Here is a 72,089-nt window from a genome sequence, read left to right as displayed (position 1 = left end):
ACCTCACCAATTATATTTTGTTTAAGATAGTTCTGAAATCAGCTTTTTTTCTTATTATTTTCTAGAAGGTGGAGGAAACAGCCAAGGTTCAATGACATTGACACATCATCAACCAAAAGTCATAACTTATATTAGAGTTCACTCTTGGTGTTATACATTGTGAGTTCAGGTAAGTGTATAGTGACACAAATCCGTAATTACAACATCATACTAAGCAGATTCACAACCTACTAATCCTGATCTTTAATTTTTTTCAACAGAAATTAACTCACTTTTTTCTCATTATGAAACAATCAATACATGCTCAGTATAAAACATAATTAATGAGGGACAAAAGCATCACCCACTATCCAGAAATGGCCATAGTAAATATTTCAGTGATTATTTTTCCAGATACTATTTTCCAGTTTGAGTTTTTTATTTTTTCTAATAACACATGCCAGCTCTGCATCTGGAGCACCTGAGCTCTTAGCTCCTGGTCTGGGTTCTATCAAAATGTCTACTGTTCATTAAATTCTGTGCAAGTGCAATTTAGAAGGTGACCACTATACACCCTCAAATGCATACATGTTAGTCAAAGCATATACCAACTTTGATGCTGAGTGGGATGTTCTGAACACTGAAATGGCCACTAGGACTAAAGATGTGGTTGAAGTCAACATCATCAACAATTTGACCATCTACAGCAAGGAACAGAGGCATATTACTTTTGCCTGTCAGAAAAGGACCAAAAAGGGACTTGCATCAGCAGTGAAGTCAGACTTGTCCAGCCACCTGGAGAAGGTGATTTGGGGCCTTCTGAAAACACCTGCTCAGTACAAGGATTCCAAGCTCAATGGCCCCTCTGTGAAGGGGCTGGTGACTGATGAAAACTCTCATTGAAATCTCCTCCTCAAGGACCAACCAGGAGCTGGAGCAAAAAAAAAAAGTCTACAAGGAAATGTACAAGAGCTGCAGCAAATAAACAGTCTACAAGGAAATGTATAAGACTGCTCTGGAGAATGACATTATTTTTGATACATCTGGCAACTTTTGCAAGCTGACTGTTGCCCTTGAAAAGGGTAGAAGAGCAGAGGATGGCTCTGTCATTGACTATGAACTGACTGGCCCAAGATAACTGAGATCTCTATAATGCAGGAATGAGCAGGAAAGGAACTGATGTCCCCAAGTAGATCAGCATCAAGTGTCACCTCCAGAAAGTATTTGAAAGGTACAAGAGCTATAGCCCTTATGATCAAGAAGGAGGTCAAAGGAAAACGCTTTCCTGAATCTGGTCCAGTATATTTAAACAAGAAGCCTTTGTGTTTTGCTGACTGACTGTACAACTCCATGAAGGGCAAGGGAACTCACGATAAGGTCCTAATTAGAATCATGGTATCCTGCAGTGAAGGAAGGGGACACATTAAAAATTGGGTCTGAATTTAAGGGAAAGTGCGGTGGGGCCCTGTACTACAACATTCAGGAGGCTAGCAAGAGTGACTACCAGGAAGTGTTGCTTTGCCTGAGTTGTAGGGGTGATGCCTGACATGGAACAAGTGTCCAGAAGTGGGCTGTCTGTGCTTCCAGCTGACAGTTCTACAAAATCAGTTTGCTATTAACAATCCCCCTGTGAGGATGACGTTAGCACTGCCTTTTCCCCCACCCTGCCTAAGCACTCCTGGTTTTCCAAGCAAGTCTCTCCTTTTAGTCAAAGAAATGAACATTCAAAGGAGTCAGAAGTAAAATCTATGATATAAAACACTTTGTTTGCCTCTTTTGTACTGCATGGTAAACAGAAGCAAAACAAAACCCAAATATATTCCAAGTACCTTTCCATGTTAAAATTCACCTGCAACACCATTATTACAGAAGTACCATAATAAGAAACACCTATTTATGTGCCAGACATATTGTAGACCACTCAATTCTCACAACTCCATGATATAGATATTATTATTGTTCCACTGTCCCCATTTTTTTTTATTGGCCATACTCTGTGGCTTATAGGATCTTAGTTCCCTGACCAGGGATTAAACCTATGCCCCCTGCAGAGGAAGTACAGAGTTCTATCCACTGGACTGTCAGGAAATTCCCTACTGTCACCATTTTAAATTTAGAAAACTGAAGGCCAGAGAAATTAAGCAACTTGCCTAGTAATACAGCTAATAATTGCTCGAACTGGGACTCAAACAGATAAGGAAGGTCATTTATTTAATCTGTTCCCTGTTGCAGGACATTCATACTGTTGCCACATATAAATAATGCTATGATAACAATCTTTACATGTATCCTCAATGAATTCTTAAGGATAAATTCATAAAGTTGGAATTTCTGGATCACAAGGCTGTTGATACCCATTGCTGAACTACCCTCCAGAAAGCTCATACAAATTCACTTTCCAGCAGTGTTATGAAAATCTTGATTTCTTTGTACTTCTCCAACATTAGATATTACTGATAGTTTTTTAAAAATTGTATGCCCGGGATTTCCTTGGTGGTCCAGTGGTTGAGAATCTTCCTTGCAATGCAGGGGGACATGGGTTCATTCCCTGGTTGGAGAACTAAGATCCCACATGTCACTTTGGAGCCTGCATGCCACAATTAGAGAGTCTGTGCATATTTCCATGGACCGTGATGAGAGATCATGTGTCACAACCTGATGCAACCAAATAAATGTTTTTTTTTTAACTGTATGCCAACTCTTAAGGGATATTATAAAGTAATTTATTTTCCAAAGCAAGTAGAAAACACTGTGATTTATCCAATAAAGAGTTTTGGATATTCTCTCCCAATGTGCCCCAATATTAGCATTAATCATTGAGAAATTGTGCAGTAACACGCACCAAATCTTTAAAAAATTAGTTTTACTTTTAAAAAGTTCTCATATTTATTTCCACACACATACATATCTTTAAACAAGCAGAATTTTAACAAGTTTAATTCATGCTACTGATGCTCATATCATCATCATTCAAATGCCCAGAAATTTCACAATATAGAAGGTGCAACACTAGGTTTATAAGATTTACTATCTAATTGAAAAGACATGATTACTTGAACTTAAATATATAATACATTCTATGTACAAGATGGGGCTTTATCTAAATGATAAATGATTGCTATTGAAAACAAAACAAAAGAAGAGAATTGCATGGTGTGGCAAACTCTTCTAATTATGAAAGACTTCCTGGAAGTGATTATTTTTAACTGATATCTAAAGGAGTACACATCAAAGCTATATATTGTCACCCTGCTTATTTAACTTACATACAGGGTACATCGTGTGAAATGCCAGGCTGGATGAAACACAAGCTAGAATCAAGATTGCCGGGAGAAATATCAATAACCTCAGATATGCAGATGACACCATCCTTATGGCAAAAAGCAAAGAGGAACTAAAGAGCCTTCTGATGAAAGTGAAAGAGGAGAGTAAAAAAGCTGGCTTAAAACTCAACATTCAGAAAACGAAGATCATGGCATCTGGTCCCATCACTTCATGACAAATAGATGAGGAAGCAAAGGAAACTGTAACAGACTACTTTCTTGGGCTCCAAAATCACTGCAGATGGTGAGTGCAGCCATAAAATTAAAAGATGCTTGCTCCTTGGAAGAAAAGTTATGACAAACCTGTGAAGTGAAAGTCGGTCAGTTGTGTCCAACTCTTTGCGACCCCATGAGCTATACAGTCCATGGAATTCTCTAGGCAAAATACTAAAGTGGGTAGCCTTTCCCTTCTTCAGGGGATCTTCCCAACCCAGGGACTGAACCCAGGTTTCCCACATTCCAGGTGAATTCTTTACCAACTGAGCTATCAGGGAAGCCCATGACAAACCTAGACAGAATATTAAAAAGCAGAGACATTACTTTGCGAACAAAGGTCCATCTAGTTAAAGCTATGGTTTTTCCAGTAGTCATGTATGGATGTGAGAGTTGGACCATAAAGAAAGCTGAGTGCTGAAGAACTGATGCTTTTGAACTGTGGTGTTGGAGAAGATTCTTGAGAGTTCCTTGGACTGCAAGGAGATCAAACCAGTCAGTCCTAAAGGAAATCAGTCCTGAATATGCATTGGAAGGACTGATGCTGAAGCTGAAGCTCCAACACTTTGGCCCCCTGGTGTGAAGAACTGACTCGTTGGGAAAGACCCTGATGCTGGGAAAGATTGAAGGCAGGAGGAGAAGGGGACGACAGAGGATGAGATGGCTGGATGGCATCACCGACTCGATGGACATAAGTTTGAGCAAGCTCTGGGGGTTGGTGATGGACAGGGAAGCCTGGCATGCTGCAGTCCATGAGGTTGCAAAGAGATGGACATGACTGAGTGACTGAACTGAACAGAAAAGACAGGAAGGAATTGGTTTAGCTTCAGACAAAGGCTCAGAATTTCCTAATGGGAAAAACTTTATCCAGGAAATCCTGAGAAGATTGCCTGATTGAAATTGATGCCATCAATAAGGATACAGTGTGAAATGTCTGTGGAAGGTAGGGTTTGAAACTGAGCTGAGCTAGATAATTATAAGCCACAATAAAACTTTTAAATTGAACAAAATATGGATCAAATATTGGACTCGGTTGGTCTTTTAGTAATAGCTTGGAAAATTAATTGTAGAAAAGGCATTTACAAGAGAGTTCTCCCAAAGGTTAAATACTATAGGTGGTATATGCAAGGGAGTTGCTTCAGGTAATTTTTCTATATGAAACTAAGTTTTAAAATAGTTTCCTGAGATGTCAATAAATGTCACTGGTATCTTTCGTGTACTAATACATTTCCCATTGTGCCATTCTCTCACACTTTAGGGGGAAAAAGTCCTTGGGAGGAAGCAAGAGTACCAGCACCAGGAATGGTGTCACAGGGCAGGGAGGGTAGGAGTGGGAGCAGGGGCCTGGGAGGGTGCAGGGTGAAGCTGATTCCCAAGTGTTATCTCTAGTGAAGGAATTAAGATAGGAGAAAATATCATGCTTAGTTCCATTTAAGAGAAACCACAGAAAACTAATATTGTAAAGAGACTAAATTTTAAAAATGCTTAACATTCCTAGGTTTGCTAATTTTAACCTATTTCTTACTGTAGTTACTAGAGATAAAGCACTTAGAAAATTCTGAACAAGGGTTATATGCTATGTTTATGAATGCCTCTGCCTAGTTCCCCAAACAATTTAAAATGGGTTATGAAGATATTGAACATGAACTGAATGTAGGCTAGAAGGACAGAGCATAAAGCAGGATAAGGAATGTATTACACACTCACTATAAATTAGATTTAGAGTTCGTAGTCGCCAATGTGTAAAGCAAAACCAAATCAGGTAAACAAGCATTGGTAGCCATAAAATTAAAACAGATAAATTGCTCAAGTAAAGTCCAACTGTTCCCGACAGGAAGATGAAAAACTTTTCCTGCTTCTGCTGGAGTAGGGGGAGGTGGAGATGGAGAAGACAGAGCTGCATCAAGTTTAACAGAGTTTCCAGGAAGAGAATTCCTAGTGGAAGAGTTGGAAACAGGCATGCCAACCTCAGAGGTTTCACGGGATACAGCAAAGGGGTAATTCGGGGGAAGACACAGTCTCCATAAGCAGAACAGGACCTCCATCACTGCTCATCAGAAGTGGGGTGGAGTGGGGCTTCCCTGTGGTCCAGTGATTAAGACTCCATGCTCCCAACACAGGGGGCACAGGTCTGATCCCTGATCAGGGAACTAAGATCCTGCATGCTGTGTAGTGTGGCCAAGAAAAGAAAAAGTGGGGTGGAGTGGAGTGATTTCCTGACAGTGGTGAAGAAAAATTTGAGCTTAATTAAGAAAATAACTGTGAGAGAGCAGATTTTTACAAGCTTTGTACATACACATCTCTATTTTTGTGTTAAATAGCACCCATAATTCTTTATAGCTCAGGGCTTCCCTTATAGCTCAGTCAGAAAAGAATCTGCCTGCAATGCAGGAGACCTGGGTTTGATTCCTGGGTTGGGAAGATCGCCTGGAGAAGGAAATGGCAACTCAGTCCAATATTCTTGCCTGGAGAATCCCATGGACAGAAGAGCCTGGCAGGCTACAGTACATGGGGTCACAAGAGTCGGACACGACTTAACGACTAGAGAGAGAGAGAGAGATGATTATAAATGCCCTCAATCACCACATTTTTTTCTAAAACACTGTTCTGCCTACATTTTAATACATTAAAATCAGTGCCAGTTAAATTTTTTAATTGTGGTAAAATATACATAAAATTGGGTGTTAGTTCTAAAAGGTCTTGTAGGTCTTCATAGAACCGTTCAACTTCAGCCTCTTCAGCGTTACTGGTTGGGGCATAGGCTTGGATTACCATGATATTGAATGGTTTGCCTTGGAAACCAACAGAGATCATTCTGTCATTTTTGAGATTGCATCCAAATACTGCATTTCGGACTCTTTTGTTGACCATGATGGCTACTCCATTTCTTGTAAGGGATTCCTGCCCACAGTAGTAGATATAATGGTCATCTGAGTTAAATTCACCCATTCCAGTCCATTTTACTTCACTGATTCCTAGAATGTCGACATTCACTCTTGCCATCCCCTGTTTGACCACTTCCAATTTGCTTTGATTCATGGACCTGACATTCCAGGTTCCTATGCAATATTGCTCTTTACAGCATCAGACCTTGCTTCTATCACCAGTCACATCCAGTCCTTTTCATTATAGGGTACTGGAATGCAAAAATAGGAAGTCAAGAAATGCCTGGAGTAACAGGAAAATTTGGCCTTGGTATATGGAATGAAACAGGGCAAAGGCTAATAGAGTTTTGCCAAGAGAACACACTGGTCATAGCAAACACCCTCTTCCAACAACACAAGAGAAGACTCTACACATGGACATCACCAGATGGTCAACACTGAAATCAGATTGATTATATTCTTTGCAGTCAAAGATGGAGAAGCTCTATACAGTCAGCAAAAACAAGACTGGGAGCTGACTGTGGCTCAGATCATGAACTCCTTATTGCCAAATTCAGACTTAAATTGAAGAAAGTGGGGAAAACCACTAGATTAATCAGGTATGACCTAAATCAAATCCCTTATGATTATACAGTGGAAGTGAGAAATAGATTTAAGGGACTAGATCTGATAGACAGAGTGCCTGATGAACTATGGATGGAGGTTCATGACATCGTACAGGAGACAGGGATCAAGACCATCCCCATGGAAAAGAAATGCAAAAAAAAGCAAAATGGCTGTCTGAGGAGGCCTTACAAATAGCTGTGAAAAGAAGAGGAGCAAAAAGCAAAGGAGAAAAGGAAAGATAGAAGCATCTGAATGCAGAGTTCCAAAGAATAGCAAGGAGAGATAAGAAAGCCCTCCTCAGTGATCAATGCAAAGAAATAGAGGAAAACAACAGAATGGGAAAGACTAGAGATCTCTTCAAGAAAACTGGAGATACCAAGGGAACATTTCATGCAAAGATGGGCTCGATAGAGGACAGAAATGGTATGGACCTAACAGAAGCAGAAGATATTAAGAAGAGGTGGCCAGAATACACAGAACTGTACAAAAAAGATCTTCACGACCAAGATAATCACGATGGTGTGATCACTCACCTAGAGCCAGACATCCTGGAATGTGAAGTCAAGTGGGCCTTAGAAAGCATCACTATGAATAAAGCTAGTGGAGTTGATGGAATTCCAGTTGAGCTATTTCAAATCTTGAAAGATGATGCTGTGAAAGTGCTGTACTCAATATGCCAGCAAATTTGGAAAACTCAGCAGTGGCCACAGGACTGGAAAAGGTCAGTTTTCATTCCAATCCCAAAGAATGGCAATGCCAAAGAATGCTCAAACTACTGTACAATTGCACTCATCTCACACGCTAGTAAAGTAATGCTCAAAATTCTCCAAGCCAGGCTTCAACAGTGCATGAACCATGAACTTCCAGATGTTCAAGCTGGTTTTAGAAAAGGCAGAGGAACCAGAGATCTAATTGCCAACATCCACTGGATCATCAAAAAAGCAAGAGAGTTTCCAGAAAAACATCTATTTCTGCTTTGTTGACTATGCCAAAGCCTTTGACTGTGTGGACCACAATAAACTGTGGAAAATTCTGAAAGAGATGGGAATACCAGACCACCTGACCACCCTCCTGAGAAACCTATATGCAGGTCAGGAAGCAACAGTTAGAACTGGACATGGAACGACAGACTGGCTCCAAATAGGAAAAGGAGTACGTGAAGGCTGTATATTGTCACCCTGCTTATTTAACTTCTATGCAGAGTACATCATGAGAAATGCTGGACTGGAAGAAGCACAAGCTGGAATCAAGATTGCCAGGAGAAATATCAATAACCTCAGATATGCAGATGACACCACCCTTATGGCAGAAAGTGAACAGGAACTAAAAAGCCTCTTGATGAAAGTGAAAGTGGAGAGTGAAAAAGTTGTCTTAAAGCTCAACATTTAGAAAACTAAGATCATGGGATATGGTCCCATCACTGCATGGCAGATAGATGGGGAAACAGTGTAAGACTTTATTTTTGGGGGCTCCAAATCACTGCAGATGGTGATTGCAGCCATGAAATTAAAAGACGCTTACTCCTTGGAAGGAAAGTTATGACCAACCTAGATAGCATATTCAAAAGCAGATAGTATATTCATTTGCCAACAAAGGTCCATCCAGTCAAGGCAACGGTTTTTCCTGTGGTCATGTATGGATGTGAGAGTTGGACTGTGAAGAAAGCTGAGTGCCGAAGAACTGATGCTTTTGAACTGTGGTGTTGGAGAAGACTCTTGAGAGTCCCTTGGACTGCAAGGAGATCCAACCAGTCTATCCTAAAGGAGATCAGTCCTGGGTGTTCATTGGAAGGACTGATGCTGAAGCTGAAACTCCAATACTTTGGCCACCTCATGCAAAGAGTTAACTCATTGGAAAAGACCCTGATGCTAGGAGGGGTTGGGGGCAGGAGGAGAAGGGGACGACAGAGGATGAGATGGCTGGATGACATCACCAACTCGATGGACATGAGTTTGAGTGAACTCCGGGAGTTGGTGATGGACAGGGAGGCCTGGCGTGCTGTGATTCATGGTGTCGCAAAGAGTTGGACACGACTGAGTGACTGAACTGAACTGAACTGATACATAAGATTTACCATCTTACATTTACCATTTTTTAATTGTACAGCTCAGTACAATTAGTACTGTTAAATAAGTGCATTTGTGTTGTTATGTAACAAATCTCTAGAATCCTTTTCATCTTGCAAACATGAAACTCTATAGACTCATGAAAGAACACCGCCCTCAAGCCCCTGGCAAACACTATTCCAATCTCTTCTCTGGGAATTTGAATTCTCTAGATTCCTGCAGCATCAAATTTAGGGACAGTCTACTATGAGACATGATCCTTAAACTTAAGGTTCATGCATTCAGTAACACTTTTTAAGTACATTTGACCCTTGAACAACATGGGTTTGAACTGCACACATCGATTTATACATGGATTTTTTTTTCAATAAATATACAGCTGGCCCTGAGGGTTCCCACTCATGGGTCCAAACAACCACAGATTGCAAACAATACACAACCTGTGGCTGGTTGAATCTGAGGATTCAAACCCTTGGATATGGAGGGCAGGCTATGGGACTGGAACATACTCAGATTTTGGTATCATCTGCATCATGGAATCAATCCCCCATGGATATACCAAGGTACCAAGGGACAATTATATTTTCAAAACAATATTTGTATCAAGAATTATTTTTCTATTTTGCAATGTGATATATTAGCTAGAAATGAAAACATCTCTATTGTTGATGCTCTGTGAAAAAATTCAAATAGTATAGAAACACATAAGGCAGAAGTAAAAATTTTCCCGTAATTCCATGCTCCAGAGATAACTACTAATAATAGATTGATATATATCCTTCTTGACTTCTGTAAATATATAGATTATGTTATACACCCTGCTTATTTAACTTATATGCAGAGTACATCATGAGAAACGCTGGACTGGAAGAAACACAAGCTGGAATCAAGATTGCCAGGAGAAATATCAATAACCTCAGATATGCAGATGACACCACCCTTATGGCAGAAAGTGAACAGGAACTAAAAAGCCTCTTGATGAAAGTGAAAGAGGAGAGTGAAAAAGTTGGCTTAAAGCTCAACATTCAGAAAACTAAGATCATGGCATCTGGTCCCATCACTTCATGGCAAATAGATGGGGAAACAGTGGAAACAGTGTCATACTATTTTGGGGGGCTCCAAAATCGCTGCAGATGGTGACTGCAGCCATGAAATTAAAAGACGCTTACTCCTTGGAAGGAAAGTTATGACCAACCTAGATAGCATATTCAAAAGCAGAGACATTACTTTGCCGACTAAAATCTGTCTAGTCACGGCTATGGTTTTACCTGTGGTCATGTATGGATGTGAGAGTTGGACTGTGAAGAAGGCTGAGCACCGAAGAATTGATGCTTTTGAAGTGTGGTGTTGGAGAAGACTCTTGAGAGTCCCTTGGACTGCAAGGAGATCCAACCAGTCCATTCTAAAGGAGATCAGTCCTGGGTGTTCATTGGAAGGACTGATGCTGAAGCTGAAACTCCAGTACTTTGGCCACCTCATGCGAAGAGTTGACTCATTGGAAAAGACTCTGATGCTGGGAGGGATTGAGGGCAGGAGGAGAAGGGGACGACAGAGGATGAGATGGCTGGATGGCATCACTGACTCGATGGACGTGAGTCTGAGTGAACTCCGGGAGTTGGTGATGGACAGGGAGGCCTGGCGTGCTGTGATTCATGGGGTCGCAAAGAGTCGGACACGACTGAGCAACTGAACTGAACTGAACTGATACATGTGATTCTGAACCCTGGGTTTAATTACTAGATACAAAGGTGAGTGAGGCTGCTCAGGATGGTAGAGTGGATAGATGGAAGAAACCTGGGCCTCTGATGACATCACTGAGCCACTGAAGTAACCAACCCCAGAACCTCCTTTCACAAACTTCTTGTTATTTGGTATAATAAAGGTCCCATATTGTTAAAGTCACTTCTAGTTGAATTTTGTTGCTTTTGCCCAGAACATTCTAATTATCATTTCATTCTCCTAGATAATTCAGCCTATCTATAATGAAGGCACATATGTATCTCCATAAATTTTATAATGAGGTAATACTTGGAACAAAATAAAGCATATGCATAATGCTGTTACAGCAAGCTAAACCAATAAGCCTTGAAATTCCCATCATCAAATAAGGTAAAATGACTTCAGTTCTGCCAAACCCAATCCATTGTACAAGATGGTTTATTTTAAATATACATGATATTAAGCTGAACCTTATGGGAACTAAAAGCCTAGAAATCCTAAGGAAAATTATGCATTTAAAAAATGCCAGGTACCTAGTTTCTCTACATAGATTCTATTACTAGTAAAAGACATATTTAATGAGCATTTAGCAGTATTCTTGCCTTTAGAATTCCATGGATAGAGGAGCCTGGTGGGCTACAGTCCATGGGGCAGAAAAGAGTTGGACAACTTTCACTTTTAGTAGGTATCATTGCTGTGCCAAGTGTTTTACACTGATTGATATAATCACAACAAACTTATGAGGCAGAAGCTATTACATTCCCATTTTACAGATGAGGAAATTAAGGTGCAGAAAGGATAATCTGTCCCCAGATAATCAAGTTCATATGTATAGTGCCATTTATGGGTCCTTGCCTCTCAGTCATATTTTAACCCAATCCATTCTGGCTTCTTCTACCCTTTTCTCCACTGAACTTTCTTTCAAATTAAAGTTCATAATAAGCTCCATTTTGGTAACTCAAAGGACACATTTCAGTTTTTATCATGTCTAACCACTTTGTTTTCTGTGGTTTTTCATGGTACTACTCTCCTCTGAGTCTCCTCCCATCTCTCTGACCATTCCATCATAGTCTTACTTGGTGGAGCCTTTTCTGAGATTGTCAAAAAAGCAAGAGAGTTCCAGAAAAAAAAAAACACCATTTATTTCTGCTTTATTGACTATGCCAAAACCTTTGACTGTGGATGACAACAAACTGTGGAAAATTCTTGAAGAGATGGGAATACCAGACCACCTGACCTGCCTCTTGAGAAACCTGTATGCAGGTCAGGAAGCAACAGTTAGAACTGGACATGGAACAACAGACTGGTTCCAAATAGGAAAAGGAGTACGTGAAGGCTGTATATTGTCACCCTGCTTATTTAACTTATATGCAGAGTACATCATGAGAAATGAAGGACTGGAAGAAACACAAGCTGGAATCAAGATTGCTGGGAGAAATATCAATAACCTCAGATATGCAGATGACACCACCCTTATGGCAGAAAGCAAAGAAGAACTAAAGAGCCTCTTGATGAAAGTGAAAGAAGAGTGAAAAAGTTGACTTAAAGCTCAACATTCAGAAAACTAAGATCATGGCATCTAGTCCCATCACTGCATGGCAAATAGATGGGGAAACAATGGAAACAGGGACAGACTTTATTTTGGGGGGTTCCAAAATCACTGCAGATGGTGATTGCAGCCATGAAATTAAAAGACACTTACTCCTTGGAAGGAAAGTTATGACCATATTAAAAAGTAGAGACATTCATTTACCAACAAAGGTCCATCTAGTCAAGTCTATGGTTTTTCCAGTAGTCATGTATGGATGTGAGAGTTGGACTGTGAAGAAAGCTGAGCGCCGAAGAATTGATGCTTTTGAACTGTGGTGGTGGAGAAGACTCTTGAGAGTCCCTTGGACTGCAAAGAGATCTAACCAGTCCATCCTAAAGGAAATCGGTCCTGAATATTCATTGGAAGGACTGAAGCTAAAGCTGAAACTCCAATACTTTGGCCCTCTGATGCAAAGAACTGACTCATTTGAAAAGACCCTGATGCTGCTAAAGATTGAAGGTGGGAGGAGAAGGGGACGACAGAAGATGAAGTAGTTGGATGGTATCACCAACTCAACCGACATTAGTTTGAGAGAACTCCGGGAGTTGGTGATGGACAGGGAGGCCTGGTGTGCTGCAGTCCATGGGGTGGCAAAGAGTCAGACTGAGCAACTGAACTGAACTGAACTGAACTTTCTGATATTGATTTTTAAAGCTTTTTCCTATTCCTCTTCTTCTCTTATACTCTCTCCGTAGGTCATTTCATTCATTCCCATAGCTTCAAATAACGATCTATTAATGATCCTAAATGTATCTCCAGCCCAGATCTCTATCCCAAGCTTCAAACTTGTATATATAACATCTCCACCTGAAGATATCAGAGGACCTCAAACTTAACAAGTCCAAAACTAAACTCATCTTCCATTCTAAATCTACTCTTCTGCCAATGTTCCCTTCCATCAATTCCACTATCCCATCAATTGCCCAAGTCAGAGAGCTAGTAATCATCTTTGCCTCCATTGTGTCCCACTCTCCATCGAATCTATCACCAACTGATCCTACTCTTCAAATATCTCATGGATCTTCCCACTGCCACCGCATTTGTCCAAGTTACTATCAGCTGTTTGCCAGAGTTATTACAGTTGCCCATCTGATCTTCTTACATCTACTTTGGTCCTCTTCCAATCTACTTGCTACTCTGAAGCCAGGCTAATCTTTTTAGAAGTGCAAATTTGATCACAGACTTAGATTGGTCTGTGATTTGGTCAATCGCAGACTTAGAATTCTTCAATGAGTTTCCATTGAAAATAGGATAAAGTGGAAAGTCTTTCCTTTTTTTGGCTGTACTGCATGGCTTATGGGACCTTAGTTTCCCTAACCAGGGTTTGATTTCAGGCCCTGGCAGTGAAATCCTAACCACTGGACTGCTAGGCAATTCCCAAAGTGCAAAATCTTTAAAATGACTTTTAAGGCCCTACAAGATTTTTCACAAGTTTACATCTCCAACATCATTTCTCTCCATTTCATCTTTACTTTCACTCTAGCTAGAATGGATTGAGGAAGAAAGATTTGTTTAATGAACAGTTCTAATTTTCCCCCAATATACTATTATTGCATTTGTGGTAATAATGTTGAATATCATTTTATAAAGAGGAAAGTGCTCAGTTTTAAGATTAGAAAGCAATATTTTAAAATAGAATCCAAGCTATAGCATTTCATTAAAATGTTCTATAGCTTTCATCATATTAAATCATGTAAGAGAAATACATGAATAATTGTATATCAACAAAGCAGATAATCTAAATGAAATGGACAAATTTCTAAAAACACACAAATTACCAAACTAACTCAAGAGGAAATATAAAATCTCAACAGACCTGTTAACAAGTAAAGAGAGAGACTCTGTTTCCAAAACCTCCCAACAAAAAAGTCTATAGCCAGATGGCTTCACTGGTGATTTCTATCAAACATTTAAAGAATCAACACCAATCTTAATAAAACTCTGCCAAAAATATAAGAGAAGGAACATTCCCTAACACATTCTATAATATCAGCATTGCCCCAACACCAAAGTCAGCAAAGATACTATAAGAAAACTATGGACCAATATCCCTTATGACTGTAAGTGGAAAAATTCTCAACAAAATAATAGCAAACCAAATCCCATAGTACATTAAAAGGATTATACACCAAGACTAAGTGGGATCTATCCTAGGACTTCAAAGGTGGTTCAATAAAAGAAAACCAAAGTAGTAAATCATATTAACAGAATGGAGAGGAAAAAACAACATAATCATCTGAATAGATGCAGGAAAAGCCTCTGAAACAATTCAACATCCTTTGATGATTAAAAAAAAAAGACTCAGCAAGCAGGAGTAGAAAGGGATTTCCCTAACATGAAAAAGGGAATTTACCCAAACCTTTAGCTAATATCATACTCAATGATGAAAGACTGAAAGCTTTCCATTTATGATCAGGAATAAGGCAAGGATGTGTGTTTTTTGAGACAAGAGAGAGGTGGTGGTTGAATAACATTGTGAATTCACCAAATGCCCCTGAATTGTAACTTTAAAATAACTATGTGCTATATGAATTTCACCTCAACAAAATGATTCCTAGAGTGACACATTTATTCACTTTGGCTTACTGACGTACAAGCATATTTCCTATGTTTACAGGATAATTAGTAGATGAGTTATCATTTAGAGATGGCATTATAACACCATGAAAAACAAACTATATTTTCAATTCAAGATAAATATGAGATAAAGTCAAGCTATAAGCCTGAAAATTACCCTTAGGAGAACTTGCAAATTTCCTCCTCAAAATCAGATTGTTCTTTTAAAAACTGGAAGCCAGATGGTTTTATATGTAAAAACAAACCTCAATGTTAAATCCACGTGGGATTTAAAAGTTCATTCTCCTGCAGCTGCAGCAGCTGCACCAATCATAACTGCAGTCAGTGTGATTATTTTTCCTTCACTAATGTTTAGAACAATGTTTCTCAAAGTGGAAACTTGTTTAGAAATGCAAGTTCTCAGGCCCCACCCTAAAACTCCTGAATCATAAACTCTGGGGTTGAGGGCCAGTCATCTGTTCTAACAAGCCTTCCAGATTCACACTCAAGTTTGAGAACCACTGGTCAACAACAATAGATAATGGCAACCCACTCCAGAACTCTTGCCTGGAAAATCCCATTGATGGAGGAGCCTGGTAGGCTACAGTCCATGGGGTCGTGAAGAGTCAGACATGACTGTGTGACTTCACTTTCACTTTTCACTTTCATGCACTGGAGAAGGAAATGGCAACCCCCTCCAGTGTTCTTGCCTAGAGACTCCCAGGGACGGGGGAGCCTGGTGGGCTGACGTCTATGGGGTTGCACAGAGTCAGACATGACTGAAGCGACTTAGCAGCAGCAGCACAAGCATTTTCTTACCAGACTGTGTTGTGTCATACATGTTGCACTGTTTCTTCGAGTTGTTATTGAATCAGATTGTAACACTTGTGAACTATCACTAAGAAGAAAAGGAAAACATTTGTCATTTAAAATTCATTACAAACTTTTTTTTTAAAGAAATAAGATTTCAAGTCCTTAAACAACATTGCCATTGATGTAAATATCTTCTTTGTGGAGACAGCTGTGCAGCTGTAGAAAATAAAACATGCATGCACACACACACACACACACACACACAAATCCTTAGTTGACTGAACCTAAACAAGTGTCCATGTAAGGTAAGGAATTCTCAAGCATGCCCTTTTACCTCTAATCATGCTACCAAGAATAAGTATAAATTATTGTGGCCTTAGAGACACATCATTTTCTGTGTAAAGCTGTAACCAATTTAAAGTTGTGATTGAAGCTATTATGTGCTAGCAGCAATTTCCTCTGGACTCCCAAACATTCACATGGATGAGAGGGATAGCCACTAGCAGGGTCAATAGAAATGAGCTTTTCAGATATGTCTCATTTGGCCTACCCAGTGTTAAAAATGTTTTTTAATTAGCTGTGCACACTTGGAACAACTATGGAGATTTCACATAAAGAATTCGGATTCCAGGTTTCTGGCTTCTGTTGAAATTTTGCAAGATTTTGCCACACTGAATCACATTCCCCCATGGCAACAATGAACTGAGCTGAGCAACCACTGCCTGCTGAAGATGTTCCTAGTTTCCTCAGCTTTGAAAGTGCCTGCTTAGCCAGCCTTGACCTGATTTGAGCTTGGGACCCTGAAGAAATCTTTCCCTATTTATGTTTTCATTTTGTTATAACTTTAGAAGCATTTTTATTTTATATTGGACTCTAGTTTATTTACAATGCATTAGTTTCAGATATACAGCAAAGTGATTCAGTTATACATACATATATATCTTTTTTTCCAAATTCTTTTCTCATTTAGGTTATTACAGAATATTGATGAGAGTTCCTTGTGCTATACAGTAAGTCCTTGTTGATTGCCTAGTAAATATAGTAAAGTATGTTGTTATAACTTTCTATTTTGAAACTGACTCATAAGAAATTGCAAAAAGAATATAGAGTGTTCTTGTGTACCTTTCGTCCAGGTTTCCCTAATGATAATAACCTATCTTTAACATGTTCTTTTCCACTCCCTATATCCAATTAAGTGCCAGTTCTTTTAGGTTTTACCCATGATTTTTCATGTCCATCATGCTTTCCAGGTTCCTTGCTAAAAACTAATTCAAAGCATTCTTACTTTTCCACCAACTCTGTAATAGTCTAATTGGTCAGCTCATCTCTGTTCTTTTCCTACTGCAATCAGCTTGCTCTCCTGCTCACAACTTTCAGTGATTCTCTTCATTGCCTTCTGAATTCAGTTACATTCTTTACTATAACTTTTGGGCTTCCCTGGTGGCTCAGACGGTTAAGAATCCACCTGCAATGTGGGAGACCTGGGTTCAGTCCCTGGATTGGGAAGAGGCCCTGGAGGAGGGCATGGCAACCCACTCCAGTATTCTTGCCTGGAGAATCCCCATTGATAGATGGAGACTGGCGGGCTACAGCCTACAAGGTTGCAAAGAGTCGGACACGACTGAGCAACTAGGCACACACACTATAATTTTCAAAGCCCTCCACAACTTAGCTCCACAGACTTTTGGATTTCACAGACCAGGAAAATTTCAAAACAAAATCTTGGCACAAACATGCAGTTGCATTTTCTCTTGCCAAGTAAGGTCATTAAAAAAAATCTCATCAACTACCATCATTTCATTTATAAAAGGGCATTTTGTTATTAAAAAAAAAAAAGCAGGACTGACAATACAGGTCAGAGTAAAATACAGTAATGCCCAGGAAAGTATGCTGTATTTAACTTTTTAAAGCCATGGATTAGGTAGAATGTCACTTGGGATCAGCACTGGTCAGTAGGTAAACATTTGGGAGCCAGTGATCCAGGCAGAGTTGACCAGCATTCTAGAATACACCTATACTTTCCTACTTCCAAGCCTATTCCATGTTCTTGAAACGCTGTTCAGTTACCTGGCCCCCTTTCTTCCAGTCTGCTTTCAATCAACTTATTTGTTAGGACCCATCTTAAGTGCCATCTAATCCAAGAAACTTTCTTGTATTCCTCACCAATCCTGTCATTTCTAACTCCCTTCTTTTAATTGCCCTAGGACTTTCTTTCCCTTCTAAGCACAGATCTTACTCGACCATACATTTAAGCCTTCTCAGTATTCATTTTCCCTATTAAAAGCTTGTTGAGCCTTGAGATACATCTTTGCAGTGCAGTAATTTGCATATAATAGGCAGTAACAATGTTTATGAGAGGATATGTGTATATGTATATTTTTACTTCCTTTCCCAGTCATTTTCCCCTACGAGAACAGGAATATATTTTAGCAGTTACTACTAGGAAGTTGGAGGGTCACTAATGGGTTGCATATTTCCACTGTCTTTTGCATGTGGGAGGTAATTCTTTTAAAAAATTTTTTATTGGAATATAGTTGATTTATAATGTGTTAGTTTGAAGGTGTACAGCTAGGTGAATCAGTTATGCATATACATGTATACACTCTATTGTAGATTCTTTTCCCATACAAGCATTACAGAGTATTGAGTAGAGTTCTCTGTGCTATACATTAAGTCCTTATTGGTTATCTATTTTATATATAGTAGTGTGTACATAATGGCAACCCACTTCTTCCAGGTTTGTATTAATACAAGCTTATAAAACCAGTGTGCTTGCACTCAGTCGCTTTAGCCATGTCCATCTCTTTGCAACTCCGTGGACTATAGCCCACCAGGCTTCTCTGTCCATGGGATTCTCCAGGCAAGAACACTGGAGTGGGTTGCCATGCCCTCCTCCAGGGGATCTAGATGGTTGATAAAGTCTGTAAAGGGCCAGACAGTAAATATTGTGGGCTTTGTGATCCATCCATACAATCTTTGCTGCAATTACTCAACTCTGCCACTGTAGTATGAAAGTGGCCCAAAGATAGTAAGTGAACAAGGGGGTGTGGCTATGTTACAATAAAATTTTATTTGCAAAACCAATCAGTTTGGCCCCCAGGCAATAGCTTGTCTTTCAAACAGAATTGAAGCACTAACAGTTTAAATGCAGGGTCAGACTAGTGGTATTTAAAGAGGGAAGGCACTGGCAGAAATCCAAGAACTTAATCTCTAATAAGGGCCACAGAAGTAGAAGAAAAAAATACCTTTAAATAAAATCACTGACACCAGTAGTGAAGTCAGCCACCTTGAGGGGCTAAAGATAGAATCAAGAGCTTCAAAACTTTTGACATTGATATTTTTATTAATACAAGATGAATACAAAAATGTACAGGAACTTAAGAAATAGTGATGTTTGTATTAAAGAGTTGACCTTTACACAACAAATTCTGCAAATGCTGGTGCAAGGGAGACAAGTCTTTATACATAGGAAACATCAAACAAAATTGGAAAACTTCAAAGAAGTGCAACAATATTTAGTGAGCTGTGAAAGAGGCAAGGCAATGAGTATGAGAGGCCAAGTAAAACAAAGTGCAGTGAGCAGTGGACATACTCCACTGAAAAGAATCTGCAAGAAAATGAATGCAACTAAAGTGAAAGGAAGTCACTCAGTCATGTCTGACTCTTTGCGACCCCATGGACTGTAACCCACCAGGCTCCTCAGTCCATGGAGTTTTCCAGGCAAGAGTACTGGAGTGGGTTGCCATTTCCTTCTCCAGGGGATCTTCCCAACCCAGGGATCGAACCCGGGTCTCCTGCACTGCAGGCAGACACTTTACCATCTGAGCCACCAGGGAATGCAACTAAGGCTCCCTGTAATTCTGCTCTAAATTTTTCTTGTTGATTACATGCTAAGCTTGTCACAACAGCACAAAATATGCCCTCAGATCACTTGGACCAGTTCCTTGACCTCAGGCATGTCATCTATCATTCCTATGCTACTTCTTCTTGATAGACAAGAGTCCCTGGACTTGGTCTATCTTTCGGTTTAATTCCTACTAGAGAAATATGCAACTGCCCTTCACCATTCTGTACAAAAATTCATGTCCAGCATCAGGATCTTAAGCTATGGAGTTCTACACTGTAACCATGCTCTAATATAATACACATTTCCAATCTTTTGCAGAACAAAGTAAAGTATGAAGGGATAACTGTGATCACTCTCTTTATTTCCAGGACTTTGAGGATTAGGACAAGGGACCTGGTCAGCTGCCCCTCACCCCCCACCCCAGCACTTAATATATTAAATAGAATCCACATGTTCCTGCAAATATATATTCTCCATCATCTACATATTTGTGACTTGTTTCTTCATTTCATAGAGCTTTTCAATAAAATGAACATTCTCAAGTATTTTCTTCTACTAGCAGAGTGCACCCATAACAATTCATTTATTCACACAACAGGATTTAGAGTAGAATCCTGAATTTATAGCATGTTCTTTTTCTCAGTACAACATGCAGAGCTGTCTCCACCCCTTATTTTTCTATCTGCCTATTTTAAAAGGTAATGTATTATTTTCAGGTCACTCTTAGTTTGTGTTTCATTTTGTTAGAACATACTCTCCCTTAACTCAAAAGACCAGAAAGCTGCATTTATTTAATTAGTCAGCTTAGATATTGACTGAAGTGAAGTGAAGTCGCTCAGTTGTGTCCAACTCTTTGCGACCCCGTGGACTGTAGCCTACCAGGTTGCTCTGTCCATGGGATTCTCCAGGCAAGAATACTGGAGTGGGTTACCATTTCCTTCTCCAGGGGATCTTCCCAACCCAGGGATCGAACCCGGGTCTCCCACACTGCAGGCAGATGATTTACCCTCTGAGCCAGTGGACAAAGCACTAGCTTAGGAGTCTGGAGCCACAGCTTCCTAGTACTGATTGATTACTGACTATGACATCTTGGAGATTGATGGACCTGTTAGCCCATACATTAAACAAGGAGGGTAGATCTGGTCTCCTGAGTTCCCATCTAACAGTTGTGAATTACAGCTATCAAGTAGGATGATGCCAGCAAAAGGTGAGGTGCAAACTTAATAAAATGTATGCAGTGAAGGCATTTTTCAGACATTTTTACAATATTGAGAAAAACTTATAATATTGGGATGTGAAATCCAAGATCTCACTTTAAAATTCTATTTTAAGAAATAAGGTTGAGTCAGGCCAGATCTTTGGATATATGCAAGAAATACAGTTAACCATCAGTTAATCTTTTAAACCTTCTTTCATCATCAGATCTCGAGTCTTTTTAGACATTTCCTCCCTCATTAGCTCCTCTTCGAGAATTCCCACACAATTTTAATAACACAAATATACTGCATATCTGTCTATGTGCCATATATACATATCTGTTTTATGCATATGAGAAAAAAACTTTCACCTGCCAAGAACTAAGTAGGGCCAACGTAGGTTACTGAGAATACAAAAGTAGGAGATCAATTTTCTGTGATAGCTAAACTTTTTGTTCAAATAAAAACTAGGTGTAAAAATGGCCCAAGCTTATTTACTTGCCAACCATTCCCACTCTGAGTGTGCTAAGGTGAAGGTCAGAGGTGACAAAGTAGATGAGAGAATGACAAAAATTACAGTCATTACAGATCTGGAGGCGAGGGTGGGGAGTACACAATTTCTTCAATGGTGTGGGTAAGAGATGGGGTGAAGTTAGAGAAAGCTGTGCTCCACACCAAGTAGTTGCTGCTTTCGGGTCCTGGATCCTGATGAACTGTCAGAAGAGGACGTCACGTTTCATTTGTGCCCTTGCCCTACAGCCAGCCCGTCCCCCTTCCCCCCGCCTCCAGGCTGAGAGTGGGATCTTCCGGTCACCAGGAGCAAGGGAGATACCTGCAGAACCTCGATGAGTCAAGAAGTGGGAATGCTATTGTAAGTCACTTTCTTGCAACTCTTGCCACCCTTTCCCGCCCGCGCAGGCCTCCTCCAATATCTCAATCCTGCTCACCCAAGGCCACTGATCAAAGGGGCGCTGCTGGATCGCCTCAAAGGGTTATCTTCTGTAGTGGTTGAACTCGGCAGCACCTTCAATTGTAGTTCCATTTTCTCCCGTGCTCTGTCCGTGCAGAAGCTTAGTTTGGAGCTCTCTGGTTTTTCTGGCTCCCGTTCACATAAGAAGTCAGCTAAGTGAGGAGATGATGTGGGGAGAGAGGAAAAAGAAGAGAGAGAAGGAAGTTCTTAGACAAGTGCGTGCTCACTTTTGCAGCCCTACCATCCCTAACACCAGTGGGCATAAAGTGGGACAGGACTGGCTCCGACCCTCCTAACTCCAAGCTTGGGGCACCTAACACTGAGATCTTCCACCTCCAAGCCTGTAATGAACATGAGGAATTTATCGTAATCCGTGAATCCTCCTTTATTTCCCTCAGCCAAGGAAACCCGGGTAAGCCTTTCCCGTCAAAACAAAAGCTACAACCCACTTCCTTGCAGAATCATTTGGGCACTGCGCTCCTGCGCATGCGTCCTGGGTCCGGCCCGCTGACGCACGTTTACTACGTAAGCAATGAACATTATTACAGGCGCCTGTGTCCGCCGTGAAGCGGGCGCACGCGCAGTGAAGGAGCCTTTTTTCGCAAGCCAGGCACTCTCGTCTCTCTGCCTAGTGCGGATTCACCTTGGTTGTTCCTCCTCTCCTCCCGTGTTAACCCTAGCATGGTTTCCTTAAGCATTATTTAGGAAAGAAAGGATGGAAATAAGGTGTATGGGAGCGCCATCTTTTCTGCCCTAAATCTAACATTGTCTCATGACTGAGGCAACAAGCTTGTTACCTCTCATGAATTTTTCCATCCTGTTACAAAAGACAATCTAAACCTTTGCAATGTAAAAAACACGAAAGCCTGGGGGTGGCGGTGGAGGAGAGGACCACCCGCTCTCAAAGGGTCATGTTAAAGTCCTAACACAATTGGAACCAATTGCGCTAATAGTGTGTGTGTGTGTGTGTGTGTGTTGAATTTAGTATCCATTCAAATCAGTGTTGCCATTTAACATTGTAAGAACTGCTCTCTTAGAATTTTTTTTTACCACCTCTTAACTCCCTACTAATAATTTTGAAAAACCACCCATCTTAGGAACCATATAGAGAAATGGCAGAGAAGGCAAGTGAAACGATTGAAATGGGAGTTATTAATTAAAAGAATCATAACACGGTATAGCACTTTACAGTTTAAAAAGATGTTTTCACATATTTATCTCAATTGGTTCTATCATTAACCCTGTTCAGCTAATCAGTGGTGAATTTAAAATAAATAGGATTATCTTGAAACAGTTCATGACAAGTTTATGTCATAAACATGAAAGATCATAATCATTCTTCATTCTGAGAATAGAATAAGAAAAGTGTAATTATATTAGGCAGAATTAGGTTACTTAAATCCCTGACATGAGGACGATTTGGAGTCTCCATTCCTGATATAAGACAGGTTAACAATAGCTACCATTTGGGGGCCATTTATTATGTGCCAGGTACTGTCCTAAGCACTTGAAATATGTGATCATATTTAATGCTTACAGTAACTCTGTGAGATAGGCACCATCACAATGCCCATTTTTCAAAGAAGGAAACTGAAGCTCAGAGGGATTACTCAAATTACAACTACTAAGTGGCAAAGCCAAGATTCCTCTGCTGTTCTATTTAAGTGGAAAGACAGACCAGGGGCCTCTGGATATTTCTCTGGACACTATTTCTGAACAAGCAAGCACTCAATAAATAGTTATTAAATTATTTTATAAATAAAACAGGTTTAAGTAACTTGTCCTTCACAGCTATCTTGTAAATTAGGTAAATATTTTCTATTTTACAGTTGATAAAATTCCAGAGAGATTAATGGCACATAACTAGGTAGCAATAGAATCTGGGCTGGTACCAAAATTCCTGAAAGCCACTGTGGAATTTCCCAGGGTAAGCTGGAGAGTTTATGAAAGATGGCAGCTAAAACTGAGCCTTTACTCAGAGTGACTGCAGAGGCAGTGGTTAAATACAGAACAGAGGGTCAAAACGAAACCATCTGAATAAGAGAAAAATATGGAGTACATCAGAGAACAAAGAGCTCTTACTTTCAATCTACTGCTTATTTTACTTTTCAAAGAGTTTGTTAATATTTTTGGCAGGCAATAAGGTTTAATGGATATGCAGTGAATGAAGAGACAAATCAAATCTCATCATGTCTAAACATTACTGATATCTACTTTTTTAAAATGGTCGCAAAAGAGTTGGACAGGACTTAGTGACCAAGCTACAACAAAGTACATAACACTAAGAAAATAGGTATAATAAAACAAGGAAAGAGCAACTAAGAGAGAGTTTTGAGAAAAGGGATTAAGAATATGAAATGATTAAATACATGACATAACAATAGTTTCCAGCTACTACCAAAAAGGAGGGATTCTCTTTAACTTAAGTTCAGCTATATGACAGGAACCTAAAACCTGTAAAAATAGAAACAGGACATACTCAAGTTGGAAAGTCAAAAGGAACAAGTACTACAAAAACAAACATTTCTATATACTAGAGTGGCAAACACAATATTTAAAGAAATTATTTTTACTCCCCATTTTTACCCACACATTATTATACCAACCTGGCTGTGTTTCCTGATCAATATTTGGTGTTCTGCAGTCATGTGCCATGATCTTAAGTTGTTTTGCTTAGATGTATACCTTGACCCTTGTGGTGCTCTTCTCTGTGTCCCAGTCTGCTGCCATCTGCCCCTTGCCTCTTTCCTGTGAAAGGTGTCCCACAAACATGTCATAATCAGTTCTTTATTTTGTCTGTTGTCACGGCAACTTTAAAGCAACATGTTAGCCTTTAGTTATCACAAGACCAGTACAGATACAAGTTGATCCCAAGCCCACAAACCACAAACACCAAAACCTTTCAAAAGATTTACATAAAGAGTAAAAGGAACTAGATAGAATGATATGAATAATGAATAAAACCTGAAAATGATGGTCAAGACAGCATCTGTCTTCTCACATATCCTTGAATTTCTCCTAATTGTTCAGCCCCAGAAAGTTAAGGATTCTTTTAAATTGTTTGGCTCTTCAGAGTTAGGGACTGTGCACTTGGTCAACAAATGATTATTTGGTAGCTATTGTGAACAATAAAATGTACTATAATTTTTTTTTGAGCAGATTGATGGGGAGTGGGGTATGGCTGAAACACTGAGATAAAAAGAGAAACATAAATTGATTAAAAAAGAACAGAGCTTGCTTTTCTAATCCAGCTGGCAGGAAAATATAGGCAATTTAAAAGAAACTATCTTGTGCTTGCTTCAGCAGCACAAATATCCCAAACTGGAATGATAAAGAGAAGATTAGCATGGCCTCTGGACAAGGATGACATGCAAAACTTTGTGAAGTGTCTGATATTTTTTCATCTCACACTGGTCAGAATCAGTTCAGTTCAGTTCAGTTCAGTCACTCAGTCGATTCCAACTCTTTGTGACCCCATGAATCGCAGCACGCCAGGCCTCCCTGTCCATCACCAACTCCCGGAGTTCACTCAAACTCGTGTCCATCGAGTCCGTGATGTCATCCAGTCATCTCATCCTCTGTCGTCCCCTTCTCCTCCTGCCCCCAATCCCTCCCAGCATCAGAGTCTTTTCCAATGAGTCAACTCTTCACATGAGGTGGCCAAAGTATTGGAGTTTCAGCTTCAGCATCAGTCCTTCCAATGAACACCCAGGACTGATCTCCTTCAGAATGGACTGGTTGGATCTCCTTGCAGTCCAAGGGACTCTCAAGAGTCTTCTCCAACACCACAGTTCAAAAGCATCAATTCTTCAGCGCTCAGCTTTCTTCACAGTCCGACTCTCACATCCATACATGACCACTGGAAAAACCATAGCCTTGACTCTACGGACTTTTGTTGGCAAAGCAATGTCTCTGCTTTTGAATATGCTATCTAGGTTGGTCATAACTTTCCTTCCAAGGAGTAAGCGTCTTTTAATTTCATGGCTGCAATCACCATCTGCAGTGATTTGGAGATCCCCAAAATAAAGTCTGACACTGTTTCCACTGTTTCCCTATTTCCCATGAAGTGATGGGACCAGATGCCATGATCTTCGTTTTCTGAATGTTGAGCTTTAAGCCAAATTTTTCACTCTCCTCTCTCACTTTCATCAAGAGGCTTTTTAGTTCCTGTTCACTTTCTGCCATAAGGGTGGTGTCATCTGCATGTCTGAGGTCATTGAGATTTCTCCTGGCAATCTTGATTCCAGCTTGTGCTTCTTCCAGTCCAGCGTTTCTCATGATGTACTCTGCATAGAAGTTAAATAAGCAGGGTGACAATATACAGCCTTCACGTACTCCTTTTCCTGTTTGGAACCAGTCTGTTGTTCCATGTCCAGTTCTAACTGTTGCTTCCTGACTTGCATACAGGTTTCTCAAGAGGCAGATCAGGTGGTCTGGTATTCCACTCTTTCAGAATTTTCCACAGTTTATTGTGATCCACACAGTCAAATGTCCATTATCAAAAAACAATCTACAAACAATAAATGCTTAAGAGAGTGTGGAGAAAAGGGAACCCTCCTACTCTGTTGGTGAGAATGTAAATTGATATGGCCACTATGGAGAACAGTGTGGAGCTTCCTTAAAAAACTAAAAATAGAACTACCCTATGTTCCAACAATCCCACTACTGGGCATATACCCTGAGAAAACCATAATTCAAAAAGATACATGCATCCCAATGTTCACTGCAGCATTACTTACAATAGCCAGGACACTGAAGCAACCTAAATGTCCATCAACAGATGAATGGATAAAAGATGTGGTACATATGTACAATGGAATATTACTCAGCCATAAAAAGGAATGAAATTAGGTCATTTGTAGTGATGTGGATAGACCTAGAGTCTGTCATACAGGTGAAGTCAGAAAGAGAAAAACAAATATCATATATTAATGCATATATATGGAATCTAGGGGGCTTCCCAGGTGGTGCTAGTGGTAAAGAAGCTACCTGCCAATGCAGGAGACATAAGAGACCCGGTTCTATCCCTGGGATGGGAAGATCCCCTGGAGGAGGGCATGACAACCCACTTTAGTATTCTTGCCTGGAAAATCCCATGAATGGAGGAGCCTGGCAGGCTACAGTTCATAGGGTCTCAAAGAGTTGGACATGACTGAAGTGACTTAACACACACACGGAATCTAGAAAAATAATACAGATTAACCTATTTGCAGGGCAGTAATAGAGATGTAGATGTACCAGACATGTGGACGTGGTGGAATGGGGAAGGGGAGGGTGGGATGAACTGGAAGAGTAGCACTGACATATGTATACTGTTGTTGTTCAGTCACCCAGTCCTGTCTGACTCTTTGCGACCCCATGGACTGCAGCATACCAGGTCTCCAAGTCCCTCACTATCTCCTAAAGTTTGACCAAGTTCATGTCCATTGATTGGTGATACATCCGGCCATCGCATCCTCTGATGCCCTCTTCTCCTTGTGCCCTCAATCTTTCCCAGCATCTGGGAAATTAGTTAGCTGTTTGCATCAGATGACCAAAACACTGGATCTTCAGCTTCAGTATAAGTCCTTCCAATGAGTATTCAGGGTTGATTTCCCTTAAGATTGACAGGTCTGATCTCCTTGCTGTCCAAGGGACTTTCAGGAGTCTTCTCCAGCACCAAAGTTTGAAAGCGTCTATTCTTTGGCATTCTGTCTTCTTTACTGTCCAGCTCTCACAACTGTACATGACCACTGGGAAGACCACTGTTGTTCAGTTGCTCAATGGTGTTCCAATTATTTGCGACCCCATGGACTACAGAATGCCAGGCTTCACCATCTCCTGGAGTTTGCTCAAACTCATGTCCATTGCATCAGTGATGCCATCCTACCATCTCATTCTTTGTCGTCCCCTTCTCCTCCTGCCTTCAATCTTTCCCAGCATCAGGGTGTTTTCCAATGAGTCAGGTCTTCGCATCAGATGGCCAAAGTTTTGGAGCTTCAGCTTGAGCATCAGTCCTTCCAATGAATATTCGCCTTGACCTTTGTCAGCTGAGTAATGTCTCTGCTTTTAAACACACTGTCTAGCTTTCCTTCCATGAAGCAATTGTCTTCTGATTTCATGGCTGCAGTCACCGTCTGCAGTGCTTTTGGAGCCCAAGAAGAGGAAGTCTGTCACTACTTCCACCTTTCCCCCTTCTATTTGCCATGAAGTAATGGGGGTGGATGCCATGATCTTAGTTTTTTTAATATTTAGTTTTAAGCCAGTTCTTTCACTCTCCTCCTTCACTCTCATCAAGAGGCTCTTTAGTTCCTCTCTGCTTTCTGCCATTAGAGTGGTATCATCTGCATACCTGCCTGCAAGTTAGGAAACCAGGGTTCTATTCCTGGGTCGAGAAGATCCCCTGGAGAGGGAATGACAACCCAAACCAATATTCTGGAGAATTCCATGGACAGAGGAGCCTGGCAGGCTACAGTCTATCGGGTTGCAGAGAATCAGACATGACTGAGCGACTAACACACACACGTGCATGCACGCATGCGCGTGCGCGCACACACACACACACACACACACATATCTGAGGTTGTTGATGTTTCTCCCATCTATCTTGATTCCAGCTTGTAACTCATCCACTCCAGCATTTCTCATGATGTGCTCAGTGTATAGGTTAAACAAACAGGGTGACAGCAGACAGTTCTGTCATCCTCCTTTTTCAATCTTGAACCAATCGGTTGTTCCACACAGGGTTCTAACTGTTGCTTCTTGACCCATATACAGGTTTCTCAGGAGATAGGTAGGATAGCCTGGTATTCCCATCTCTTTAAGAGATTTCCACAGTTTGTTATGATCCACACAGTCAAAGGCTTTAGCATAGTCAATGAAACAAAGGTATATGTTTTTTCTGGAATTACCTGGCTTTCTCTATGACTCAGCGAATGTTGGCAATCTGATCTCTGGTTCCTCTGCCTTTCCTAAACCCACCTTGGACATCTGGAATTTCTTGGTTCATATAATGCTGAAGCTCAGCATGCAAGATTTAAGCATGACCTTACTAGCATTGGAGATGAGTGCAATTGTTCAATGGTTAGCACATTCTTTAGTATTACCCTTCTTGGGAACTGGGATGAGGATTGACCTTTTCCAGTCCTGTGGCCACTGCTGGGTCTTCCAGATTTGCTCACATATTGAATGCAACACCTTGATGGCATCATCCTTTAGGATTTTGAATAGCTCTACAGGATTTCCATCGCATCCACTAGCTTTATTTCCTAAGGCCCACTTGACTCCAGAATGTCTGGCTCTGGGTAACTGACTACACCATTGTAGTAATCTAGTACATTAGAATCTTTTTTGGACAGCTCTGTATATTCTTTCCATCTCTTCTTGATCTCTTCGGCATCTATTAGGTCTCTACCATTTCTGTCCTTTATTGTGCCCATCTTTGGGTGAAATGTTCTCTTGATATTTCCAGTTTTCCTGAAGAGATCTCTAGTCTTTCCCCTTCTGTTGTTTTATTCTACTTTTCTGCACTGTTCATGGAAGAAAGCCTTCTCCATGCTGTTCTTTAGAACTCTGCCTTTAGTTGGATGTACCTTTCCCTTTCTCCCTTGCATTTCACTTCTCTTGTTTCTTCACGTATTTGTAAACCTCTTCAGATGACCACTTTGCCCTCTTGCTTTTCTTTTTCTTTAGGATGGTTTTGTTCGCTGTCTCCTGTACAATATTATGGACCTCCATTCATAGTTCTTCAGGCACACTGTTAACTAGATTTAATCCCTTGAATCTATTTATTACCTCCACTGCATATTCATAGGGGATATGATTTAAGTCGTACCTGGCCAGCCTCATGGTTTTCCCTGCTTTAGTTTAAGCCTGAATTTTGCTATGAAAAGCTGATTATCTGAGCCACAGTCAGTTTTTGCTGACTGTATACAGCTTCTCCATCTTCTGCTACAAAGAATGTAATCAATTTGATTTTAGCATTGACCATTTGGTGATGTCTATGTGTAAAGTCATCTCTTGTGTTGTTGAAAAAGAATATTTGCTATGACCAGTAGCAATATTTGCTATTGCCCTGATTCATTTTGTTCTTCAAGGCCAAACTTGCCTGTTACTACAGGTATCTCTTGACTTCTTACTTTTGCATTACAATCCCCAATGCTGAATAGAACATCTCTTTTTTCTTTTGGTGTTAGTTCTAGGTAGTCTTCTAGGTCTTCATAGAACTGATTAATTTCAGCTTCTGGGCATAGACTTGAATTACTGTGATGTTGAATGGCTTGCCTTGGAAACAAATCAAAATCATTCTGTCATTTTTGAGGTTGCACCCAAGTACTGCATGAAATTAAAAGATGCTTACTCCTTGGAAGAAAAGTTATGACCAACCTAGATAGCATATTCAAAAGCAGAGACATTACTTTGCTGACTAAGGTCCGTCTAGTCAAGGCTATGGTTTTTCCAGTAGTCATGTATGGATGTGAGAGTTCGACTGTGAAGAAAGCTGAGCGCCGAAGAATTGATGCTTTTGAAGTGTGGTGTTGGAGAAGACTCTTGAGAGTCCCTTCGACTGCAAGGAGATCCAACGAATCCATTCTGAAGGAGATCAGCCCTGGGATTTCTTTGGAAGGAATGATGCTAAAGCTGAAACTCCAGTACTTTGGCCACCTCATGCGAAGAGTTGACTCATTGGAAAAGACTCTGATGCTGGGAGGGATTGAGGGCAGGAGGAGAAGGGGACGACAGAGGATGAGATGGCTGGATGGTGTCACTGACTCGATGGACGTGAGTCTGAGTGAACTCCGGGAGATGGTGATGGACAGGGAGGCCTGGCATGGTGCGATTCATGGGGTTGCAAAGAGTCGGACACGACTGAGTGACTGAACTGAACTGAACTGCATTTTGGACTCTTTTGTTGATTATGAGCGCTACTCCATTTCTTCTATGGGATTCTTGCCCACAGTACTAGATATAATGATCATCTGAATTAAATTTGCCCACTCCCATCCATTTTAGCTCACTAATTCCTACTAAAAAGTCGATGTTTATTCTTACCATCTCCTGCTTGACCACATCCAATTCACCTTAATTCATGGACCTAACATTCCAGGTTCCTATGCAATACTGTTCTTTGCAGCATTTGATTTTACTTTTATCACTAGACACATCCACAAATGAGTGTCGCTTCCTCTTTGGCTCAGCCGCTTCTTTCTTTCTGGAGCTATTAGTAGCTCTCCTCCACTCTTCTCCAGTAGCATGTTGGACACTATCATGTGTAAAATAGCTAGTGGGGAGCTGCTGTATAACACAGGGAGCTCAGGCTGGTGCTCTATGATGACCTAAAGGGGGACTCAAGAGGGAGGCAATCTTCTTCTTATCACTTATTTTTATTTATTTATTTATTTTTGGTTGTGCTGGGACTTTGTTGCTTCACGAGGGCTTTCTATAGTTGTGGTGAGCAGGAGCTGCTCTCTGGTTGTGGTGCAGGGAATTCTCATTGCAGTGGCTTCTCTTGTGGTGGAGCATGGGCTCAGTAGTTGTGGTGCATGGATTTACTTGCCCTGTGGCATGTGGGATCTTCCTGGACCAAGGATCAAACCCGTGTCCCTTGCATTGGCAGGCAGATTCCTATGCACTGTGCCACCAGGGAAGTCCTAAGAGGGAGGAAATATACGTATAACTATAGCTGATTCACTTTGTTCTACAGCAGAAACTAACACACTGTAAAGCAATTGTACTAATAATAAAATTTTAGAAATAAAGGAAACTATCTAAAAGTGGTTTAAAAACTCCCATTTTATAAACAGAACATATAAACATTGAGGAATAAAATGACAATTTGGCTTGGCAAGTTTAGTATAGTACAACTAAGTTGAAGAAGTAGGTAAAATTATTTCTGCAAAAGATAATTTCTTTTTTTTAAATTTCCTGTACTTTCTAGGTATGTATGATTAACACAGTACAGTGGCCATCTCTCTCTCAGGGTCCTTCAAGTGGTGAGGATTAAATGAGTTAATATTTCTAAAGCTCTTACAATATTGCCTAGTATGCAATAACTGCTATGTAGGTATTTAATAAAATAAGTTTAATTCCAGGTCTCACATAAGCTGAATCATGACTTGACTGTTAAGTCTCTATAAAGCCTAGAAAGAACAAAGGAAATTCTGATTCTCTTACGGTTCTTCAGGAGTTTCCCTGATATCACTGAAACTAATGGTGCTTGCATAATGGAGGCGAGTGCTTCTCATTAACTATAGGAACTCTCATTGGATTCTCTTTATTTTTATCTCCTTGCTTTTGTCCATTCACTTTCTTTGGTCTAGTGCACCCAAATGGATGATCTAACAAATGCGCTCCAGACAAATACCAACAAGGTTGCGGGATTTAAGAAATGAGCGGGGATCACAGACGTCAGGGCATACAAATTGGGAACGAAAAAACGTGGAAATCACGTGTTTCTTTTTTCTCTTGAATACCGGCCCAAACTCCTCCAGAAAGATGATGCTCCAGTGTCTCCAAAGGATTGGTTCTTTTCAAAATCCGGCGCCAGGTTGCCGGGACCAATGCAGAGGAGAAAAGCGCCCTGCTCCCTGGAAACGCTCCTCCCCTTTGAAGGAAGTTGGCGGGGCGGGGCTCCCACGCATGCTCCGTGCCCGCAGGCCCATTGGCGCCGCTTGTGGGCGCATGCGCAGGACCCAGTGGGTGCCCGGACGCGGAAGACCTGGCTTTGCTGAGGTTCCCGCTTCGGCAGCGTGGGAGGAGTGAAAGGCTGCAGGTTGTAGATATTGGTCTTGGCCCCGAGGGGTTCCCCCAGGCCATTAGAACCCAAGAAAGGAAAAGCAGGCACAGCGGCGGCGGCTGGCCAAACCCCCGACCTGTCTTCCAGGCAGGGAGGGGGTGGCGAGGAGGGGGAGCAGCTCGGATAGCAGGGCTGAGGAGCCTCCGGAACCGGGTCACGGACCATGAAGGGCTGGACCGGCTCCCCAAGCATGGGGAGCTGGAGCCGCCGAGGCCGCCCGGCCGGGCCCTGCCCGACTGTCAGCTCCTCGGTGCTAGTGCTGCCCGGGCAGCTCGGGTATCTGTAGCGCGGCCCCGCTTGAGGTCGTTGGCCGAAAGAGCAGCATGAGTTCCGCTGCTGCCTAGTTTCCACACCCCTCCCTTGTCTTCTCCCTCGTCCTGTCTCCTCTTTCCCAAACCCCGTCCTTCTCTCCCTCGCTCCCGTGCTCCTCTTTTCCCTCCACCCTGCCCTCCTCCTTTCCCTCCACCTCCTCTCCCCTTTCTGTCCCCCTCCTTTACCCTCTTTGTCTTCCTGCTTTTCCTTCTATCCTTTTCCCCTCCCTCTTGCTCTTTTCCCTCTTCCTTCCATCCCTCTTTCCCCCTCTCTCTTCCTTTAGTCTGTCACCCACCACCACCACCTCTCCATCCTCCTCCCCTCCCTCACTCTCAGCCTCCCTTCATCATCCTCATCCTCTTTCCCTCCTCCTTCTTTCCAGCTTTTCTCCGCCCCGCCCCCGCCCCCGCCCCCAAGCCTCCGCCCCTTAGCCCCCGCCCCCAGCTGCCAGTCCCCAGCAGCTCAGTCCTGCAGTGAGAGTCTTGGGAGTCCTTAGCTAAGCACCAGGAGCAGAGCACTGTCCGCGTGCTGCATGCAAGCCTCCGACATGGCTCAGGAGAAAATGGAGCTGGACTTTGAGCCTGACACATCTGATGGGGGCACCCTCAGGAGATCCAACAGCGCTCCCTTGATCCATGGGCTCAGGTGAGGACGGTTGGGGAGGATGGAGTGCAGGGTTCAGGAGCTCCTCGACCCGCTGCAAGCAGTCTTCCTTTCCTCCAGTGAGAGTTGGAGCTCATATGAGTTCACCACGCTGAGGAGGTGGGGACTTGTCTGCTTGACAGTGACTTGGGTCCCAAGGTAGAGTGAAAGTTTGACCCTAAACTCTGGGCAGTGTGGGGAAAATGGGACTCTCTCTACCTGTGGCTCTGTTGGCCCCTCTCAAAGGAACTACAACAGGCTTCTGGCTCTTCTAACAGGTTGCCTTGCCCTGCCTAATTTACACCACTGAATGTCAGACTGAAGCCCCTGGAACTAGAATTGCAACTTGACACCTGTCTCTAAGAGCTGCTATTTCTAAGCTTAGTTTAGGAACCCTGGCGTTAACAGAGGTTTACTTCGATAAATCACAGTTTATCTAATAACTTGTAATTAAATGCCACATTCATGTCCTATTAAGTGATTCAGATTTGTCATAATGTTTTCAGATCCTAAAAATGCCTGAAACACATTCCAGTCAATAAAAAAATGAAGGGTGGCATGTAGCTTAGGTAAGTGAAAGTGCAGGTTTTCAAAAACAATAGAAAGAATCGACTCTAGAATTTTAGTGGTAGGTTCTTGTGTTTGCCTGCCAGTAAGTCACCAGAGGGTCTATTTTAAGGCGGACTCTTGTGATAGTGAAGGTTAGGTTGGCAGACCTCTTGAGCCTATTACATTTCACTTTTGTAATTAGACAATTCATTTTAAAGCCAATTTGTGAGACCCTGTAGAAATGGAATGACTCCAAAAGGGGGGATGGGAGTAGAATTAGCCAAAACACTAATCAAGCACAGTGAAGGCAAAGAGAAAGGTAATCCTTGTCTATCAAGCTGATTATGATATCCTTATTTTGGGGAAAAAGCAGACTTACCTTTTGTCTTTTATTATATTTCAACATTGAAGGAATGGTGAAGTGACTCTTTGCTTTCCTAATTGTGTCCTCAGCTCTACATTAATTTTTGATACTATAAAAATAAATTGGTATTTTTTTGAATCTTGTAAGCCGGCAGTTGTTGGGGACTGGCGTGATCCTGTTGACGTGCATTTAGACTGTTGCTGCTTTTTTGCTTCATGATTTAAGTAATTATTTGAAAGTAGCATGATGTGACAGGAGAAAGAGTGAGGTGACCAGGCCTAGTCCCAATTTTCTCCCTAACTGGCTATGATTAGGAATGAGTCACTTGGCCTTTCTGAGTCTCTGTTTTCCAATTTAAAATTTCAGAGAGCTGGATTAGGTGATCTCCACCATCCAGGTGATCTCCACCATCCACCAAGCCCAATACAGTTCGGCCTTGAAAATCCTTCTTCGCCTCTTGTCCTGGGCATGGCACTCTGCTCAGGACTGCAAGGGTGACCAAAACACCTCTCCCAAGGGGTTTAAAACACATGCACACTTGCCTTTAATAAAAGGTGAAGTTGGTGTCTCAAGAAGCATCTGGTTTCCCATTGTACTCTTTGGGTGCAAAGAGGGGAATAATAGCATTAGGTTTGTGGAATGAAGAGAGGCTTGTGGAGGGTCTGACATCTGAGATGGCTATTGAAGGATAGGAAGGGTTTTGACAGAGAGTGGTGGGAGGGAGGGCATTTGAGGCAGAAGAGGCAATGTGAGCAAATCTCTAGGTCTGTTGATGTAGTTGAACAGCAGGGTTACAGAGTAGCACAGGTGTTTAGGGCAACAGGGGGAGATGTGCTGATAGGGTTCCTACTGGGCACGAGGGCTCCCTAGCTCTACTCACGTGACAGCACACGTAGGCAGTAACGTTTACAGGTAGATCCTCTGGGGTAAACAGATGAGGCTACTGGTGTCTGGTGGTAACTGGTTTGGGGGCGTGAATTCTGACCAGAAGGAACTGGAGGCAACCAGCCTGGAGCTCCGCCCCATACCTCTTCTAGCTGTCCCCCAGCCCAGAGGAGACCAGTATCTCAGCCAGCCTCTCTTCCACAGCACACCACTGGGGACTTTCTGCAGAGGACAGTGAGGAGTTGAGGGGCCATCGAAGACTTCAGTGTTAACCAGAGAACTGGCATTCATACAGCCGAAGGATATCTTATATGAGAAGACATAAATCATTTTATTTTTTACTTTCCAGTGACCTTTCACAGGTTTTTCAACCTTACACGTTTAGAGCTCGGAGGAATAGTACAACTGTCATGAGCCGTCACAACTTGGTAAGTATAGGAGTAAGTATCCTTAGTGGTTGGGATTGGAGGCGACACTTTCAAATGTTGTTTTTTTTTTGAAGTGGTGTGCTAGGCACCACTGCTTATGAAAGAAACAAATGATTTTACCTGTCTTGTTTACTGCTTATGCCGTGGCCATTTTCAATTTTTGGTGCAAAAAGAAAATCTGGTTAAAATTTTTTCTTGACTGTGGGACTTGGTATTTTTAAGCACTGTTCATTGTTTTTTGTCACTACTTGCATCATGGTTGTGAGGTAAGAAAGTGTTAGTCGCTCAGTCGTGTCCAACTCTTTGCGACCCCATGGACTGTAGCCCACCAGGCTCCTCTGTCCATGGAATTTTCCAGGAAGAATACTGGAGTGGGTTGCCATTTCTTTCTCTAGGCAGTCTTCCCAACCCAGGGATCAAACCCTGGTCCCCTGCATTGCAGGCGGATTCTTTACCATCTGAGCCACCAGGGAAGCTCAGAGGTAAGTCAGGATTAACTTCTAATTCTATCTGAGAATAGGTCTTTATTTGTCCTAGGATGCAAAAATCATGTATATGGTAGCAGAGTATTTATTTTTGTTGGACAGAGCTATCTATTTAAAGTAAAGTCTACTTGAAAATGCTTGTATTTGCATTCCCAGTAGAGGTGCTGATGGTGACTGGTCTAGATAGCCAGAGCCATCACGGATCACCTTTTTAGTTGGTCGTGGTGGGAGAAATTATGAAGAGGTTTTTATATAGTAGCCTTTCAACATGTGGAGTCCACTTATCCAGTAATTGCAGTGCCCCGGAAGGTATGAAGTGTGAGCAAATAGGCCTCTAAATGGCTGAACCAGATTTCCATAGTCTGTGCACAAAGGTTCATCATTTTATTTATAGGAGAGGCTCTCTGACCTCTGAATCATCTAAAATTTATGCACAATTATAATAAGCTTTGAACTCAGTAGTGTGTGAGAAACAGCAAATCGGAAGAAGTACATTTGGGTTAAAGGTGTATTAGCAGCTGCTAGCAAGGGAGGACAGGGGAAGACCGAAAAGCAGATAGAGGTTTTTACAAAATTAGTCTGTGGCTTAGTATTAGAGCTGAGAGCCTGTTAATAGACCCTGAGGGTGTCACTGGCATCGAACTGTAGAATAATTGATGTTCCTACAATATCTGGGTCATTAACCTTTTCTTAAATTGTAGTAATACTTACACTTATATGGTATTTTACATGTTACAGAGTACTTTCACACATTTAATTCTCATAGCAACCCCTATGAAGTAGGCAGGGCAAAAGATGTTTTTCCCAATTAAAAGAGGCGGCAGCTAAGACTCAGCCGATCAAAGTGACTTGCTCCGAATAAGTGGCAGAGCTGGGGTTAGACTAGACATCTTCCAGTGCTATTCTGTTTGGTAAAATCTGTTTAAGAAAGGGACGGGGGATAGAACACTTTTAAGATTTCCAGCTAAAGTGGCTACAGATACTTCAAGGGGGAAATGATAGCTCTCTGGAGGTTTGGTTTCCTGCACCTTCTTCCCTGAGGATACTAGAAAATAGAACTACTCGTTTTTGCTGTGTATGTGAAAAATCTTTCTACGTGTTCTACAGCTGTGTTCCTGATATCAATAGCATAGCAAAGAAGGGAAAATGATTTTGCCCCTCTGCACTTCACTTGGCTATTTTCTAAGATGTGAAGATTCTTAGCATCTAAGATTCTTAGATGATTCGGGGCTCATCTCACTAATAGCCTTCCTTCTGGCTGCACTAAAATGCGTGAGTTTGCTGAAGGGATGTTTGGATGCACTCTTCTTAATTGATCCCTATGCTCTCTTCACTCTTTCCCCTTCTCCTCTCTGGTTTTCTGGTTTAGGACACCTTCCCCAGCACCCTTTGGCTACTTTTTTCATAATATTGATTACACCGGATGTATTATGTCACCACAAGCTCTACAGATCTTAATATACTTACCTATGTCCCATCTTGGCTCAGACGGCAAAGCATCTGTCTACAATGTGGGAGACCTGGATTTGAGCCCTGGGTTGGGAAGATCCCCTGGCGAAGGAAATGGCCATCCACTCCAGTACTATTTGCCTAGAAAATCCCATGGACAGAGGAGCCTGGTAGGCTACAGCCTATGGGGTCACAAAGAGTCGGACACCACTGAGTGACTTCACTTTCACTTTTTATGTCCCATCTTAACCTGCACAAAGTGAGGTATTGCAGACTGAAATGGAAAGAGGTGCGGTTGGGGGGCTGATGAAAGAGACATGCAGAAGTAGGATCTGATTTGCTGATTAGATAGAAAGGCAGAGGGAAGGTGTACTCAGAGTGACTGATATTTTATTTCTTGGTGACCATGTTTCTTCTTGCCTTTATTCCAGATAGGAATTGAGAGGAATTAGACATTTGAAGGGCAAACAGTACATTCTTCCCTGGAGTGTTGGGTTCAAGGAGTGTTGGGTCCAAAGCAATATTCAAAATCTTCTCAAAAATGGCAGTCCTCCTGTCTCACCTCCTTGCACTTTCAGCAGACGACCTGAGCCTTTTCACTTTGCAGAGATGGCAGACACTTCTCTTAGATAACCAGTGACCTTCTTCTCCTGGAAGTCTTTCCATTCACATGGGGCACTTTCTGCTAATGGTTGGGAAGTTGTTGGGCTCCCCTGGACCTTTGCTCAGTCTGTTGTCTCTGCTCTATCTTGTGTCCTCTGTCCCTTCCTTGCTGGCTCTTTCCCTCCTGCCTTCTCCCAACTCACACATCCCATATCTGGAAAACAAGCCTCTTTCTTCATAGGTCTGTCTTTGCCTTTTTCCCTTCCTCTCTCCGAGTTTTTTCAAAGCTTAATCCACACTCAGTTCAGTTCAGTTCAGTTCAGTCGCTCAGTCGTGTCCGACTCTTTGTGACCCCGTGAATCGCAGCACGCCAGGCCTCCCTGTCCATCAACAACTCCCGGAGTTCACTCAAACTCGTGTCCACCGAGTCGGTGATGCCATCCAGCCATCTCATCCTCTGTCGTCCCTTTTCCTCCTGCCCCCAATCCCTCCCAGCATCAGGGTCTTTTCCAATGAGTCAACTCTTCTCATGAGGTGGCCAAAGTATTGGAGTTTCAGCTTTAGCATCAGTCCTTCCAGTGGACACCCAGGGCTGATCTCCTTTGGAATGGACTGGTTGGATCTCCTTGCAGTCGAAGGGACTCTCAAGAGTCTTCTCCAACACCACAGTTCAAAAGCATCAATTCTTCAGTGCTCAGCTTTCTTTATGGTCCAACTCTCACATCCATGCATGACCACTGGAAAAACCATAGCCTTGACAGATGGACCTTTGTTTGCAAAGTAATGTCTCTGCTTTTCAATATGCTCTCTAGGTTGGTCATAACTTTCCTTCCAAGGATTAAGACACTCAACTACCTCTAATTCCTTGCCAACAGTTCATCAGTTTATAATCTCAAGACACTTATCACAACTCCATTCAAAAACCATCCTGTAAAATCCCCCAGCACCCACTTGACCACCAGTGTCAGGGACCTCTTTTCTGGTCCCACTTGAGCTCTTTGCTCTGTTTCACACCATTAACTGCCACTTCTTTGAGGTTCTTGGCTTTTTCCTCAGCCCATCCTTTGCTCTCATTGCTGGTACCAGACACAGCTCTGCTGTTCTCTGTCCCTCTTCTGGGTCGACTTTCTAGTCCTGTCTCAAATTAACCAGTTGTGTAGGATGTAGACCTACCATCTAAACTGGTGACTTTCTCTGCAGTCAGCTTCTGGCAGTCCTTTGGCTTTCCTGATTATTTTGCTGCCTTTGGGGTTTGTTTTGTTCCCCGATGGACCCGTTCATGCTCTCTGTCCTACTGTCCTGATAGAGTCTTGCCTGCCTTATTTACTGGCCCCGTAGTTTAGCATTTTTTTCAAATGGCCTTATCAAGAGTTCACCAACAAACATGTATTACTTTCGTAATGGAAAAGAAATACTTGTGAAAAGAATTTTACTGGTAAAATTTTTCTCTTTTTAAAGCCTAGGAGAGGAAGAAATAAAAGAAAGGGGTGGGAAATGAAGGGATCTCTTTTGAGGTAAAATCTTATTTCAGTGGTTAACTAAAAAATTTTACCTGAATTAGCTTCTGCCTAAAACACTTAGTTTTTTAGTTTATCACTCCTTTATAATACTTGCCACAGTTCAGTTCAGTTCAGTTCAGTCACTCAGTCGTGTCTGACTCTTTGCGACCCCATGAATCGCAGCATGCCAGGCCTCCCTGTCCATCACCAACTCCCGGAGTTCACTAGTATTGTTTAAAGTTTTGATAGGATAGGGGCTCTTGTAGCAGGATAATTGTCATATTTTGCTTTATAGTATTACAGATTCATTCACCTTTCATCATCCCCCTGCTGTTAAGATGTTAGTATGAATTTTACTTTACATTTCATGATCAGATCATGGTGATTTTTGAAGGAACATATTTTGGTACCCAAATCATTTCGTCTTTGTGTTATTAGAAAATGATCTAAAGGAAAGCAACAGTTATCTTTAAAATGCACCTTGCCTCTACATTGATTTTTTTTTTCCTGAACTAGTAAGCTTTGTGGTGATAGCATTAATGATCAAATTTTAGAATTGACTTGGATCATGCAAGTAAAATCTCCTTATTGCAGTTTTTTAAAGTGTTTCAGTAAACATTAACTGTAAATAAAATATTATTGTTGTTGTTCAGTTGCTGTGTTCAACTCTTTGCAACCCCATGGACAGTAGCACACCAGGCTCCTCTGTCCTCCACTATCTCTCAGAGTTTGTTCAAATTAGACAAAATATTTTATTGGGCTTATTTGCTCATCTTCCTCCATTGGTGCATTGGTAATAAAAATGAATAGAATGAGGGTTTTTGCTTTCCCCTCATACAGAGTTCCTTATTTTAGTTAAGTGGGGTAATGGCTATTTCTAAGACCTGGAGTCTTTTTTTACATAAATGTACACAGCTCTGCATTCATTTGGGAAAAATGTTAAAGTCAGTGCCTGTCTAGCGACAGATGGTGCTTTGAGGTTGGACACCTGGTGTACTTTCTGAAGACTGAATGTACTGCTTCTCTAGTGCATTAATGTTCAGTGATTTAAAGAGCTCGATTTCTCAGAAGAATATGAGAAATTATCTAGGAAGAGGTTGTACACTGGCACTGACAGCAGACCACAGCTTTGTAGTTCAAAAAATAGTAAATGTTGACTTTTTCTTTCCAGTTGCTGTCAACCTCACCTAATCGGATTCCTAGCAGCAGACTGCATCAAATCAAAAGGGTAAATTTTACTTACTGGCTCAGATCTGTAATTTTCTGCATTTTGCATTTTGATTTTATCTTCACCTTGCAGAATTAGGTATTAAAAGTGAGTCAGGCTGCCACTCTGGTTAGTTATAGACAGGTTGAAATTCTTCTGAGTGGGCAGATAAAATACAGATGTGGCATGGGTGACAATCTTAGAATGTCAGTCCTGCTGTACTCTGATGATGTCAAATGAAGTAGAAAAGTCCTTTTCGTTTCCTTGGAAATAGAGAACTGTGTGGATAAATATTCTGTTTTCAGCACATGTTTGTCTTTGTAGGAGGAAGGCATGGACATAATGAACAGAGAAACTGCGCACGAAAGGTTAGTGCTTCACAAGAACAGGGTGTGGCCTAAGGTATGTCTTGTTTACAAGCTCTGATGGCTGTTCATTTTTGTCTGTTTTAGAGAAGTGCAAACTGCAATGCAGATAAGCCAGTCATGGGATGAGAGCTTGAGCCTGGTAAAGTTTTCACATATCTGCTTGTTTTTTTAATTTTCTAGAGCCCACTGTATTATTTATTGGCTTCATTCACTTTTGGCCCTCCTGTTTCCAAATTTGAATTCAGCATTTGTTCTCTGCTTTCCCACCAGAATATGAAATTACAACTTTTAGGAGTGTATATCTGTAAAAGCGTAGGTGTGTTTGTGTAGTAAAGAACAGTGATGTGTTGACTTGTGAATTATGAGGAAATAACACTTTCTTTTTACAGAGTGATAGTGATTTTGACAAGCAGGAGAAATTATATTCTCCTAAAAGGATTGACTTCACTCCTGTTTCTCCGGCACCATCACCCACCAGAGGATTTGGAAAGGTAGGTTCACTGATGAGATATTAACTCTCTTTCACACACTGAGCTGATCACTTTCTAAAATGCACAATACACAAACACAAATCACCTAATTTTTTATGAATTCAATGACTGGAAGGAAAATTAATTGAAGTCTATGGTAGTAATTTGAGAAAAAATCTGTCACTCTATCTATCCATCCATCTGTTCTCTCATAAACATATATGAGAGACAGGTAAGTAGTTCTAAAATGTTTTTGTCATTTTGAGAAGAATCTTTTGAAAACTGGAACACTAGAACTATTTTAATATATGTTTTTTCCTAGCAATGTTTTTCACCATCCTTGCAGATGTTTGTGAGCAGCAGTGGGCTACCACCAAGTCCCGTTCCTAGCCCAAGACGCTTTTCCACGTAAGTAAACCTGCTTTTTCAATGTGGATGAAAGGCTGTTCATTAAATTTGTCTCTCTGGTGAACTTTTTCTTTAGCATTTTATTATGGAAATTTCAAACAGCAAAGCTGAAAGAATTTCACAGTGAGTGTCTATATACCTACCACCTATATATTCAACTGTTAACATTTTACCAGATTTAATTTTTGAGACATAGTGCCAGTTTATGTTTAGTTTACATTTCACGCATATGGAAATGTATTCTTTATAAAAGTAAGGAAAAAAATGTTAGGCCAGTCAAAATCCCAAATAACTTATTTATAAGATTTATCTTTAAGAAACAACAACTGTTGTGGATATTTTATCTTAGGAAATGAGTTTTTAAAAATGGCTTAAAATGCCGTGTTATTCCATATTGTCATATGCCAGGTCAGATCATGTATTGGCATTTCAATTACTCAGCCTACAACACAGATATTGTCCATTTCTCCCTATATGGCTATAAACTGTATTGATTTGCCGAAAGTACTTACTGTTATCCTGTTTGTTCTTTAAAGCAGGAGAAGCCAGAGTCCAATCAAGTGCATTAGGCCCAGTGTTCTTGCTCCTCTTAAAAGAAAAGGTATGCCTCACCCTTCTGCTGTTAAACATAGTCCAGCTTGAATTACAAATTAACAGTTTCTGTCTGAAATTAGTTCAAAGCTTAACTCCTTTTTTCTAAAGAAATAGTGCAATGTTCTTTTCCAATGTATGCTTTAGTGATTCTAAATTCTGGGAATTAGTTGTTAAATACCGTCTGTATTTTTTTTACATTTCATAACTGAGTCTTATTCATGTATTCATATAATCAATACATGTTTGAGAAATTTCGCCTCTCAGCAATCTGAATATAAAAGAGATATGTTGATATGTTGCAGAAGTATGTGTTAATGTCATAGCAAATAAGTCCATACACATGCTGTATGCTCAAATATAAGCCACCACCAAATGACAGCTTGCCAAACAGAACAGCCTCCCATTCAAGTCTCTGTAGGGTTTTTAATAATAGAGTGCTCTGTGTGTGTGGTTTATAAGAAATACACTTTCTTTTTTTCTTCTTTTAATTTATGCTTTAATTGAAGTCTAGTTGATTTATAGTGTGTTAATTTCTGCTGTACAGCAAAGTGATTCAGTTATACACATATATATATTCTTTTTTATGTTCTTTTCTATTATGGTTTATTCCAGGATATTGAATGTAGTTCTCTGTGCTATACAGTAGGACCTTGTTGTTTATCCATTCTATATGTAATGGTTTGCATCTACCAACCCCAAACTCCCAAGGGGTGCTCTTTTAATTACATTATTTTAAACCACAAAGCACTAAATGAAAATGATCTCACTCAGTGCTAGTTTTAGATGCTCATAGAGGGCACCCAATGGAGTCTATTTAAAGAAAGGCAAAGAAATTTAACACGAGTTTAGTCGTTATTCCTGGGGATATAACCGCATGATTGCAAGTGTTGGATGTCATTTTAAATGAAAGTTTTAATGATAATTCTAAAAAAGCAATTTAGTAAGTTTTTGTGTGTGTGTGCAGATCACCTTCAGGGCTAGTAAACAAATCAACTCTTCTAATGTTAGGTAAAGTGATACTTGGGGCTTTGGTGAAAACTTTCCAATAGTAGTATCATACACAGATTCAAAAGTGCTATATTTCAGACAACTTAAAATTAAAGATGGTGTGCTCTGGGGAACAGATGCTGATACAGTGACAGGATTTGTATTTAGTGAATAGATTTTACTTTATAAATAAATAGTCTTTTTCCTTAATGCTGCAAGGAATTATTTACAGTCCTAAGAACCTTCTCAGGAGCTATGATGTAAAAGTAAAGCTTAGAAATTAAAGCTAGTATTGTTATTAGTATTAATTTTAAATATATTATAGGAAGTTGGTGGAGCTTAATATGGTTGTTCCATTTCAAAGCTATTCCAAAATATACCAGCAGATGGAGGGATTCTTTGCTCAAAAGGGCTAAAGTCTTTTGCTAATGAAGTGTTAAAAGCCTGGCAGCAGCTTTGAAAAGCTGCATATTAAAGCATGGAAAAAAGCAAATGAAAATATAACCTTTCTTAAATTTCAGTAATTTTCAGGATAGCTCCAGAGGAAAGATAATATGAATTAATTAATAATATGGGGGAAAAATGAATGTTGTGTTTGTTCTTCCTTGATCTTTTTCCATCATAAGACTCTTGTAGAGGTTTAAGTTCATGGTTGCTAATTTCCTAATGGAGTATAGATAAGCCCATTAATTAAATTGTCTTTAATGTTTGATTTTAAAGCTCAGATAAAGAGCTTTGAAACCAAGGTGTGTATGTGTTTTAAATCATAGCTTATTTGGAAAGGAGCTTTTTCTGTCTAATTTAGAGTTGTTAGTCTTTGGTCTCCCACGGCAAAATGTTAAGTGTTTTTTCTTCCAGTGTAAAGTGTTTCTATCCGCAGTTCTGAGAAAATCTACAGGATTGAAGTAGCCAGTACAGCATTAATTTTGTGAACTAATTAATAATTGCTTTTAATTACAGATGTGCTTTTAAACTTGTATATTTTCTAATCTTCATTTTCACTAAGTAGCCTAAAGCTATCTTTGATTTGTATGTTCTTTATCAGCCTGCATACTTTAGAGTCCATTTGACTTCATCTCAGGAAATGTTTTGATATTAAAATATATAACATCAAGAGTCTTTACTAATCATCTAGCATAAATTGTTATTCACTGGGAGCTTCAGCTATTAGGGGATACTTTTTTTCTCTTGTGGTTAGTCTTGATTCATTTTGCCTAATGAAGTCAGTGTTTTACTCTTCTATTAAAGAAATTGACTGTGTGGACAGCATGGTATGTACAATAAATGAGAAGGTATTTTTAGGGCTGCTGACTTTTTAGTTGAGCTTATGTGGCAATGTATTTCTTCTACATTAAAGCACATAGAAAAATAGCTTTCAAGTAACAGCCTGAAGTATTCTGATCTTTGGTCGCACAAAGATCACCCCATTTTAGCAGCAAACCTGTATCTGTAAAGTCACATTATGGTAGTATCAACTCTTTCTGTTTTAGGTGAAATGGAGACCGAAAGCCAGCCCAAGAGGCTCTTCCAAGGCACCACCAATATGCTGTCTCCGGAGGCTGCACAATTGTCTGATCTCAGTTCATGGTAAAAAATGAAATAAAACCCCAAAGATATGAAGGGATGATGTATTTGAAAAGAACCACAGCAAAAATATATTGGAGTGATGTAAAATATATTCAACTTTTTATCCATGCTCCCTAGAGGTGAAATCTCCATGGAGGTATAGGCAGTGTAAGAAACTAGATTGTTTGAAAGTCAGTACTACCTTTGGAAGTGTGTGTACCTTTTTGACATCTTCACTTTCCTGCCTAGCTCCTGTTAGGTCAGCCTCTCGATAGTTGCTGTTGATCTCGGAATGTGTCGGTAGCTGGATGGCATGAGAAAGAGTTTCTGGGCTGTCCTGGGTAGTGTGCCTTGATTATAACTGCTCTGCCTGTATTTTGTATTGGATTGCCCAAAAAGTTCATTTGGGTTTTCCCACATATTGAAACAAAGTTTTTGGCCAAGGCAATATTGTATCCTTTTAACTTAGCAGAGAACACCAGCATTTCTTAAGCAGGTCATTTTCTAAATAGCAACTATCTGTTGATATAAAATCTTTTTTGAATATTTTGGGGTATTCTGTCACAATCCTAAGGTTTCACTTAAATAGTAACATTTCCAGATTCCTATGGTCTGTTCACATAACGTCTTTTTTAGTTTGACTCATCTGAGTTTAGAAGTTTAGCTTAAGGCCCTTTAGTGTTTTTATGCAAAGTTAACTTCTTTTCCTATACCCAAAGTTGAGTACTTGTATTCCAACCTGTATTGGGAGGAAGGGGAAGGGATTATAGCAGTGGCCAGGTGATATTTGGAAATCTTTGAGTACCTTTCCATCAACTTGTGTATATGTGTGTGTGTGTGTGCGCACACACATGTGTATGTGTGTTAGTTGCTCAGTCATGTCTGATTCTTTGTGACCCCACGGACTACGGTAGCCCACCAGGCTCCTCTGTCCATGGAATTCTCTAGGTAAGAATACTGGAGTGGGTTGCTGTGCACTCCTCCAGGGGATCTTCCCAACCCAGGGATCAAACCGAGGTCTCTTGCATTGCAGGCGGATTCTTTACTGTCTGAGCCACCAGGGAAGCTCCTTTCCATCAACTTGCTGAGTACCTATGTTGTAGATGCAATTTGTAGAGCCTTTCAGAACTTTTTGATTTGAGTTTTATGGCTAAGGATTTTTTAAAAAGAGCCCCAGAGGGCATTCACTTTAAAAAGAATGATGTCCTCTAAATGGAAGATGTATGTAAGCCACTTATAAGTTATACAGACTGACAATTATTGCTTTCCAATCACTTATTCATTGTTTTGTCTAAGATAACCCCTGCTTCTTGTTCACCAAGAAGTCACAGATTATTCTGGCTGATTCAACTCATTGATCAGTACTGTTCTAACCTTGGAACACATGCCTTTTAGATTGTTCTAGCTATTTTCAGCCCCACACTCTCTCTTCTCTCTCATCCCTGTCTGTCCTTGGTAGCTTAGTGTGCTAATTTTGGTATAGAGTGCCTTTCCAGGTATGTAGATGATTGCAAAGAGAAAACTTCAAAAGCTTGTTGAGAGGACTAGCAGGTGAAATTCTATACTGAGTGGAAACTGCATATCACTTTTATGGTAAAGTAGGTTTTAATATAGGCACATGACATTATAAATAGATTTGCTTACCCAGTTACTAACCCAGTAACCAAGTTCATGTTAAAAGATAAGAAAGCATTCACCAAGTTAAAAACATACAGGGTGAGGTGATTTTTTTTTTCAATATTGTCATAGGGTGACTGTGCTCAATGCCATGAAATAGGTTCACACAAGTAAGGAAGGAAAAGAGAATGTATGTTTTTTACCAAGGGTCCTCTCCTTTTGTTCAGATGTTTATTCCTCTGAGTAGCACAATCTAAGCTGTCTATAATGGTGACTGTTGTGAGGCTTCTGTGTTTATTTGGCTGTACCACATGGCTTGTATGATCTTAGTTCTCTGACCCGGGATTGAACCCAGGCTGTAGCAGTGAAGGCCCAGAATTCTAACTGCTAGGCTACCGTGGAACTCCTGTGAGGCTTCTGTTTCTATTGCTACCACCTCTGTCCTCTGGACGTGTGACTGGCTGTGGGAGTCTTGGGAACATCAGCACTCTTGCTCTGTAAACACAAAAAGTACTGCCTCTGGATGCCTCTTTTCCTTTATTAACTGACTTTGTTAGAATGTCAAAGAATAATGTACAGGCAAAAGGGAGAAGATGAAAAAGAGATAACATAGCAGATCATTCACAGCTAAAGAACAAGGAGTGGAACGGCCAAGAATTGACTGTTCCTAGAATATCCATCTATAGAACTAAGATTTTTAAAGAACAGTGCACAATGCTGTATTTTATTAATGCCTACCTTTATAACACAAACATAAATAAGTGATAATGATAGTAAAAAAATTTAACTGCAAAGTAAATGGGCATATTTGGGACTAATAAGAATATTAATGAAAACAGACCCAATACAATTTTGCTACAGGGAATAGTAGTAGAAAATTTCTGGTTAATAGACTCATAAATTTGGAGTACTCAAATTATCTAAAACAGTAAAAAAAAAAAAGTGTCACCTCACATTGGAGAGGTTTGCTTTATTCATGGCTACTCATAAAGTGCTAATAAGCCAACATACAGCTCATGCAATTTTTTAAAAGAAATTTAATACTCAAAATTCACAAAACTCAGTGTCAAAGATATTAAGGTGATTAAACTTTTCAAATGGTGTTTTTAGTAAGTTTGTAGCATCTGGACTTCTGAGGATATGAAAGCTGACAATTGCACTAAGACTTCTGGAACACCTTGTATACTGAGATTCCCGACATTTATGTCTATAGTTAAGAGAATTTAAAAATGAGTTATTCATGATATGTAAAAATCAGATTCTGCTTTTGCAGATAATTTTTTATTCCTGTCTCTTAAAAGGAGTTTCATTGATCAGACATATTCTTAGAAATGAGGACAGAGACAGGAACTAACTGTGTTCTTGTTTCTGCTGCCAAGGATAACAATCTACTTGATAACTAAAGGAAACCATTCTTATACATTTTAGGGAAGAAATGGTATCAGATTATTAGTAGGTATTATCTCAACATTTCAGTCATTATAGTTTGTTCCCTGCCCCATTCCACAAAGAAAAGATAGGTTTTAAAACTTTAAAGTTTATATACTAGTAATGATCTGTAAAATTTTACATTTTTGAAGTATAAATTAAATGAGAAGTTTGAGTATGGACCTATATGGTATATTTATTTATTTATTTTTAATTTTTTTTTTTTTTTTTTTTACTTTACAACACTGTATTGGTTTTGCCATACATTGACATGAATCTGCCACGGGTGTACATGAGTTCCCAATCCTGAACCCCCCTCCCACCACCCTCCCCATATGTACTTTTTACTAAAGATTCTGCAGTCTTTGCTGACCAAATCTGGGGAACTTTGCCCACCACAAGGCAAGGATTATGTCATTCTGCGTTTAGTCCTTATGAACATCAAAGAGTTTGACTGTACCTCGGAAGTACACCTTTGCATGGTGCTTTGATTCTTTTTGCATGCTGGGGACTCTTGTTCTGCTCCTCATTCTTTTGAGAATAAAACTGTCTGTGGCATGCTGTGTAAAATAAAGGCATTTTCAGAGCTGCTAACCATGTAGTGAAGATTATGTGATACTCTGTTTCTCCTACAAAAAGGAAAACGTCTCCCATGAAATTTCTTGCCCAGTGCTTTAGTGTTAACATGACTGCTGACTTACCTCTATGATTTTTTAAAAAAAATATTTTTCATTAGATTTATCTTAGTAATTTTTGACAGTATTTTTAATGTTCTATGTGTCATGGCAAGAAAATTTTATCGTGAAAATATGGCATGTGCAAAGAATAAGTTTTAATTGTAATTTGATGATAGAAATGTTTACATTATACTTGAAGATTGTTTATGTGAGTAGCTTAGACTTCTGTGCTGATACTTTTTATTTGGAGTGTTTAAAGAGTATTTTTAATTAAAAATGTTTTTTTCCCATTTTACTGAGTATTACTCATATACAGCACTGTATACATACGTTTAAGGTGTACAGTATAATGATGTGGCTTACATACATCATGAAATCATGACCACGGTAGGTTTAGTGAACATCCATCATCTCCTATAGATACAAAATTAAAGAAATAGAAAAAGAAATTTTTCCTTTTGATGAGAGCTCTTAGGATTTGACTCACAACAACTTTTATTTGTAACATACAGCAGTGTTAGTCATCTTTATCATGTTGTACATTACATCCCTATGTGCTGATACTTTTAAACTCCTGTCCCCAAAGTGACAGTGGAAATGATCATATTTAAATGATCTTAAAAATATAGAGGTTATATAGCAAGATAATGCTGGGTCTTCATAAGGTAAGCTAGTAGAGACCAGAGAACATATACTATGGACCAAGTTAGCCCCCACCAAGGGGTCAGGGGCTGCCCTGTAGTCTTACTTTATGCTAAAATCTGTGCTGGGCTTGATGGGCTATGGCTGATTTCTAACACATTTACCTACCTGCCATTCGTCTCACAGAATCCAGTTTACTGACTGGTCAAGGTTCAGAGTGGTTCAGCCAGATGGATAGTAGCATGAGTCACACTGGACAACCCAGTTTTGTTGTTACTTTATCATTGAATGCTTTGATGATTGCCTTAGCTTTTTCACTTTCTTCCTTAGCTTTTCCCCTTTCTCCCTTAGCTTTTTTAGACAGAGAGCACTACTTTAACAGTCATAAATATTTTTGGTGGTATGGTTCAAATGGTGTCTCAATTTGTATAGTCAGTGGCTGGAATGAATTAGTTTACTTTTGTTTCACGTATTCTTATATCCAATTTGAATTATTTAGGTCCTTTGCTTTCCTGCCGTTGTTTGGCTTTGGGCCATTAGTCTAAGGCTCATTAGCACCTCCACCAGAGCTTAAACTGGGGAATAAAAAACAGAAATTTAAATTGGACCATACATTTTGCTTCTGAAGCCCTAGTAGAAGGTTTAACAGCAGACACTGAAAATCACTTTTGTACAGTGATCTCTCTGTGGCTTGCAAAATCACATAAGCCTTGCTTGTGAATATATTAATAATGTGTAATCTGTGACCTATAGTCACTGCTTCTAGGACCATGTATAGTAGTGCCAGCTTACTTAGAAGAGAAACTGGATTTTAGTTTAGTGAAAATATCTGGTTAAAGGTTTACCAGGCTCTGAATCTAAGTTGCACTGTAGACAAAATGCAAGTATGCTATTCTTTGTCAATGAAACAAAATTATATATGTTTATACTTAATACCAGAGAAGAAATTCCTAAAAATAATATATGAAGTGAAATGTTCAGACTCTTTTTCTTTTTTTGTAAACATCCCCATTACCTTATTTCTTTAAGGTAATCAACAGTGTCAGAAGACCAGATTTCACAGCATGAGTCATGTTCTGTGTTTTTGAATGAATACAGATTCACCAGGCAAGCAGGTTTTATTGCAAATGGAATCTTTTAACCCAGGGCACACCATCAGTCTGCTTAGAATAAGAAAGTATTTATATTCAGATTATCTGCTTGGTGGCCAAATGTTAATCCAAGCCTGTTTCTTCCTGCCAACTAGCAGAGAGCGTGTCCTTCGGCTTCCCAGCCACTATGTGCTTTAGGAAAGTAAATTCATTTTAATATTAGTCTAGGCAAAATGCTGCAGGAGGAAAAATCACATATGTTCCAAAGGCAAATATAAAGGTCTTTTGATTTTCCAATGTCTTAGATTATCTGTGCAACTTTTTTCAGTACTTTGAATAATTTCATATTTTAGACCCGTTTTGCCGTTTGGTTGAAAAAAATACTAGAGCCAGCTAAATTTTCCAAACTTCTTACTTAAAAGTGGTATTATTAATGATGCATTTGACAGCAGTAAGCATAGAGTAGGAGGACTGTGGAATATACTGTTTCCATTTTTATTTTTACTTTTCCAAAGGCTATTTGTATTCTGTTTCCACCTGAAAACAATCCACAAGCAATAGAAAAAAAGGACATTTTGAAGGAAACTAGAAGAGTAGAGAAACTGGGTTAGGGAAAGTTACATTTTATTAAGGGTGGTACAGAGCCCAGAAACTTCCAAATGAACCATAGGTTATTTAACAGTGGAAATATATTAATTTGGAAATTTATAGAAACATTACTATTAAGGTCATAATGCTTAGTCTCAGAGCAATTAGATCAGGATGGGCTTTTGCAAAGGAGCTAGTGATCAGACTTAAACTAGAACCCATACTTGGTGATTCACAATTCCTTCTCCAATCCTTTGCTTTGTTTCCTTTTCAAAAATAAAAAAAAGTATGGGAATTCCCTGGTGGTCAAGAGGTTAGGACTGTGCTCTCACTGCCAAGGGCCTGGGTTCAATTCCTGGTCAGGGAATTAAGATCCCACAAGCCTCGTGGCAGGGGCAAAAGTTAAAAAAGTAAAAAGTATGTCTGTGTAGATCCTAAAACTGCCTGACTCCCTCGCCAGCTTTCTCTCATCATGTTCTTGCTCTTTGTGCTGTAGCAACAGTATCCTGCTTTTGGCTCCTAGGCATACCCATGCTTCTTCCCCAACTTTACCCAGTTAATGCCTACTCATCTTTCAGATGACTGCTCAAATTTCACTTTGAGGGAGCCTCATTTCTCCGTATTCCTCCAAATTAGATCTGGTCACCCATGTTATATACTCTAGGAACCCCTTGCATCTTTTCCTGCTTTGATCACAAATTCGAATTATATATTTATTAGTATGGTTATTTAAGTGTGCGTCTCCTGTACTATACTATAAATTAGTGCAGGCAGGGATCATGTGTGTCTTATATCCCTTTGTATTTTTAATATCTAGCATACATTCTGCACTTGGCAGGTACTCAGTAAATATTAGAAGAAGTGAAATGAGTGAATTCAGGCCAAATCTAGAGCATAGAGATTACATGTTGGATTGATAGGAGTCACAGCTAGGAGGGCAGCCTGAGGTCAGATTGTGAGGGCTGTGAATTGTGGCTGCTAAAGTCTGAAGCTGGATTCATGACGCAGGTGAGCTTGATTGTTGGGACACATGGTCGCCTGGACCAGATGGGTCAGGTATCCCCAGACTGGGTTCTGGAGGCTCTTGATGCCCAGATCAGGAGTCTTAGTGGAAGGAGAGGAGCAGAAGCCAGTTATCAGGATTAAAGGGGCAAATAGTCTGTGAGGGTACTGAGACCATGGATCTAGAGCATTCCATGTAAATGCTTGACTGGATGGTAACTGAAGGAATTAAAGAAAGGAGCCTTTTAGGAATAGGAGGGAGACGTTTGCATTTTGAAAGTGAGAGGAAAGGAAATAGTCTAAGAAACTCATAAAATCAGAAGAACATAAAAGGCAAATGATGGAGGAGAGTAGGAAAAAAAATGTGTCTTTGAATCTAGGACCTCTTGGGAGTGGGGAAGTGACAAAATCCAGAGCAGTTGAAAGATGGTTCGGCAATGGAGGGACAGTGAAGCAGTATACTTGCTAGAATACTTCCAACAGTCCAGGGTACCTCCAAGAGTAACCATTCCTCTTACTCGAAGGCTGATAGAAAGGTAAGAATATTAATATAAAGATAAAAATAATTTTAAAAAGAAATACAAGGGTAGAAATCTCTTGAACTGAAGGTAGGGGAACTCCCTCACAGAAACCATGACACATCCAGAGGAACACTTACTGGTACATCGGACCTTCCAGTGCCTCCAGGAGAGCACCCAAACAATAAAGAGCCTTGAGTGTCTGACTCGGGCTGTGACGTTGTCCTCTCTCAGGTATCTGAACATAGGACATTCTGTAGTTTTGCTGTTGCTTTTATGCTTTTTATGATTTACCAGTGCTGTACTGACCCATGTGTTCTTGAAACCATGTCGTTGCATGTTATGTTTGCCTTTACCCTGATAGATGCATCTGCTTATAATTCTTTTTGCTTTGTCCTCAGTTCAGATATTTTGGATGGCAGTAATAGCGGCAGTGGCTTGTCCTCAGAATCGCTGGCTAAAGGCAGCACAACCGCAGACGCTCCAGTAGCATGCTCCAATTCATGCTCTCCGTTCATCTTGATGGATGATCTCTCACCCAAGTGACTTACCCATTTCTGATTCAGTGTTCTAACTGCTGTTTCCTGCATAATATATTCAGGGAGGAACGCAGAGAACTTTGATCCATAATGAGGATTAAAGTGTTACTGATCTAAACCACTTTGATGCCGTTATGTTTTGGCACCACTTTTCTCTAAAGTTTGATTTTACAAGTGTAGTAACTTTACTTATGTTTCTTTACGCTGATCTCATTTTGAGCTAGTAATGAAATCTCAAATACTCATTTTTGATTGCTTAGAGTATATATATATATATATATATATACATATAATTTCTCAGTGCTTCAAAGAGCACCTATTTTAGAATCTATAGTTTAAGGAAAGCACTAATATGTATTTTCGATAATGGTTCTTTTCCCCAGCAGTGACATGACAGCTGGAGTTGATCAGAAATTCTCTTGCTTGAGAGATTTTTGTTGTTGTTGTTCTCTTTGACTACGTAAGTCTCAAATCTCTTTACCTCACAATATTAGATTAATTGCTTTTGATGAATGATATTAAATTTTTATTTTTCTGCATCAGCTTAAAGTACATTATTTTGTTTCCCTTTCCTGTTTGACCCGCTTCCTTGCCATTTCTCACAGAGGGGAAAAAACATGTCGTTGCTCTCATTACTATCCATATCGCTTCTTTGCTATTGGAGTATAGGATGTGAGGATTGATTATAGTGCTGAGAATGTAAACAGACTTACAGGATGCTGGATTTAGTCACCACAGCTTCTTATGACTTATCTACCGCAGTTGATATTGTTATCCTCAAACCTGTTGCCCTAAGGAATATATAAAATATTGTTAATGTTTCTAGGTGGTGTTTTCAAGGAGAAGAAATTCCTGCCTTGACCAGATGTGTGGAGCACCTACAAATGAATGAATAATGTTATTTACATACAAACCACTATGTAGAAAAGCATACATGGAGCTTGACAGCTTGTCTCTGGTGGTGTAAGGAGGCCTGAAGGGCCTTGGCGTTCAATGTTGTGCTGTTATAAGCTATTTATCGTAAGGTAGGCTAGAAAAGGGGCTTTATGTGTCTGATTGCTACATATTGATTCTATTGCTGCTTCTTTCTGACTACTTTTTTGTCATTAGAGTCGTTTGTTTTTGTCGTGTGGTGAGTGGTCCTGTTGACTGTATTTTGATTGTTGTGTTGCCACCAGAATCCGAATCCAGCTTAATAAAAGGTCAAGGAAGCTTTTAGGAGCTACCAAAGTCAGTGTCATTGTGCATTCTGTTTTTAAGAAGCTGTTTGAGCTGTCAACAGTGTACATGATAGTAAATGTGCAGTACCATAAGTTATTTAACGTTTAAAAGAGGAAAATCGTGATAGAGCTGTTTTAAAAACCTGAGTGTAATCTATTGCTATTTATTATTTAAAACTGTGCAAAATGTCCGTAGATTTCTTACAGTGTTCAGACATCGTGGTTGGGTTGTCGGTATTTGACATGCAAATTTGCCTGCTAGGACCATAATATTCCATTTTTAAATGAATGTAAGAAATGAAAACTACTGCATTTATGTCTTTTGAAGGCAAAGATCCTTGAATTTTAAAGGAAGATGATGTACTTTGAGGGTGCTCACAGACTAGTAATACCGTAGGGCTCGAAGGGAAGCCTGTTCTCTCTGAATTATAAGAAACCATCACTTAGCTTGCAGTAAGTAATTCTGTTACAGCATCAGCTGTGTTGTTTATTTTAAATTGTGATAACCACCATCATGGCCATTAATGGCTTTATCTCTCATATTGGCTTTCACCTGTGCAAAATCCATAATCCTTCAAACTTAACATGAATGTATATATTATGAAGATTGTTCTCTAGGATGCCATTTTAAAGAAAAATTACTTCAATGGTATGCAGTATGTTTATTCTGTTTATGAAAGAACCATGTTAAGAGTTTCTGCCTATATAATACTGAGAGATGGTTTTCTCCTATAGGATATTTATCCACCTTCTCTCTACTGTCTTCTTTGCCTTAAGGGACACTTTTAGCCATCATTTTTTGGCTCTAATTTAGGACTCTTGAGACATAACCTTTAGAATGTAATGATATTTAAATTTGTTTCTGAAATTCTGTGGTGGGGTAGACTTGGGATAGGAAAATGAAATTAATTGTTCCACTGGTTTGAGAACTAGGAAGCAAGATGATTCACTTTACTATTTAAGCCAAGGTTCATTTTTATCATTTAAAGTGACTAGAAAGTTAAGTTTCTGCAGGGGTTGTTTTGGAATAAATAAAAGATAGAGATGCTAGCCTTCAGATGAGCTTTGGTGACAGTACTTTATTTTTATATATAGTCTAATATTTGGAAAGTCATCATTGTTATAAAGTAAAATTCTCTCTTCCTATTCTAATACTATATCATGTTTCAAGCTTCTATTTGAAAACAAGTATAAGAGATGACATGATAAGAAAATTTAATAGATGCTCTTTTTGCTTGATTGACTTATATAATCACTATGTTTCATGATAACTGCTTTTGGAATAATAATAAGTTTTGTGAAATGCTGACCTTGTGTATATCTTAGAATGCAAAATTAATAAATTGTGTACACATGCATAAAATTCTGTAAAATTTTTAGCCTATTTCTTTTATTCTTACTATTCTCTGCCTCCATATCCCAATATTGCGTTCTCTGTGTGTGATTGCAGAGAAATTTTTAATAAAAGGATATCAAGAATACAAAAGAACTAATAGCTGTTTTGAAATTTGGGCTGTTTCCCAAAACAAAGAGAAACCTCTCCACATAATCTGTCAAATTTTCAAGAGCATTTGTAGAATTTGACAATTTAGAAGGCTCTTGCCAAGGCCACACATATTTCTTACTTGTTTTGGATTTATTTTATCTTATGTTTTTTTTACATATTCATAAGACTCTGCATTGTTTTTGGAACAAGATTAGGGGTGGGAAGACAGGCGAAAAAATAAAAGCCTTTCATGCATGACTCGGGTTTTAAACACTCAATTTTCTTTTCAGTATTTAAAAAATATTAATATATAAAATATTTTATTTCACATTTAGAGAAAAGCTGCAAGAGTATCCCAAAGAACTCCCATATATTTTTCATCCAGATTGCTTGGTTGTTGATATTTAACCACATTAGTTTTTATTTCTCACACTTTATGTATGTGTGTGTGTCATACATTTTTTTCTGAACCATTTGAGAATGTTATAGACAGGATACCCCATTACTCTTAAGTGCTTCAGTGTAAATTTCCTGAAGATGAGGACATTCTATGTAATCACATTGTACTTTCAAAATCATGGCATTAACCTTGATACAAAACTATCCCACTTAGTATATAGACCCTGTTCATATTTTGCCTTTGGGCCCAGTAAGGCTCTTTTAGCGATGAAAAAAGTTTTCTTCTGGCCTAGGATTCAACCGAGGGTTATGTGTTACACTTAGTCATTATGTGTCTTTAGTCTCCCTCAATCTGTAAGTCCCCCAGTCTTTCCTTGTCTTTTGTGATCCTTATAGTTTTGAGAAGTACTGGCCAGTTATTTTGAAAAATGTCCTTCAATTTAGGTTTGATATTCCCTCATTATTAAATTCAGGTTTATGCATTTTGGGCAGAAACAACCACAGAAGTGGTGGTGTGTTCTCAATAGATCATTGCAGGAGGCCCATGGTGTCGCTTTGTCCTGTTACTGGTCAATCCTTTGGTGAAGGAGATATCTGCTGTATTTCTCCACTGTACAGTTAGCATTTTCCTTTTGAAATTTGTAAAATATTTTGTGTGGAGGTACTTTGAGACTATATACATATACAATTTTCTCATCAGACTGCCCCCCACTAGTTTCAGTATCCATTGATCTTTCTTGTGTGCTAGTGTTATGATCACTACCCAGTGGTGACTCTAATTCCATTATTCCTTCTACACTTAGTTGGCATTTCTAGTGTAAAGGAGAACTTTCCCTTCTCCACCATTTATTTGATCTTTGTGGACTTACCTTTTAGTCAGTGGGTTTTCATTCATAACCATGATTATTTTGATATTCACATATCAGATTTGGACAGTGAGAGTCCTTCCAAGCTGGCTACTATGTCCTTTTGGCAATCCCTATCATTTGAGGGGCAGCATTTCACTTTCCAGCGTAAGATGTCCCAAATTTATACTTGTCCCTGCCTTGAGATTAGCCATTTCTCTAAGGAGCCTTGATTCCTTTTAATAGAGGATGGTATTTGGTACAATTACCAAAGTATAGGCACTAGGTATAATCACTACTTCTTGGGTGTTATGGTTTAAAGACCCTCTCTGAAGTTCCCTGTGGCCTAGTGGTTAGGATTCCATGCTTTCACTGCCATGGCCTGGGTTCAATTCTTAATGGGGGAACTGAAGTCTGCAAGCTGTGCAACATGGCCAAAAAATAATATAAATAAATAAAGGTCCTCCCTACAGAGGGAATCCCAGGTGGTGCTAGTGGTAAAGAATATTTCTGCCAATGCGGGAGATGCAGGAGACAACAGGTTCAATCCCTGGGTCGGGAAGATCCCCTGGAGGAGGAAATAGCAACCCACTCCAGTATTTTTCCCTTGAGAATCCCATGGACAGAGGAGCCCAGGAGACTAAAGTCCATGGGGTCTGAGAGCACTGAGCACTCACACATGCAATACAGAGAAAAGAATGCATGTGTATTTATATATACACACATATGGGTATTTGATCATCTACTAAAGGTCACAAGTTCAAACTAGCATCTCAGATTCCAGTTCAGCACTACCGGGTTCATTCCAGTGTCCGTCCTATCCATATTTGTAACTGTTCTCAAATAGTGACAAGCCTGTTTCCTCTTATCCTCAATTTAATTGCTCATTTCTTTGTATGTAACCAATTTCTGACCCTGCCACCCTAATGCCCCCTCAGCCCTGCCAGCCCTGGCTGCCTCTATGGGAGAAAGGGAAGAGAATTCTAAATACTCAAGTTTTAAATATCCCTTTCTCACACCCACGCCAAGCATTGTTCCCTAGCTCCCCTTCCTCTGCGTTTACCTGTTCACAGCTCATGGATTTTTTTTTTTATATTCATCAATTTAATAAGTATTGAACCCTGTGGTAGGAACTGTAAGTGCAGATTAAGTCAGTATTGAAGATGACCAGGCTAGTGGAATTAAACAGAAGTACACTAATGTACACAGTCTGGATGGGAGGGGAGTTTGGGGGAGAATGGACGGATATGTGTATATGTGTGGCTGAATCTGAATCCCTTCGCTGTTCACCTGAAACTATCACAACATTGTTAATTGGCTATACCCCAATACAAAATAAAAAGTTTAAAGAAAAAAGAAGAAAACCTAACAGCAACAAAAAAAGTACACTGACCACTAAAAGCACTGATTCAAGTGTGTTGGGGAGTACAAAGGAAGTAAAAAGTGTGTTGGGAGCATAACCTGGTCTGGGCTTTCTGGTTGCTTCCCAGGAGAGGTAACACTGAAGCTGAATCGAAGAACAAACCTAAGGTGGAGGGAGAAGTGAGAGGAAAATAGGCAAGACGAGACCAAGGCACACTCACAGTCATATGGGTCATTTGCTAACATGAGAAATGGGGGTGGAGAGAAAAACGGGCACCTCTTGTCTTTTAGGATTTGGGAATCTTTAGCTTATGTAGCGGAGAAGGCAATGGCACCCCACTCCAGTACTCTTGCCTGGAAAATCCCATGGACGGGGCAGCCTGGTAGGCTGCAGTCCACGGGGTCGCACAGAGTCGGACACGACTGAAACGACTTAGCAGCAGCAGCTTATGTAGGAGGAAGCTACGAAAGTGAAAGTGTTAGTCACACAGTCATGTCTGACTCTTGGCAAACCCATGGACTGTAGCCCGCAAAGCTCCTCTGTCCATGGAATTCTCCAGGCAAGAGTACTGGACTGGGTAGCCATTCGTTTCTCCAGGGGATCTTCCCAACCCAAGGATCAAATCTGGGTCTCCAGCATTGCAGGCAGATTCTTTACCATCTGAGCCATCAGGAAAGCCCTAGTGTAGACATAAGAAGGGAGATTTATGGAGAAGAGGGTTGGTTAAGGACAAAATCCTGACAAGCATCAACATTTAAGGGGCAGGTTGAAGGAAAGCTGGGGTGGCAAGAGGGGTAGGAGCAAACACTGGAGAAACTAGCTAATGCTCTCAGCAAAGCTAAGGAGGGAGTCATCTCTAGAGTCACTGAAGATGAGGATGGAAAACTTCCCATTGGATCTGATAATTAGGAGGTCCCCTAGAGACTTTCATGCGTGTACTTTTCACGAGGTGAATGGGACAAAACTCGGATTGCAGTGGCTTGAGTATATGGGGGTTTAGAAAATGGAGATGAACAATATAGTCTGCCCAAATTTTCTAACTTCTTTCTTTTCTTTCCCCATCCATGCTCAATTGCAATACAAAATTGTTCCCATTTGTTCCCTTGTATATATACAAAGAAGGCAATGGCACCCCACTCCAATATTCTTGCCTGGAGAATCCCATGGGTGGAGGAGCCTGGTGGGCTGCCGTCTATGGGGTCTCACAGAGTCGGACATGGCTGAAGCGACTTAGCAGCAGCAGCAGCAGCCTGGTGGGCTGCAGTCCATGGGGTCGCGAAGGGTTGGACACGACTGAGTGGCTTCACTTTCACTTTTCACTTTCATGTATTGGAGAAGGACATGGCAACCCACTCCAGTGTTCTTGCCTGGAGAATCCCGGGGATGGCGGAGCCTGGTGGGCTGCCGTCTATGGGGTCTCACAGAGTCGGACATGGCTGAAGCGACTTAGCAGCAGCAGCAGCATACTCAGAGCTGTATCTAAAACATAATAGTCACTCAATAAAATTTTGTTGCATGATAACCACCCCCCCCACCTCTAACCCACAGAGGGAGCTGTAAGAAAATCACTTCAACCTGTAGAGAAAGAAAGTCATAGGAGTGGGGTTAAGGGGAAGGGTTAACCTATAGAAAGAGCCAGAAGAAACTCCTAAGGCAATTAACCACACACTCTCACCTCTAGGAGGAGCATCAAGCTTCTTGTCTTCCAGGCATTCCCAAGGAAAACTTGTATGAGGAATCTTCATCAAGGAGTACTCCGCTTAGGTAATAATTATTCATATATACCTAATATAGACCTTCTGTTTGTGGCATGTGATACCAACTTTCCATTTATAAAAGCGAAGTGAAGATTTCAGTTAACATAAACTTAGCAAATAATATTTTTAAAGACATGTATTTTAAAGATAAATATAACAAAGAAAAAGTGAGTTCACTTAAAGAAACATCAAAGTAAAATCATAAATCAGAACTTAGATCCAGGAATGGATTGGGTCACAGTGATGTGTGGAATTGTTGGTATGAAGAGGTTAAACTCTATTGAATCTGTGGGAGGGGTGCCTCTTTGGAGCCTCTTCTGGGATTCTGATTCTGCTCACTCTTCTGTGAAGTGTGGAAAGAGAAGTCGGGCACGTCTGTAGCTTCTGAGAAGTTACCTCCCTCTCACCTTGGTCTCTTCTTGCCTGTCTATTTCTGTCTCACTTCTCTCTCCATCCTAAGGGGAACTTAGTTGGGGTTCTGGGAGAAGAAACCTAAAGAGTGCTTGAGGCCTGATTTCCTAGGTCCTGGTTTGCTTGGAATTGAGGGGTTTTCTGGGGACTTTCAGTGCTAAGGCAAGGAAAATCCTGGGCAAACTGGGACCAACTGGTCACCCTAAATGGTTTCTTGCCTGGCCTAGATGTGGTTTTCCTTCAGTTTGTTTCCTTAATGATCTCTTCTGACTGAAGTAGAGGTGAGTGCTCCAAAGCTAAAATCAGAATGTTGCCCTCAGAGAAAGAAGCTTCTAGACTGGGTCACTGAGGTCTACTTGCTTTGGGCAAAAAGAAGTTTTGGTGTAATCCTTTTGGTGACTACACTGAAGTTTGAGGTGAAAGACGGAGCTAGTAAAGTGTTTATTTGTCTGAGTCTATTCAGGCATTTATCTCCCTCTGGAACCTATGGGGTTGGATTGAGAGGAGGGGGGAACTGTGGCTGTTGTAAGTAGTGGGTCAAGAATTCTACGATTTATAATCCTAATGTTGTATATTTCCTCCTCTAAGACAAAATTAACATTTCATAATAGTGTTTTAAATTATTTTCTTTTTTAAGAAGTGTTTTTCTTCATTCATTTAAAAATTATAAATTATGAGAGGAAAAGTTCATTATAAACAGTTTAAACCTTATAGAGGTATGTGAAGTAAATAAATGCCTCCCCCCAGCCTTTTCACTTATAGTTTGATTTGTATGCCTAATTACCTGTTTCTATATATATGTGAACACGCTTATAATGTACATGTGCATATTTTATAACTTTTTATTGAAGCATAACATACATAGAAAAAAGTGTTCGGCTTGATGAATTATTACAACTGGATGGTCTGTGGAATGCTCTGGCATGTTCTGTGTGACCTGGGTGATGGTTACATGGTTTTATTTGTGATCATTCATAGAGGGCAAGTGGCTAGAAGTGGGCATTCAGGGCACTTCAAGTGTTCTGGAATGTTCTGTGTGATCTAGGTGATGGCTATATGGGTTTATTCAGTTTGTAGTAACTTATAACGGGGTGAATGGCTAGATACAGATACTAGAGAGTGCTTCAGAATGTCTTGAATTTTCTATGTTGACCAGGATGATGATTTATGGGTTCATTTTTAGCAATTGTGTAGTATTCCCATATAAGAACATTCCATAATTTATTTAATTAACCTTTAATTGATGGTCATTTAAGTTCTTTATAATTTATTAGTATACACAAATAATACTATTTTTGTTTCTACAAGTATTTCTGCAGAAGAGAGTCTTAGAAGTGATAAATTATTGAGTCAAAGGGTATGTGCATTTGTTTATTATGTTCCTTTTGAAAAGATAATACATTTATTTGTTTAAAAATTATACAGGTACAAAAGGGTGGATGATGAAAAGTCTCCCTCCTGTCTTCATCCCCCAGCCACCATAGCTCCTCTTCCTCATAGCAACTGTGTTTTTATTTTCTTGTGTATCCTTATAAGGGAAAGTTTGCATATATGCAAACAAATTAATCAATATATTCCTTTTTTCCAAAAATTTGCATATATAATAGCATATTTGTATGAGCTACTACTGTGTAATCTCCCCTTCCTTCCCCCTGAAACCTTAGTGACTTAAAATAGTTCATTTATTCTCATGAGTCTACGGGTAAGCTGAGTGGTTCTGCTGTTCAGGACCAGGCTCAGCAGATCAAAAAGAAATTACTGAGACAACTTGGGAAGTTTGAATATGGACTGTGAATTAAATAATATTATTTTATCAAATTTTTTCAATCAAGGGTTCAAAATTCAGGGTCAGAATTCATGCAAATTCATTTAGTTGTCATGTTTCTTTAGTTTTCTTTAGAATAGCTCCCCTACTTTTTTTCATCTTTTTTTAAATATAAATTCATTTATTTTAATTGGAGGCTAATATTCATTTCAGAGAGTCTGGGCCAGTTGTCTTGTATAAGGTCTTGTATTTGGATTTGTCAGATTGTCTCCTCATGATTAGATTCAGTTAAACATTAGATTAGTTAAACCTTTTTGGCAGGAATACCACAGGTGATTCTCATTGCATCACATCAGGAGGTACATGACGTCAGTTGTCCCATTCAGTTCAGTTCAGTTCAGTTCAGTTCAGTTCAGTCGCTCAGTGATGTCCGACTCTTTGCAACCCCATGAATCGCAGCACGCCAGGCCTCCCTGTCCATCACCAACTCCCGGAGTTCACTCAGATTCACGTCCATAGAGTCAGTGATGCCATCCAGCCATCTCATCCTCTGTTGTCCTCTTCTCCTCCTGCCCCCAATCCCTCCCAGCATCAGAGTCTTTTCCAATGAGTCAACTCTTCACATGAGGTGGCCAAAGTACTGGAGCTTCAGCTTTAGCATCATTCCTTCCAAAGAAATCCCAGGGTTGATCTCCTTCAGAATGGACTGGTTGGATCTCCTTGCAGTCCAAGGGACTCTCAAGAGTCTTCTCCAACACCACAGTTCAAAAGCATCAATCCTTTGGTGCTCAGCCTTCTTCACAGTCCAACTCTCACATCCATACATGACTACTGGAAAAACCATAGCCTTGACTAGACGGACCTTAGTCAGCAAAGTAATGTCTCTGCTTTTGAATATGCTATCTAGGTTGGTCATAACTTTTCTTCCAAGGAGTAAGCGTCTTTTAATTTCATGGCTGCAGTCACCATCTGCAGCGATTTTGGAGCCCCCCAAAATAAAATCTGCCACTGTTTCTACTGTTTCCTCATCTATTTCCCATGAAGTGATGGGACCGGATGCCATGATCTTCGTTTTCTGAATGTTGAGCTTTAAGCCAACTTTTTCACTCTCCTCTCTCACTTTCATCAAGAGGCTTTTTAGCTCCTCTTCACTTTCTGCCATAAGGGTGGTGTCATCTGCGTATCTGAGGTTATTGATATTTCTCCTGGCAATCTTGATTCCAGCTTGTGTTTCTTCCAGTCCAGCGTTTCTCATGATGTACTCTGCATATAAGTTAAATAAGCAGGGTGACAATATACAGCCTTGACGTACTCCTTTTCCTATTTGGAACCAGTCTGTTGTCCCATTGGTGATGCCAAATTTGATCACTCAGTCAAGGTAGTGTTCTCCAGATTTGTCCACTGTAAAAGTACATTTCCCCCTTTGTAATTAATGCTAAATTAGTATTTAAAAAGTAGATGTGACCATGTACATGTCCTGTTCTCCAACAACTTTCACCTAGTAGTTTCAGCATTCATTAGTGATACCTACCTGGGTCAGTTTTTAAGATGGTGGCTACAAAATATTTTACTAATTCTGACATTCCTTCCATATTTATTAGCTAGCATTCTTCTGTAAAGAAACCTGCCCCCTTTTTTGCATATCAATGTGTTATAACCCATTACCTTTATTTTATTATACTGTTGCATGAACAGACAGATCATTGGAACGAAGCAAAAAGTCCAGAAATAGACCCAAGTATATATGAAATTTTAACATATAGTAAAGCCTTGCATTGTACACTGGAATAAACTCCAAATGGATCTAAATGTAAGAGATGAAACCATGTAAGTACTGTAAGAAAACATGGATGAATTCCTTTATGACTTTCTCCTGGATGTGGAGAAAGTCTTTCTAAGAATGACTCCAAATCCAGATACAATGAAAAAGATGGATAATTTCAACTACAAAAAATAGAAACCTGTTGCATGGGGGAAAAAAAACATGGTCAAAAGAAACACGACAAAACTGGGAGAAATACTTATTTAAAGGGCTAATATCCCAAAAATATATATAATGAAGTCTTAAATTCCATAGGGATGGAAAGGCTAAAAATCACAAGAGGAAAATGGGCAAAAATATGAAGACACAGTTCATAGAAGAAAATAAACAAATGACCCTTAAATATATGAAAAGATATTCAATTTCATACACAGTAAAGTGAAAGTGAAAGTCACTCAGTCGGGACTCTTTGTAACCCCATGGCCTATACAGTGCATGGAATTCTCCAGGCCAGAATACTGGAGTGGGTAGCCTTTCCCTTCTCCAGGGGATCTTCCCAACCCAGGGATCAAATGCAGGTCTCTCACATTGCAGGCGGATTCTTTACCAGCTGAGAGATGCAAATATGCTTTTTAAAGAAATATGTAGTCTACTTGACTATCTGGGTCATTTGGGGAGGAGGGTGAATGAATGAATGCACTACTGGGTCCTTATATTTACCAGTCGGGCCTGCCACTTAATAGTCAAATGAATGAATGAATAAATGAATGAATAAAGTGGCTGCTGCTAAGTCGCTTCAGTCGTGTCTGACTCTGTGTGACCCCATAGACGGCAGCCCACCAGGCTCCCCCGTCCCTGAGATTCTTCAGGCAAGAACACTGGAGTGGGTTGCCATTTCCTTCTCCAGTGCATGAAAGTGAAAAGTGAAAGTGAAGTCGCTCAGTCGTGTCTGACTCTAGCGACCCCATGGACTGCAGCCTACCAGGCTCCTCCGTCCATGGGATTTTCCAGGCAAGAGTACTGGAGTGGGGTGCCATTGCCTTCTCCTGAATAAAGTAGAGGCAACCTCTATGTTTTCTTTAGTTCCCTCTCCCCTTTTTTGTTTCCATATCAAAATTCCTTTCCAAATTTTTCTCCCTAATTTCCCTCTTGTGTCTATTTGTTAACTAAAGTAAAACTTTAAGTATGGCCAATAGCATAAAATAAAAAAATTTTAAATGTTGCAAGTTTTAAAGGAAACTTAAATGTTAACATCTAAAGTGCTAGAAAAAGTCTGGCTTTCTTATCTTGCTCTAAGTATTCTCTCATTTACCACAATAAGGAAATTGAAAAATAATTTATCAATGAAATCATTCCAACATTTTTGTGATCTTATTACTAAGACTACTTCTAGCAGTTTTGTTGCAAAACTGCAGTATTTTAACTTTACTCTTGTGAGTTGATTTGGGACTGTAACCGTCATAACTTTGATTCCTCAAGAAAATGTATTCCAGGCACCAAAAAATGAATATCTCAATAAATGTTTGAAATATAACACACTTGAAAGTTGAAGGTCTGCATGTTTCTGAGTGCCTATTGATTGAATTTGTTAACAAGACCTTAAGCAGTTGTTTTTTTTTCCCTACCACTAGAAATTCTGGGTATATTTTTCTATTACAGTTAATTTTCAACTTGTAAAATAAGACGTTCTTCAAATGTTGATTTTTTTATCTCAGAACTTTAATGAGTCACTTGATTTTACAAGCCCAGAAAAACAGGCCCCCCCAACCAGACAGTCTTAGAAATCGATCTTGTTTTCTTTAATACAGTAATTATAAATTGATACAATAAATATTACTTTGAAATTTCCCTCAGTTGAAAGACACTATAGAAAAATCTACAGATCTGCTTTCTCCTTATCTTTGTGCATCTTTAGGAGTTTTGATAGCCTATGTAAATAAAGATTCTGATTAGCAGCAGTTTAGAACAGAAAAACATTTTGCAGGGCCTTTTTTTTAAGGCTTTGATGAATGTGAATACAAATTGAACTGGGACAACTAGGGGTTTGAGGTTAAAAGTGAGGTTTCAGCCTTTCAATAGCTTATTGTAAAAGGACTATACACTAACTGGAGAATACCTGAAAAGTAATGGGAAACAGACAAAATTTCAAGTGAAAATGAAAGTCACCATAATTACACCAGGTGGAAATAACTATATGTTTGTGGGTTTTTTCTAGATAATTGAGTTAATACTCTTTATATAATATATTTTAGTCTATGAAAGCACTTAAACATTGAGAGTATTTTTTAAAGAAATGATCTTCCAGGGTATTTAGGCTTTATGGGTTCTCACACTGCTATGGTGAATGGTTTAAGAATCTGCATCTTGAAATCAATTCATAGAAGTCCTGTTTTGATTACCTGCAGATGTCAGTGTGGATCTGAGTGTGATTCAACAGTTTGTTCCAGGATGTGGGGAGACAGTTGAAGTCCAGTTGTGAACCAGTTGCTTATTAAACAAACACTAATTTAGTTTGGATGAGAGATGTGAGTTGCAAGGGCCTTAACTCGCCAAAATTTCTTTTGACACAATTTTAATAAGCATGGATATATTCTCTAGTTACAGAGGTTCACAGAAGATTACACCCTCTTGTTCCTGCTTCTGATTGCTTGACCAGTCTTTCTGAAATTTGTCATAGTGCTAGAGAAGTGGAGTTGGTGTTCTTGGGCTTATTCAATTTGACTTCAACCCAGATGGCAAGTCTAGGGGATATATTACAAGCTGTGTTGGTTTACTTTCTACTGTTATCACATATTTATACACAAAGTTTAAAACCCATAATTTCTACTCTCAAAGAGCATCGTCTCTGCCATTCCTTCCGATTGTTCCTTTCTTTTTTTTATATTATCCCACTCTCATCCAACTTCATAACACACAAAGTCAAGAGTGTTTATTAGGCTGGGAAATTGTCAGAGACTAGCAGGGGTTCATCATGGCAAAACCCTGTTCTTTCTTGAGTCACAACAAATTACCATCTGTTTCATAAGCTAGCAAGCTTCCTCTCAGCTATAATTTGCTATATATATTGGTACATAAATTGTTGGTAGCTTCTGTTTACCTAGCAACAGAATCTGTTTGGCAGAAGGTGGTGGGAAAGAAGGCTTTTCTTTTTTTTTTTAAGACAGTTTCTTCATCTTCAAATTTTTTTCAAGTGCAAGAAAGGCAGATGTACTGGCCCAAACGATCTGCCTTTTTTTAAATCATTTTAACCCAACTTGCCTAGTAAATGCTGACTTTGGAGATTATTTTTGCTACTTTGATTACCTCAAATATAACTGAATGCCCTCCTAAAAATTCTTTTTTTCTGTTATATGTAAATTTTGTACAATCACTTTGAAAAACTGCCTTGACCTTGTAGCTATAGCTGCTTTTGAGTGTTTTAACTTCACTTGTGGGTTTTGCATGCTAAATTTACATGTCAAGAGCATTGGTCAGGAGACAGAGAAAGAGAAATACTGTATGGCGTCACTTATATGTGGGATCTAAAAAAAAAAGTCAAACTGATAGAAACAGAGAGTAGAATGGTGTTTGTGAGAGGTTGGGGGAAATAGGGAGGTGTTGGTCAAAGGGTACATACTTCCAGTTAAAAGATGAGTAAGTTCTGAGGATCTAATGTACAGCCTGGTGACTATAGTTAATAATACTCTGTTGTATACTTAAAATTTGCCAAAGAAGAGATTGTAAGCATTCTCGCCAGGAAAAAAAAGGAATTAGGTGATGGATATGTATTGTTCATTAACTTGATTGTGTAATCATCTCACTGTACCAAATGTACCAAATCATCATGCTGTACACTTTAAATACATTGCAATTTCACTTGTCACTTGTACCTCAGTAAAGCTGGGAAAGGGCAGGAAGAGCATTGGTCAGGGCCTGGTGGTCTTTAAATTAAGTGTAACTAAATCAAGCACTATGATGTCTGCATTACTTTAATTTTCCTTTGATTGAATAAGTTCTACATTCCTATCTGTTCACTTTCTTAGCTTTCTAATCAGCAGAGCAATGTGTCTGCTGAAAGGAAAAAAAGACAGAGGGAGAAAAAACATTCTGACATTCTCTTCATGTTAGTTATAGATATCAGATGCTGTTAAAGGCCAGAGTGTATTTTATGCATTCATTTTGAGCAGGGAAGGAAGTGTTGTCCTGTCAACTTCCTTCACAAAATTCCAGGCTATAATTTGCTGTGGGCTTACTGCAGGCTCATGCCTTGTTGCAAATGACTGGTTTTCCATTGTGATCTGCAACTGTTGTGGAGTTTGCTATGAAAAGGCAAGGTGGAGGTTACTAACCTACTCTTCACTCCAAAAGAAAAAAAAGAAAAGAAAGAGGAAGGAATCAAAAGGAAAAAGAACTTCTGTATCATCCTGAGGTTTTGACACTGGTTATAAGAAAAGGATATGGCAGAATTGTTATATAGACAGAGTTCTTTTGACCAGAGTGTCTCCATGTCTTCCTTTTGCAGTCTTTGTTTCTGCTCTCTTCAGTCCCTGATTCTGCACTTGCCCAGTGTTGCGAGGGACATGGGAATTAACTGGGATGAGGAGATAGTTTTTCTGCCTCCATTGTTAATACAAACACTTATTCTTGCCTCTCTCCCAGTAATGCCAGTCAGGTAGGTGAGGAATTATCCATCTTAATCCATGAGATTGAGACCCATTTTTGTAGAAAAGATGTGCTTAGTCACTCATCTCTTTGTGTCCAATTCTTTGCAACTCCATGGACTGTAGCCCGCCAGGCTCCTCTGTCCGTGGGGATTCTCCAGGCAAGAATACTGGAGTGGGTTACCATGCCCTCCTCCAGGGGATCTTTGCAACCCAGTGATCAAACCCAGGTCTCCCGCATGGCAGGCGGGTTCTTTACTGTCTGAGCTACCAGGGAAGCCCATAGAGAAGACAGTGAAAGGCAAATAAGGGAAGATGAATTCACCAGAGAGGAGCTGGCAGAAGAAAAGCAGAGGACTGAGCTTTCAGGACATGAGGGAGACATAAGAAGAATCTGAGAGTGAATGATCAATGAGGGAAGCTCATTGTCTCACCTAAGCAACACTTCTTAGGCGGTAGGATGTACTAGGGACAAGAGGTGGGAAAAACAGTCCTCTTTAGAGAGGAGAAATTTTAGATGGTAATGACTGGGGGGAAAATGGTGGAGGATGCCCCAAATGTCTTTAGTGGCTTCTTAGCTATAAAGAAGGTACAGAAGCCAGATTGCCGAGGACCAAGAAAGCAATACAGGCATGTAAGGAAGTTTTTATTCTAAAAGTTTGCCAGCATTTAGATACTGGTAGCAACAAGGAGAGCAGGGTTACTTGTAGAGTAGTTGTTACTGTTGTTACTGATTAGATTGAAGAGCCCATGGGACAAGTGAGAAATCAGAGGATCCTATTGAGTACTGCTATCCAATAGAACTTTCCATGGCAGATTCATGTCGATGTATGGCAAAACCAATACAATATTGTAATTAGCCTCCAATTAAAATAAATAAATTTATATTAAAAAAACTAAAATAAAAATTTTAATGTACAGAATAAAATAAATAAATAAATAAAAATTAAACAACAACAACAAAAAGAACTTTCCGCAGTGATGGAAGTGTTCTGCATCTGCACTGTCCCATCAGGTAATCTCACATGGCTATCGAGCACTTGAAATGTGGCTAGCGCGATTATGGAACTGAATTTTTCATTTCATTTGATTTTAATTCATTTACATTCAAATAGCCACACATGGCTAGTGGCTACCATACAAGACCGTGCAAGTTTGGAGGGAGAGGATAAATGTGGGAGTAGAAAGGTAGGAAAGGGTGAATTCTACAGCAGAGAGGGAGAGAATAACTTAGTGAGTACTAAGAAAAAGAATCACATCTCCATAGCTTCAATTTTTTCAGCAACCTTTCTCAAGCTCATCTACTAAGAATGGGGGTGTTGGGATAAAGAGGACTTGGGGACCTGAAGAGAAAGACTGGAATATTCACAGTATAAGGTATATAAGGAACAACTGGGCAGTGATGAGAGCCAAACTGTAGTTGACAGTATGAATTAGTGGTGGGCCAAGTCTAAGGGGCTCAATATGGTGAAATTTTTACTGGGCCAAGTGTGTGCAATTCCATATAAGGTTCTTTTTGGAATAAGAAATGAGCTAAAAGGATCTGGAAAAGATTATCATGCAGTTTAAGCTTTGGAAGTTATGTTTAAGTGTATCTCAGCAGCTCTATTACTCTACCATAAACGTTTCCTGGTAAATTTCATTTTTTTTTCTTGTGAGTTTAAGCCTTGATAATATAAAATATATTTGAAAGAATTTCACTAGACACGTTGGGCTTCTTCTGCCTAGGTGGTGTTTGGTTATCAGGTGACCAGCCGGATTCCATTGCTTGTTCTCCTCATGATAGAGTTTGTGGGTAGTTCACCCATCGCTAGTATGGGGTAAAGGTGGCAGGAGGCTTCCTCATAGCTATAAAAATTATAGCACTGTGCAAATCAATGGCTAGTTGATTAACACCTTTTCCAGATGTCCTAGGGGCAGAGGAGATGCTTATTGCAATAAAGATCTTATTTGTGGGAAGGGATAAAAATTAAAGGAATAAGCAGATAGGAATAGAAACTGATCAGCTAGAGTTTTTCTGTATGTCAACAGCATCAAAAGAATTATGAACCAAAGAGTTTTTTTTTTAAAGTCAAAGTACAGACAGATGTAGACAGCAGTTTAAAAACTTGGTTTTAAAATGGAAATCACCGAGCATAAAATTTTAACTTCAGAAAAAAAGTGTGCACTTTGGCTAACTAATCAACCCTGTGGATGTTTCCAAGTAAGTCTTTAATTCTTGTTTTTGTTGCAGCCTAACACTCTTGGGAAAGGCTAGTTTATGTCAAAAGCCCATGACTAATAACACTCATCAGAACTCCTCCTCTAACACTAAAAAAATGAGCACAATGTGTCTCATTTAATACATTCCAATGGCCAGAAATGGAGAACATGACCTCTCCATTCTATAGAGTTCCAGCCAAGGCTTTAAAGAGAAATAAAACTATATTGAATCCTCAGCTTGCCAATATCACACCTAGGCCATTGACTTGCCAGTTGTTTTATCCATCGAGACAGAGAATCTGCTATATCAAACATTCCCTCATATAAACCCTGATACCAGAGTATGTCAACCTGCCTAAGCAACCTCAGTAGCTCCAACCAAATGAAATTTCCAAAGATGAGAACCCTTCCCTGGTGGCTCAGACAGTAAAGAATCTGTCTACAATGCAGGAGGCCCAGGTTTGATACCTGGGTTAGGAAGATGCCCTGGAGAAGGAAATGGCTACCCACTCCAGTATTCTTGCTTGGGAAATCCCACGGACAGAGGAACCTGGTGGGCTACAGTCCCTGGGGCCGCAAAGAGTTGGACAAGACTGAGTGACTAAAACACACACACACACACACACACTCACACAACCAACCTGAATAGCTCCAACCAAATGAAATTTCCAAAGATGGGAACAAAATCATGGAAAGTAGAACCTGGTGTGCCTCTAAGGTATAAGGAATAACTCAGAAATTCTAGAATTTTAATCTGTTCATTCAGGCATTTGTTAGTTATCT

General features: G+C 39.9%; 1 protein-coding gene, 2 non-coding genes and 1 pseudogene across 16 annotated transcripts; all 4 read left to right on the top strand.

The window, feature by feature from the left end:
• The first annotated feature begins 495 nt into the window (after positions 1-495).
• On the top strand, positions 496-1,525 carry LOC138071647 (annexin A2 pseudogene; annotated as a pseudogene).
• A 23,529-nt stretch (positions 1,526-25,054) lies between these two features.
• LOC138072040 (U6 spliceosomal RNA) lies at positions 25,055-25,164 on the top strand. Its single transcript, XR_011144198.1, has one exon. It is a non-coding gene; the product is annotated as a U6 spliceosomal RNA (small nuclear RNA).
• An 8,233-nt stretch (positions 25,165-33,397) lies between these two features.
• Positions 33,398-55,972, top strand: PABIR2 (PABIR family member 2). Of its 14 annotated transcripts, none has more exons than XM_068962070.1 (10): positions 33,398-33,495; positions 35,640-35,718; positions 40,926-40,982; positions 41,286-41,329; positions 41,414-41,468; positions 41,719-41,820; positions 42,146-42,207; positions 42,747-42,808; positions 45,279-45,375; positions 54,283-55,972. In XM_068962070.1, the coding sequence occupies exons 1-10, from the start codon at positions 33,398-33,400 to the stop codon at positions 54,350-54,352; spliced, it is 726 nt and encodes a 241-aa protein (XP_068818171.1). In that variant the 3' UTR covers positions 54,353-55,972. The 14 variants fall into 14 exon arrangements, with proteins under 14 accessions (XP_068818171.1, XP_068818167.1, XP_068818169.1 ...); XM_068962066.1 differs by having other exon boundaries at positions 42,744-42,808; XM_068962068.1 differs by having other exon boundaries at positions 35,640-35,730; positions 42,744-42,808.
• Positions 48,897-49,036, top strand: LOC138072104 (small nucleolar RNA U109). Its single transcript, XR_011144252.1, has one exon. It is a non-coding gene; the product is annotated as a small nucleolar RNA U109 (small nucleolar RNA).
• Positions 55,973-72,089: the final 16,117 nt, after the last annotated feature.

The sequence above is a fragment of the Capricornis sumatraensis genome, chromosome X, assembly GCF_032405125.1.
Source record: "Capricornis sumatraensis isolate serow.1 chromosome X, serow.2, whole genome shotgun sequence".
Taxonomy (NCBI): Eukaryota; Metazoa; Chordata; class Mammalia; order Artiodactyla; family Bovidae; genus Capricornis; species Capricornis sumatraensis.
The sequence above is the reverse complement of the archived record's forward strand: the minus strand, read 5'-3'. Positions and strand labels throughout refer to the sequence as shown.

Excerpts from the sequence above, each read along its gene's own strand:
- PABIR2 (XM_068962061.1), top strand. The coding sequence starts at position 33,398 with ATGGCTCAGGAGAAAATGGAGCTGGACTTTGAGCCTGACACATCTGAT. Across the intron at positions 33,496-35,639 it reads CCCTTGATCCATGGGCTCAG|TGACCTTTCACAGGTTTTTC; the intron begins GTGAGGACGGTT and ends TTTACTTTCCAG. Across the intron at positions 35,731-40,925 it reads ACAACTTGGTAAGTATAGGA|TTGCTGTCAACCTCACCTAA; the intron begins GTAAGTATCCTT and ends TTTTCTTTCCAG.